This window comes from Bufo gargarizans, chromosome 2 (genome assembly GCF_014858855.1).
Source record: "Bufo gargarizans isolate SCDJY-AF-19 chromosome 2, ASM1485885v1, whole genome shotgun sequence".
In the NCBI taxonomy this organism is placed as follows: Eukaryota; Metazoa; Chordata; class Amphibia; order Anura; family Bufonidae; genus Bufo; species Bufo gargarizans.
The window spans coordinates 516,727,980-516,800,068 of NC_058081.1; the positions used below are offsets into that span (position 1 = coordinate 516,727,980).

At 45.4% G+C, this 72,089-nt stretch overlaps 1 protein-coding gene across 3 annotated transcripts; it reads left to right on the forward strand.

Moving 5' to 3' along the window:
- The first annotated feature begins 4,825 nt into the window (after positions 1-4,825).
- Positions 4,826-57,725, forward strand: ETV6 (ETS variant transcription factor 6). Of its 3 annotated transcripts, none has more exons than XM_044277970.1 (8): positions 4,826-5,148; positions 18,793-18,928; positions 45,626-45,790; positions 46,142-46,276; positions 46,749-47,291; positions 48,464-48,606; positions 48,714-48,814; positions 56,929-57,725. In XM_044277970.1, exons 1-8 carry the CDS (start codon positions 5,101-5,103, stop codon positions 57,032-57,034), a joined length of 1,377 nt encoding a protein of 458 aa, XP_044133905.1. In that variant the 5' UTR covers positions 4,826-5,100; the 3' UTR covers positions 57,035-57,725. The 3 variants fall into 3 exon arrangements, with proteins under 3 accessions (XP_044133905.1, XP_044133906.1, XP_044133907.1); XM_044277971.1 differs by lacking the exon at positions 4,826-5,148 and adding an exon at positions 13,818-13,933; XM_044277972.1 differs by lacking the exon at positions 4,826-5,148 and adding an exon at positions 13,860-13,943.
- The last annotated feature ends 14,364 nt before the right edge of the window (positions 57,726-72,089 follow it).

A 72,089-nucleotide genomic window follows, 5' to 3' on the forward strand; every position in this document is an offset into this window, starting at 1 on the left:
TTCATTGTAGTAATGCCCTCTGATTCTGTGCCCCCTCCATAGTAGATATGCCCATTGTGCCCCCTTCACATTTGTAATTCCCTCTGTGCCCCCTCCATAGTAGTAATACTCTATATCACTGAATATAATAGTAATATAATTACATTGTCATCAGACATGAGATCCACACACCTTATACTACAGTAACTGCTATTCCATCTATTCCTGCTGACAACCAGCCTCTATATCATGTCTGAGAGGTTGTCACAGCCCCGCCCCCTGTTACTGACATCACTGAATATAATAGTAATATAATTACACTGTGATCAGACATGAGATCCACACACCTTATACTACAGTAACTGCTATTCCATCTATTACTGCTGACAACCAGCCTCTATATCATGCCTGAGAGGTTGTCACAGCCCCGCCCCCTGTTACTGACATCACTGAATATAATAGTAATATAATTACACTGTGATCAGACATGAGATCCACACACCTTATACTACAGTAACAGCTATTCCATCTATTACTGATGACAACCAGCCTCTATATCATGTCTGAGAGGTTGTCACAGCCCCGCCCCCTGTTACTGACATCACTGAAAATAATAGTAATATAATTACACTGTGATCAGACATGAGATGACACACCTTATACTACAGTAACAGCTATTCCATCTATTACTGCTGACAACCAGCCTCTATACCATGTCTGAGAGGTTGTCACAGCCCCGCCCCCTGTTACTGACATCACTGAATATAATAGTAATATAATTACACTGTGATCAGACATGAGATCCACACACCTTCTACTACAGTAACAGCTATTCCATCTATTACTGCTGACAACCAGCCACTATATCATGTCTGAGAGGTTGTCACAGCCCCGCCCCCTGTTACTGACATCACTGAGTATAACAGTAATATAATTACACTGTGATCAGACATGAGATCCACACATCTTATACTACAGTAACAGCTATTCCATCTATTACTGCTGACAACCAGCCTCTATATCATGTCTGAGAGGTTGTCACAGCCCCGCCCCCTGTTACTGACATCACTGAATATAATAGTAATATAATTACACTGTGATCAGACATGAGATCCACACACCTTATACTATAGTAACAGCTATTCCATCTATTACTGCTAACAACCAGCCTGTATACCATGTCTGAGAGGTTGTCACGTCCGCCTCCCCAGTCTCTTCCTGCTCTCTCTCACTTCCTCTACTTTCTTCTCCTTACAGAAGTGTAATTTATCTTTCCCAAATAATGCCACCATCTCTTCTTTCCTCTATAATCTTTGTCACTGAGTCTCATCATCCTCAGGATGTCACCTTCTTTTCCTCCTTTCCCACCATTCTTTCACAAAAAGATGTTGCCTTCCTTTCCTCCCTTCCCTCATTCTTTCCTATCCCTTTCTCCCCAGGATGTGTCCTGCTTTTCCTTCCATCCCTTCTCTCATCACAGGATGTCACCTTCCTCTCCTATTATCTCTTGCTCGTCCCCCTTCCTTCCCATTTCTTCTTTCCCCTCATTTTGGAAGGGGGAATAAGAAGGCGACAACCTGAGGGTGGGGATGAGAGAAAAGAAGGCTTTTCTTCAAATCCCGCCAACTCCCATTCCCTGTTCACATCCCCCAGGATGTCACTTTCTTTTCCTCCCATCCCCCTTCCAATTTCTCACGCCCCCATGGTGTTGCGTTCCTGCTATGTCAACCTCTTCCCAGGATGTCACATGTCCTCTCTTCCTATCTTCCAGGACGTTGTCTTCCTCAATTTGCACCTGTCTCATCACAATAATGGATGTTCACATACAATATGCCCATGCTCTGTCCCATCCTCCTTCTTCCTCATTTCCCATGTCTCCTTCCCATGTTTTCTTTTACCCCAGAGTGTTGCCTTTCTTTCCGCTACCCTATTTCCCACCCCCCTATCTTTCAGGACATCACCTTCCTTTACTCTCATAAACATTCTCAAGGGAACTCGCCCCCACCCCCCAGGATTCCATCCTCCTTTAGAAATACCCATTTCTCCACCTCCAAGGATGACACCTTCCTATACTCTCTAACCCATTTCCGATCCTTCCACCCAGAATGTTACCTTGCTTTGCTCCAATCCACCTTTTCCCATTTCCTCTCCCCAGAGGATGTAAATTTCCTTTACGACCATCCTCATTTCCCATCTACACCTCCAGAATGTGACCTTGCTTTCCTCCCCTCCACTGAGTATGTTACCTTTCTCTACTCTCATACTTATCCCTGCCACCCAGCCAGGATGCCATCTTCCTTAACTCTCATACTCATTTCCCCACCTCCCAGAATGTCACCTTCCTTTAATCTGACACCCATTTCTTATCCCCCTTCTCTGAATGTTACCTTGCTTTGCTCCAATCCACGCTTCCCATCTCCTCTCTCCTGAGGATGTAAACTTCTTTCACTCCCATCCTCATTTCCCATCTCCAGAATGTCACCTTTCTTTCTTCAAATCTATCTCTATCCTCCCCCAAGGATGTCACCTTCTTTTACTTCCATCCTCACTTCCCATCTCTACCTCCAAAATGACACCTTGCTTTCTTCCCCTCCCCCCCATGTCCCCAAATTGTTGACTTAATTTATTCTTATACTCATTCCCTCTCTCCCAGAATTCCTTCTTTACTCCCATCCTCACCCCCCCCCCCCCCGGATGTTACCTTCCTTTACTCTCATACTGATACTCTTATACGCTCATACTGATTCACCCCACCGCAGGATAACACCTTCCATTACTCTCATACTGAGCCGCCCCGAGATGTCATCTTTTACTCACATTCTCATTTCTTATAACCCCCAGGATGTCACCTTCCTTTACTCCTACCCTAAGGGCTCATGCACACAAGCGTATTTTCATTCCGCTCCGTTTTATCATCTCAATGGGTCCAAAAAATGGAAGGTACTCCGTGTGCATTCCGTTTCCATATGTCCATCTTTCCATTCTGCAAAAAAACTGAACACGTCCTATTATTGTCCGCATTACGGACAGGGATAGGACTGTTCTGTTAGGGGCCAGCTGTTCCGTTCCGCCAAATACGGAATACAAACGGACGTCATCAATATATTTTGTGGACCGCAAATCACATACGGTCGTGTGAATGAGGCCTTAGGCCTCTAGCACACAAACTTTTTTTCCGTTTACGTTCCTTTTTCTGCGTTTAGTATACGGACCGTATACAGAATCATTCATTTCAATGTATCCGCAAAAAAAAACGGAAGGTACTCCGTATGCCTTCCGTTTCTGTATTTCCATTCCGTTCAAAGATAGAACATGTCCTATTATTGTCCGCATAACGGACAAGCATAGTACTCTTCTATCAGGGGCCAGCTGTTCTGTTCCGCAAAAAACGGAATGCACATGGATATCATCAGTTTTTTGGGGGCGGATCCGATTTTTGCAGACTGCAAAATACTGAAAAAGCCATACAGTCGTGTGCAAAAGGCCTTATTTCCCATCTCCCCCCCCCCCCCCCAGTATGTTTCCTTCCTTTACTCCCATCCTTATTTCCCATCTCTCCCCAGGATGTTTCCTTCCTTTACTCCCATCCTTATTTCCCCTCTCCCCCCCCAGGATGTTTCCTTCCTTTATTCCCATCCTTATTTCCCATATTCCCCCCAGGATGTCACCTTCCTTTACTCCCATTCTCACTTCCCATCTCCCCCTCCCATATATCACCTTGAATGTTACCTTCCTTATGCTCTCATACTGATCTCCTCCCCCCAATATGTCATCTTTTTACTCACATCCTCATTTCTTTCCCCCCTGCTGCAGGATTTCACCTTCCTTTACTTTCAATTTAGTACCACCCCCCAGGATGTCACCATGCTGTACTTCTATCCTCATTTCCCATCTCCCCCCCACCCCCAGGATGTCACCTTCCTGTACTTCCATCCTCATTTCCCAAATCCCCCCAGGATGTCACCCTCCTTTACTCTCATCCTTATTTCCCATCTTCCCTCAGGATGTCACCCTCCTTTTTTCCATCCTCTTTCCCAGTATGTCATCCTATTTTCAGCCCATCCCCCATTCCTTCTCATCTCTTCCTCTCAGGATATCTCCTTCTTTTCCTCCTATCTCCACCCCCCAGGATGTCGCCTTGCTTCCCATTTCTCTTACCCACCCCCCTCACCCTGAGTGGCTCCTTCCATCCTCCCTTCCTATCTCTTCAAACCCCACCCCTCCCCCAGCATGTCGCAGTCTTCCTCACTCCACACCTGTCTCATCACAGTAATGTTCACAAAAAATATCACACCCCCCTCAGGTATTCTCTTCCCCCTTCTTCCTCATTTCCCATGTCTCTCTCTGTAACCGGAGCTGACATTTCCGGGTAATTCTTCTTAAAGGGGCCGCGAGCACTCAGTTCTGCCTGGCAGCCTCTCGACCCTTCATGCCTTTCTGCTCCCCCCGGTGCAGTCAGCGCCCCCTCCCGCCCATTATTCTGTAGAAGTGGGGTGGTTAAGGGCTACTTCCTACAGTACGCGGTGTCCACACCAGACACATTGTATCACGCTGCATCAGCTCATGAGAAAGTTGGAGCCGAAGAGCTTGCACTCCATAAAACCCCTTATTTATTACTTCCTCCTCCATTCTCAGGACTCCCTTTACATTCACTTCCTATGTGTTTCCATCTTCCTTCACCCCTCGCCTCACACTGTCCCACATTCCCACCCTCCCCAGAGCCCCCTCCCCCTCACTCCCCCTCCCCCCTTGCCCTTTGCTTGCTCGTGTCTGGCACTTCCCTGTCTGTGTTTCCTGGTGCTGCGGTCCCTTTAAGAGGCAGAGCTGGTTGCTGGGAATACACGTCAGTTTCAGGACTTGCACTCTGAGATCAATGAGGGAGGAAGGAGGGGGGCACTCACTTCTGCCTTCACTTCTCTCTTCCAGGAAGGAAAACAGAAAAAAAAAAAAAAAACTGAAATCCAGAAACACAAGAAACAGAAACCTCCATAGGATCCTGCACCCTGGACCCCTGCACCCCAACTCCTGCTGTGTGGGGGACAATGTGCTAACTTGTGAGAGTCAGAGGGGGGTGATGGCACCCGGGATGTGCCCCCCCTGATCACCGCAGCCAGAAGACGGATGCTTTCCTCCTTCCTGGCCATGTCTTCTGCACAGTTTGGTATTAAGGTAAGTGCCTGCTCCGCTGCTGCCTGAGGTTGGGGGACCTCTTACTGCACATGTTCCAGGAGGAGGAGGAGGGGGGGTATTCCCTATATATACTACCATGACGCCTGAAGCTGCAACCTCTGCGAATCACAGGGCTGGATGTGCATGATAATCGGATAATACTATAGGGCGCTGTAGGGTCTACGGCGATATCTGGGGGCGCTGAAAAGTGGTCACTTTTTTTATTTTTTTTATTATCTTTTTGGCTGTATACATGTGACACACAATGTGATGCAATTATGTGAGCAGCACCTGTTGTGTGGCGCTCCCTATATCAGAGATATATATATACTCGATCGGTGTCATGTGTGACATGTTTTTGGAGTTAATCATTTTGTCTTTTTAAAAAAAATTCAGAGCGCTCACATATTGCAGAATGATAGGCGCTATGGTCTCTTATCAGACAGGGAGCAGATAAGCTATAGCGCAATCCTTTACGGATTTCATCATGTATTATGCTGCTGGCCAGTGTCTGCTATTACTGGATCTGATGGGTGGAGTGGCCCTTTAAATTGACTTGGACAGAATTCCCCCTTATTTGCCCTCTGAGATTATGTGGAGTTTTGGGTATATTTATGGCAGCCTGTGTTCTGGGACTCAGGTGGTGATTAGTGTTGAGCGAACTTGTGTTTTAAGTTCGGCGTCTAAAGTTCGGGTTCGGGTTATCGAAGAATCGTGTTATGGATTCCGCTACCACGGACCATAACGCGATTCTTCGATAACCTGATCCCGAACTTTAGACGCCGAACTTAAAACACAAGTTCGCTCAACACTAGTGGTGATACCAGAATACAGACTGCCCTAAACATCACCTCTCAACAACCTTAGGCCTCATGCACAAGACCGTTGTTTCGGTCCGCATCCGAGCCGCCGTTTTTGCGGCTCGGGTGCGGACTCATTCACTTTAATGGGGCCGCAAAAGATGCGGACAGCACAACGTGTGCTGTCCGCATCCGTTGCTCCGTTCCGTGGCCCCGCAAAAAAAATAGAACATGCCCTATTCTTGTCCGTTTTGCGGACAAGAATAGGTATTTCTACAATGGGCCGCCTGTTCCGTTGACAAGAATAGGCATTTCTACAATAGGCCGCCCGTTCCGTTCCGCAAATTGCGGAAGGCACACGGGCGGCTTCCGTTTTTTGTGGATCCATAGGGTTCCGTTCCGCATCTGCAGATTTGCGGACCCATTGAAGTGAATAGGTCCGCATCCATAATGCGGAATGCCCACAGAACGGTGCCCTTGTACTGCAGATCCGCAAATGCGGTCCGCAATACGGCAACGGGACACCTACGGTCGTGTGCAGGAGGCCTTACTGCTCGCTCACCTAGAAATTTGGAAACGAAAAACTGTGTAAATAAACCCCTTAGGAATTGTATTAGGGGGCATTCACACGACCGTGTCTTTTTTTTTTTTTTTGTGGTTCGCGGTGCGGACCCATTGACTTCAGTGGGTCTGCGATCCACATGTTGCAGCCAAAGACTTGTTCCGTGTGGCCGCCCCTCAGAAGATAGGACATGTCCTATCTTTGGCTGCAACATGCAGATTGCGGACCCATTGAAGTCGGCTGGTGTCCATGTTCTGTGGTTCCCCAGTTTGAAGTCCGCAAAACACGGAATGCACCCTTAGACATTTGCTGGCCTGAAAATCCGCAACATGCAGGGTTAACTGCGAACGATGGATCTTAGTAAGGCCTCTCTTGAATTTCCACATCCTTTTAAAGTCTGTGAAAAAAATCAGTCCGTATTTCATGAGCAAAGTTGTCAGTGAACATGTCCGTTTTTTTTGTCCTCCTGTGTGTCATCTGTATTCCACGGACACTGCTCAGCTGAACATTTATTTCCAGAGCTGTCCAAATGGATGACATCCGTATTGCATCCTTTTTCTTGCAGATCCATTGTAAGGCTAGGACTACACGACGACCTGTCGTGCGACAGTTTTTATAATTATAGTCTATAGTGTCACACTGCGACACGACAGTAGCAAAAAATCTATCCAAGATGGATTTTTCTGCGACTGTCGCGTCGCAGCATGTCGCAGTGCGACACCCTAGACTATCATTATAAAAACCGTTGTGCGACACACGTCGTCGTGTAGCCCTAGCCTAACAGTGACTGTGTTTATATGCAGAACGGACATGTGGACCTACAGAAACGGAATGCACACTGAGTCATTTCCGTTTTTTTTGTGGACCCATTGAAGCCCTAATGCGCATGGTTGGTCTGCATCACAGACCAAAGTTGTGCACGTCTCCGTGATTTTTTTCACTGATCCACTGATGTGTGAACAATCACATTTAAATCAATGGGTACTTGTGTTGTCCATGGAAAATGGGGACAGCGCACACCTCAGTGAAAAACAGAAATGTCAAAGAAGCGTCATGCTCTTAACCCCTTCCCGACATATGAGGTAATAGTATGTCATGGCAGCAAGTGACTTGCCGCATTTTGACATACTATTACGTCATAGTGATCAGGAGGGCTCCGGAGTGGTGCGCACCTGATCACTGCAGGGGCCCGGCTGTCCCTGATAGCCAGGCCCCTGCTGTATCAGCTTTTACAGCGATGCCGGCGGCATAGAAGGGGTTTGCTGCGAGTGAGGGAGCCCATCGCTGCTGTGGCGGGGACCCGATGGGAGAGCCCGATGCCGTGCAGAGGCTGCCCAATGCCTTGCACGGCATCAGGACCTGCCTTCTACGGGTGCCCAGGAGATCCAGCCTCAGGCTGGGTCTCCTAGGCAACTTGTTAGTGTATTACTTTGTGTAGTACACTAACAGGCAATGCATTTCAATACAGATGCATTGTAGAGGGGATCAGACCCCCAAAAGTTGAAGTCCCAGAGTAGGACAGAAATAAAGTTTTTAAAAAATAATGGAAAAAAAAGTGTTTTTAATAAAAAAATAAAGTTTCAAGTAAAAAAAAAACGCCCCTTTTCCCAATTTTATAATAAAAAAAAAAGGAAAAAACACACATATTGGGTATCACCGCGTCCATAACGACAGGCTCTATAAATATATCACATGATCCACCCCGTCCGATAAACACCATAAAAAATAAAAACTGTGTCAAAAAAGCCATTTTTGTCATCTTTTGTCACCAAGTGATCAAAAAGGCATATGTCCCACAAAATGGTACCAATAAAACAGTCACCTCATCCCGCAAAAAATGAGCCCCTACATAAGAAAATCACTAAAAAAAAAAACTATAGCTCTCAGAACATTAAGACACTAAAACATTTTTTTTTTTTGTTTCAAATATGCTATTGTGTTAAAATGAAATAAATAAAAAAGTTGACATATTAGGGTATTGCCGCATCCGTAACAACCTGCTCTATAAAAATATCACATGACCTAACCCCTCAGGTTAACACCGTAAAAAATAAATAAACAAACCGTGCCAAAAAAGCTATTTTTTTGTCACCTAACATCACATAAAGTGCAACACCAAGCAATCAAAAAGGCATATACCCCACCACCATAGTAATAACCCCCTAACAGTAAACGCTGTAAAAATAAATAAAAGCTATGCCAAAACAACCAATTTTTTTTGTCACCTTGCCCCATAAAGTGTAATAATGAATGATCAAAAAATCATATGTACCCAAAAATGGTGCCAATAAAAAAAAAAAAAAGTCAACTGGTTTTGCACCGTTCGCCGGAACATGCACAGTAGTTAAAGCAATGCCATGCCAACAATGGGCATCGCAGTGCGCATGCTCCGGCCCGCGGGATCTCGGCCGGACTTTAGGATGACGCAAGGGAATAGGAGGGCGGGCATATGCAGAGGCTGGGGCGGGGGAACAATGAAAAAAGGCAGGGCAGCCTGGGCACCAACACAGTGAACGCCGCCCCTGGGCACCTGCGAGTGCTCATTTGCATATCAGTCAAAGTTCGTTTTTCCAGCTTCTGCAAGTCTAAAGACAAAGGTACCATAACATTCATGTATAGGTGTGCTATAGGGCAATGGAAGCGCTGTATATGGCCATATGGAGGTCTCCCTTTAATTATTGTGGAACACCTAAAGGGTTAACAGAGTTTGTAAAATCAGTTTTGAGTAACTTGGGTGTAGTTTCTACAATGGGGTCATTTATGGGCGGTTTTATATTATGTAAGCCTCACAAAGTGACTTCAGACCTGAACTAGTCCTTAAAAAGTGTGTTTTGGAAATTTTCTTAAATTTTAAGAATTGCTTCTAAATTTCTAAGCTTTCTAACGTCCTAAAAAAATTTAATAAAAATGACATTTACAAAATGATGCCAACATAAAGTAGACATATGGGGAATGTTAATTAAAAAGTATTTTATGAGGTATCGCTTTCTGTTTTAAAAGCAGAGAAATTGAAATTTTTAAAAATTTGGGGTAAATTTGGGATTTTTTTCATAAATAAAGGTGAAATATATGGACTCAGATTTATGAATATCATGAAGTACAATGTGTCACGAGAAAATAATCTCTGAATGGCTTGGATAAGTAAAAGTCTTCCAAAGCTATTACCACATAAAAATGCAAAAAATGCCCTGGGCAGAAGGGCGAAAACTGGCCCGGGGTAAAAGGGTTTTTCCGAGACTTTAATACTGATGACCTATACTGAGTATAGGTCATCAGTGGGGGTCTGACGCTCAGGTCACCCGCCAATCAGATCTTTGAGAAGGCATCGGGGCTTCTGCGAGCGCTGCGGCCTTCCCTCAGCTTTTCCCACACCAGTGACTACACATTCATCGATCACATGGCCTATTAGCAGCTCATCCCCATAGAAGTGAATGAGGCTGAGCGCCATACCGAGCACAGCCCCTATACAATGTACAGCGCGGCACTTGGTAAGCTGCAAGAAGGCAGCGGCGCTCATAGGAGCCCTGGTGCCTTCTCAAACTGCTCATCAGCCGGGCTCCCAGGGTTTTAGACCCCCCCACCAATCAGATGAGGATAGGTCCTCAGTAAAAAGAAAAATCTTGGAAAACCCTTTTTAAAAAAAAAATTTATTGTCTCTTGAGACAGTCGGACCCACAGCCCATTCACTATGGAGCACCATGAGACAAGTAGTGGAAATGGAAGATCCATGATCAGCAACTTGTTGATGGTTTCCAAGTCGAAACTGAGAAGTAATTGTGGAGGGGTGGAGCGAAAACAAATTATTTTAAGTTCATCAAAACTGTTTCAATTTGTAATGCCAAATAACAGTCACCACGGTATCATCTTTTATACGTAATTTGACACCACTTTCTCCGTGCCAGTCCCTGTTGATCTCGACCATATACAGTATGAGATTGAAGCAATGTTCTGCGGCTTGTCCTGTCTACAGGGCACTCTGTTCTGGTTGTACAGGAACCGTTCCCTCTAACAGTAACCAGTCCTGTGCCAGCTTCCCTGCCGTGGCTTTAATGCCATCTCCCAGAAAGACTGCCCAGTAGTTGGCTGCCATGTGACACACATGGTTACTATAAAAAAATATATATATATTTTCTAGGAAAAACTTTTCGCTATTCATTCCCCTGACTTATAATTTCCATTATATGATACGCCTGGCGCCGCCTATTGTACGGGCATTCATTCAGGGTCGTATTGGCTGGAATGTCTAGGTCTGCGGTGCGGCCGGTCACCTCTCAGATCTATTTCACTTGGATTCTTGTCTTTCATCCAGGATTCTTTCCTCTGGGTGACGCAGCCATGGTAATCATTACACAGGACACATTATAAAGCAGTGTATGCTGACGCCAGCCGGTACTGTGTGACGTCGCTGCCAGAGATACTGGCTGTGGATCCTGCTCTTTAGTCTCGGGGTTCGCCCTGTGCCGAATCCTGGGAAGAGCAGATGCTATCTGTTGTGTGTACACTGGGTTGTCTGATAGGCCTCCTCTTAGCAGACGTTTGTGAAGCTTTTCCTAAGGGAAGGCCTCCTCTAGTGACCACTCTGAAGATACCTAAATAAACGTGGCTGCCTGCATGTCTGGATGTGTGTGCGGATGGATCGCCTATTTCAATAATCGCCCTCAAAGGGGCAAAGAACCCATTAGAGTATATGATAGTAATTGATGGAGAGGACCTACTAAGTTCCTGCCTTTTAAAAAGAAAAAAATCTTATGCTGCTCATCAGTCAGAAGTCTATGAAAAGGAAATTATCTGAAGGCACTACATGTGCCGCCATATGATGTAGATCTTTTCCCCAAGATGCAATACCTCCTTATACCATAATAAGCCAACCCAATGACATGAGCCAAATACAGACTCTAAAAGAAAAGAAACTTTATACAAAATCAGTAGTATAGTGTGGCCCCAAGTTCTGGAAAATCCTTGAATACAGGAGGCAGTATTATAGTAGTTATATTCTTGTACATAGGAGGCAGTATTCTAGTAGTTATAATATTGTTCATAGGAGGCAGTATTATAGTAGTTATATTCTTGTACAGAGGAGGCAGCATTATAGTAGTTATATTCTTGTACATAGGAGGCAGTATTATAGTAGTTATATTCTTGTACAGAGGAGGCAGCATTATAGTAGTTATATTCTTGTACATAGGAGGCAGTATTATAGTAGTTACACCCACCGATCAGATACTGATGACCTATCCAGAGGAAAGTCTCGGAAAGCCCCTTTGTGGCCTTTCAATGCAGTTTACACAATAGAAAACGTCAGTTTTCTGCTGCTGAATTGTCAGTAGATTTTGCCTATGTGTAGCCTTATTATGCTGCTCTAAACAGACTTTTTTTTTTCTTTTTCTTTTTGGGGAATTCTTTTGAACTTAAGTTACCTTGCTGTCTTCTGTGGGAGGATCTTTAGGTATAATATCCATTGGTCTGTTTACACACTCACAAAAATCCAGTTTGTTGGGGAATTTCCCAATTGTGCCCTAAGCAGGTTTACTTGGCTTATACCAGAAATCTGTTCTTTTGAACTGGCGATATGCTGAATGTAACAACGTCTTTGAGGTTTGATATGATGCGCGACCATTGCATTAAGGCAACTTATTTCATTCAATTCTACAGACTGGTGAGATGCAGATCGTATCTGTAACTACTTCTAGCTCCACGTATCTTCAATTTGTCATCTATGAAGGAAGGGGTTAAACCAGATATCATCCGGCGCAACTGAAGGGCATTTGTAATGATAATTATTAATAACGGCCATATCTACGGCGCCAAAATAGTTTGATACATTTTGGTGCCCTAGATCTTTGACGTGTCCGCCTTGACAAAATAGTCAGTAGTTCATCCATGAAGGATACATGTTGGGTCCGTGTGCCCCCCCCCATATGTCATCTCTATTTCGCAGACACTGCCAGGCTGAAAATGAGTTTCCGGAGCATCTCCTACCAATAGTCTGTAGAAACCACGGACCAGGCATCCGTGTTGATCCAGGGTTGTTCCCCTAAATTAGCCACAAATGATCTGCTGCTGATAGCTCAAAAAAAAAAAAAGAAACATAACCCCTATAAAAAATGTTGACACATGCAGTACCATTTTCCACCACTATAGTTGTCTAATTCAGTACTTTTCATAAGGGACAGTGTGACAGCGCCCCTAGCTCTAACCTTTCACAATACGGGGAAAACTTTCATCTGTGAAATCTAATAATGTACCATTACAGCATTCCCCAGTAATGGTTAACTTCTCAGTAGGAGCTTTACAGCGTGAGTAGTCTTGGCAAGCTGGTCCTGCAACACCTTTAAGAACTCCTTCACTCCTGGTCTGGCTTTGCTTGTAGTTGTCACTCTGTAGACCTGCTCTCCTCCTGGTTTTATTATATTATATTTTTGTGTTCCTCTTGACTGCTGTGGTGACTTCCTTCCACCTGAGTGTGAGACTGATAGGGGATAGCGTGCGGAGGTGTTTTCAGCCGCTCACTGAAGTTACTTTACTGTTCCACATTGATTCACGGTCTGTCTGACCAGTTTGGTTGGTTTGACTTCCGTTCTCCTTTGGGCCACATCCAAAGCCTAAGAGAGATTCACGGACTCTCCCAAATGTATGAAAAGCCCGTAACCCCTCCATTGCCAGGACCTATTTTAAACCGTCCGCACTTTTCATGGAAGTGTGACCCTAGAAGCGGTCAAATGGCTGACAAAGTAGAGATGGGAACAGAGAACTAGAGATGAGCGAATTTCATATTTTGAAATCCGCTCAGGCTTCGTTTGGTAGTAAAAGCAGAATATGCGTTCTTTTACCACGGACCATAACGCAATTCTATGACGGAATTCCTTTAGAGGAATTCCGTTATTCATTCCGTCATAATAGAAGTCTATGGGCTGCAAAACGGATCCGTCCCGTTTCTGTTATGCATGGTAGTCCTCTCCTGCGTAACGGAAAAGGGGCGGATCCGATATGCAGGCCGTAGACTTCTATTATGACGGAATGAATAACGGAATGCCTCTGAAGGCATTGCGTTATGCATTCCGTCATAGAATTGCGTTATGGTCCGTGGTAACGGAATCCATAACGCAATTCTGCTTTTACTACCAAGACGAATCGTGAACGAATTTCATATCATGAAATTCGCTCATCTCTACAGAGAACGAGAGCAGCGATCAGGGGAAGGAGTCATGAGGAAGAAGACGACAGAAAGAGAAACTTGGAAGGGAAATCATCCAGAAGACAAGTTGAGCAGCCACTGCAGGGTGAGACAGAGGTGGGAGGGTCACAAGGAGGAGAGAGGCGGCCGGGTGACAGGAAGGAACCAGAGGTGGAAAAAAAAAAAAAAGAAAAAGAAAAGGCAAGAATAAGGGACATGAGGAGACTCGGAGGAGATTGGAGAAAAAGGGTAAGAACAGGTAACTTCAAGAAGGAGTTCTTCTCTGGTACTCGAGGGGTTAAAAGGTACTTGTTGAGCGTCATAAGTGGGAGGGGGGTTATTGACGGTATGATAGTGAAGCAGTGCAGCCAGGCACAGTACAACTTCCACTGAGACTTCCTCCATCTCCCAGGCTGCTGCAGAATGGAAACCATGTCCCTGAAGGGGTTAAACTTGGCTGGGCACAGACGGCACCGGAGAAGGGGGACAGGCAGCTGCAGGAATATGTCAATGCCAGGGTTGTAAATGAAATTGTTGCAGCCTGGAGAAGATGATCCAAAAGAGGCAGAGAGGGTAGAGCTGATGGTGGAGAGGGGCGAATTTGGGGGAATGCTTCCCCCCCCCCCCCCTGCTCGCCCCCTAACCTGAACTAAACACACTAATCTCCAAAATTCATATAGATATCTGATATCACTGGATAGAGAGAGTTGTGGTCATGCTTTTTAAGGGTGGTTTCACATATAGCAGTGTAAAAGAAAAACTAAAAAAAACTCCATTGCTCCATTGATGTGTTTGCTCCAAATCCTGAAGTGGATCTAGAAGGAAGTAGAAGTCCTTTTCCCATTTCTGTTCAATCCACTGCATGAAAATCTGTGGGGGGAAATGCATTTTGGGGAGTGGGGGGGATGAAGGCAGGGATTGAAAATTAGATTCCTGGAAACATCTTTGTTCTGTATTCAGGTGGTGGAGAGATGTGACACTCGGGAAGGTCCCCGTGCCTCATGAGTGCCAGGCTGGTGAGGGCAGGTACGGCCTGGGTGTGGTGTAGTGATTGCCAAATATCACTTATTTTTCCTATATAAACATATACGTCTCTCTATATAGTAAACAAGATGCTGCAATAAATATATGTGTATCTATATCCATCTGTCCATAAATAGCAATGTAATATATTAGGATCATGCTGGATGGGCTTAGATACAGTATCTCATAGGATTAGAAATTGTAGCTCAGCAGACAGTATTACACATGATAGGCTTAGATACAGCAGCTCAGCAGTATCACACGTAAAGGGCTTAGATGTAGCAGCTTAGCAGACAGTATCCCACATAGGATTAGATACAGCAGCTCATCAGACAGTATCACACATGATAGGCGTGTATACAGCAGCAAAGCAAGCAGCTCAGAAGACCGTATCACACATCAAGGGCTTAGATACAACAGGCTCAGCAGACTGTATCACATATTATAGGCTTAGATGCATTTCTCAGCAAACTTTCACACATGAAGGGCTTGGCACACAGCTGAGCAGGCTGTATCACACATTATAGGCTTAGATGCATGGTTTAGTAGACAGTATCACATATGACAGGGTTAGATACCACAGCTCGGCATATGACATCGGATTAGGTAGAGCCGCTCAGCAGACAGTATAACACATGATGAAGTTAGATACACTGCTTAGCAGATGGTATCGCACATGACTGGGTTAGATACACTGTTCAGCTGACGGTATCGCACATGACGGGGTTAGATACACTGCTCAGCTGACGGTATCACACATGACGGGGTTAGATACACTGCTCAGCTGACGGTATCGCACATGACGGGGTTAGATACACTGCTCAGCTGACGGTATCGCACATGACGGGGTTAGATACACTGCTCAGCTGACGGTATCACACAGAACTGGGTTAGAGCCACTGCTCAGCTGGCGGTATCGCACATGACGGGGTTAGATACACTGCTCAGCTGACGGTATCGCACATGACGGGGTTAGATACACTGCTCAGCTGACAGTATCGCACAGAACTGGGTTAGAGCCACTGCTCAGCTGACGGTATCACACATGACGGGGTTAGATACACTGCTCAGCTGACGGTATCGCACATGACGGGGTTAGATACACTGCTCAGCTGACGGTATCGCACAGAACTGGGTTAGAGCCACTGCTCAGCTGACGGTATCGCACATGACGGGGTTAGATACACTGCTCAGCTGACGGTATCGCACATGACGGGGTTAGATACACTGCTCAGCTAACGGTATCGCACATGACGGGGTTAGATACACTGCTCAGCTGACGGTATCGCACAGAACTGGGTTAGAGCCACTGCTCAGCTGACGGTATCACACATGACGGGGTTAGATACACTGCTCAGCTGACGGTATCACACAGAACTGGGTTAGAGCCACTGCTCAGCTGACGGTATCGCACATGACAGGGTTAGATACACTGCTCAGCTGACGGTATCGCACATGACGGGGTTAGATACACTGCTCAGCTGACGGTATAGCACATGACGGGGTTAGATACACTGCTCAGCTGACGGTATCGCACAGAACTGGGTTAGAGCCACTGCTCAGCTGACGGTATCACACATGACGGGGTTAGATACACTGCTCAGCTGACGGTATCGCACATGACGGGGTTAGATACACTGCTCAGCTGACGGTATCGCACATGACTGGGTTAGATACACTGCTCAGCTGACGGTATCACACAGAACTGGGTTAGAGCCACTGCTCAGCTGACGGTATCGCACATGACGGGGTTAGATACACTGCTCAGCTGACGGTATCGCACATGACGGGGTTAGATACACTGCTCGGCTGACTGTATCGCACATGACGGGGTTAGATACACTGCTCAGCTCACGGTATCGCACATGACTGGGTTAGATACACTGCTCGGCTCACGGTATCGCACATGACGGGGTTAGATACACTGCTCGGCTCACGGTATCGCACATGACGGGGTTAGATACACTGCTCGGCTCACGGTATCGCACATGACGGGGTTAGATACACTGCTCGGCTCACGGTATCGCACATGACGGGGTTAGATACACTGCTCGGCTCACGGTATCGCACATGACGGGGTTAGATACACTGCTCGGCTCACGGTATCGCACATGACGGGGTTAGATACACTGCTCGGCTCACGGTATCGCACATGACGGGGTTAGATACACTGCTCGGCTCACGGTATCGCACATGACGGGGTTAGATACACTGCTCGGCTCACGGTATCGCACATGACGGGGTTAGATACACTGCTCGGCTCACGGTATCGCACATGACGGGGTTAGATACACTGCTCGGCTCACGGTATCGCACATGACGGGGTTAGATACACTGCTCGGCTCACGGTATCGCACATGACGGGGTTAGATACACTGCTCGGCTCACGGTATCGCACATGACGGGGTTAGATACACTGCTCGGCTCACGGTATCGCACATGACGGGGTTAGATACACTGCTCGGCTCACGGTATCGCACATGACGGGGTTAGATACACTGCTCGGCTGACGGTATCGCACATGACGGGGTTAGATACACTGCTCGGCTGACGGTATCGCACATGACGGGGTTAGATACACTGCTCGGCTGACGGTATCGCACATGACGGGGTTAGATACACTGCTCGGCTGACGGTATCGCACATGACGGGGTTAGATACACTGCTCGGCTGACGGTATCGCACATGACGGGGTTAGATACACTGCTCGGCTGACGGTATCGCACATGACGGGGTTAGATACACTGCTCGGCTGACGGTATCGCACATGACGGGGTTAGATACACTGCTCGGCTGACGGTATCGCACATGACGGGGTTAGATACACTGCTCGGCTGACGGTATCGCACATGACGGGGTTAGATACACTGCTCGGCTGACGGTATCGCACATGACGGGGTTAGATACACTGCTCGGCTGACGGTATCGCACATGACGGGGTTAGATACACTGCTCGGCTGACGGTATCGCACATGACGGGGTTAGATACACTGCTCGGCTGACGGTATCGCACATGACGGGGTTAGATACACTGCTCGGCTGACGGTATCGCACATGACGGGGTTAGATACACTGCTCGGCTCACGGTATCGCACATGACGGGGTTAGATACACTGCTCGGCTGACGGTATCGCACATGACGGGGTTAGATACACTGCTCGGCTGACGGTATCGCACATGACGGGGTTAGATACACTGCTCGGCTGACGGTATCGCACATGACGGGGTTAGATACACTTGTATAGACAGAAAAGACCGGCACTCACTTTTTCTTCTGCTAATTAAATCTCTTTATTCGTCACATATGAGATATTCTGTGACGCGCGTTTCGGCTCTAATACGAGCCTTTCTCAAACAGATATAGCAGTTGCTCAGGAAATGAAATACATTTTCCGGGCCCCAGAGGATGACCTGGTTTTGGAGAGTGGCTCCTTGTATTTGAATACTGCAAGGTGTTCTTATTATAACTTCTATTCAAAGCAGGGGCGTCATGGCGGTGACCCCTCAGGGGTATTTACATGTAATCGTCCTGAGCACAGACAACCCTCTGCTCTCTGGAATGTGAGATAAGGGATAGTTCTGTAACTGAAAGTAAGTATTCAATGTCCTATGAAGACAACAACGCAGACAAACAATGGTGGTGTTACCCATGGCAACAGATCTGATCCAAATCCAATATTTTCAACTTTGGTTGCTGTGGATCTCCAGCAGTCAGACAGGTTATAGCTTCCTGTGCAGGATCTAGCATGAAAGCAGTGATAAGACCATAGCATCCAGTCAGATCCTAGCTGTAAACTGATTGGTGGTTATAGGCAGCTACTATTTCTGTCTGCACTGGGTTTTATATAGGAGGTCCATGCCAGCCAATCAGATTGCTGCCTTCTTATTCCAGTCATGGCCTCTAAAGTGAAAGTTGGTACCTGATTGGTTGCTATGGACCACAATACTGATTTTCATATGGAATGTGCCAAAGCTTTACTATATGGGGGGAGAGTGGAGTGTTATTATTTTAGCATGTCTGCTGTTGCTAACAGTAACTTGAATGCATCCAACATTTATTTCTGTTCTTTTTGTGAATGTTACAGCAGGAACAGATTTCATACTCTCCTCCTGAAAGCCCCGGACAAAATTGTGCCACAGCATCCCCCTCATCTCTCCATGTCTCCGGGCCACGCACATACAGGATGGAAGAGGATCCCGTCAGACTGCCGGCACACCTACGTAAGTTCCTTCAATGTGTATTTCTTACACCAAGCTGCTTGCTTTCTCTGGTGCTTAGTGTTGCCCTCTGCAAGAAATGTTCTATGCATTAATTGCCAAGAAGAGCTGACAACTGAAACTAAAAACTGCCTCATAGAAGGCCAAAGCCCTATAAGTACAAGAATATACCTACTGTAATACTGCCCCTTATGTTCAAGAATATATCTACTATAATACTGTCTTCTATATACAAGAATATAGGGGTCATTTATCAAACTGGTGTAAAGTAGAACTGGATTACTTGCCCATAGCAACCAGATACCTCCTTTCATTTTCCAAAGGAGATGTCCAAAATGAATGGTGGAATCTGATTGGTTGCTATGGGCAACTAAGCCAGTTCTACTTTACACCAGTTTGATAAATGAGCCCCTATAACTACTATAATACTTCCTCCTGTGTACAAAAATAAAACTACTATAATACTGCCTTCTATGTACAAGAATATAACTACTATAATACTGCTCCCATGTACAACAATATAACTACTATAATACTGCTCCTATGTACAGCAATATAACTACTATAATACTCTCTCCTCTGTACAAGAATATAACTATTATAATACTGTCTCCTCTGTACAAGAATATAACTATTATAATACTGCCTCCTATGTGCAAGAATATAACTACTATAATACTGCCCCCTATGTGCAAGAATATAAGTACTATAATACTGTCCTCTATGTACAACAATATAAATACTATAATACTGCCTCCTATCTACAAGAATATAACTACTATAATACTGCCTCCTATGCAGGGGCGTAGCTATAGGGGTTGCAGAGGTAGCAGTCACTACCGGGCCCAGGAGCCTGAGGGGGCCCAAAGACCCTTAGGCCGCATGAGAACACACCGGTATTGTAGAAAGTGCATGCTTGTCAAGTTACACCTCTGGCTGAAGGGAAGGGGTTAAGTAAAGAATTTGGCATGGGGGGCGTGCAGTTTCAATTTTTGCTTCAGGCAACACGAAGGCTATTTGCTTCCTGGCCCCTGGCCACAAAGCACTGAGGGAAGGGGGGCCCAAGCAAAACTGGGCCCATGAGCCTTTAGCTACGCTCCTGCTCCTATGTACTTAAAGGGGTATTCCCATCTGAGACAATGGGGGCATATCGCTAGGATATGCCCCTATTGTCTGATAGGTGCGAGTTCCCTCTGTGACCTGCACCTACACTGAGAACAGAGCGGGGATAATAATAATATTTATATAGGGCCACCATATTCCGCAGCGCTTTACAAATTCATAGGGTTCGTGTACAAAACAAAAGTAACTGGCTAATCTACAACTGAAACACTAGGAGTCGGGGCCCTGCTCGCAAGAGCTTACAATCTATGAGGAACTGGGGGTGACACATAAAAGGTAATTGATTGATTGTAATAAGCCATTATTGAACTGACAGGAGTGGTGCCGGACGATCTGCTTCGGGTTTGGGACTACTAGAGGATCGAGTTTAGGCCAGAGGAGTTGGTGGGGGAGAGGTTTAGTCGGGAAATAGTCAGTTTAGGTAGCCTGATAAGCCTGCCTGAAAAGATGTGTGTTTAAGGCACGTTTGAAGGTGGAGAAGTTGTGAATTTACCTAGTATTCCGGGGCAGAGTATTCCAGAGAGTAGGTGCAGCTCGAGATAAGTCTTGAAGACGGGAGTGAGAGGTACGAATTATGGAGGTTATTAATCTTAGGTCGCTAACAGAACAGAGAGCCCGAGTAGGGTGGTAGATGGAGATGAAGGCGAAGATATATGGAGGTGCGGCGTTGTGCAGAGCTTTGTGGGTGAGGGTGAGAAGTTTGAACTGTATTCTGTGGTAGATGGGCAACCAGTGAAGTGACTGGCACGGACTAGTAGCATCAGTATAGCGGGTGGACAGATGGATGAGCCTGGCTGCAGCATTTAGGACAGACTGAAGGGGGCAGAGTTTAGTGAGAGGAAGACCGATTAGTAATGTGTTGCAGTAGTCAAGACGTGAATTAATCGGGGCAACAACAAGAGTTTTTGCCGTTTCCACTGTAAGAAAAGGGCGGATTCTGGCGATATTCTTGAGGTGCAGACGACAAGAGCGTGTAAGTGATTGAATATGGAGAACAAAGGAAAGAGTCAAATGTGGCCCCAAGACAGCGGGCATGTTGCACAGGAGTTATGATAGTACCACAGACTGAAATTGAAATATCCAGTTTAGGTGGGTTAGTACATGGGGGAAAGACAAGAAGTCCAGTTTTTGAGAGGTTCAGTTTTAGATACAGAGAGGACATGATGTTAGAGACAGCTGCCAGACAATTACTGGAGGACCCCGGGTCCGGCCACCACCAAGCGCTGTTCCCATAGTAATGAACGGGAGCTAGCGAGCAGGCGTTTGCCGGGAAGGAACGCTGACATCACACATGACTGAAGCGGACAGGTCACCATCGCAGCCTGCTATTGGCTGCAACCCCCCGTCGACGGATGGACACAGGCATCGGGGACCAGGTAAGTATTCTCTGTACTTTGTGGGTTGGTTTTGCATGTTTGGATAACCCATTTAAATAGTCAGAACCTTCATAGTAAATATTTCCCATGAAATTGTGCAATACCGAGAATTCCCCTTTTTACACGAGCTCAGCTGTGATGTTCCGGATACAACTGTTGAATTTTTTCTGCATGACTGTACAGAGCAGTGTGGGTTTGTATGTGTAGGGGGTTGTTGGGTACATTGCACGTCATGCCAAGACCTGTACCAACGGTAGGTCTGGTGCCCTTCTTCAATGCCTGCCAGTGTTTTAATGTAAGATCACAGCCAAGGAGATGGAATCCTATATATGGGATCTCAAAAGTGCTTTACGCACCTGACAAAGTAACAGGAAAACTTAGAGAATCAGTCACAACAAAATGCAGTGCAATCTTCAGGCAGCAGGTTAGAGCAGAAGGAGCTGAGCAGATTGATACATACATATATATATATATATATATAATCAATCAATGTGTTTGTGGGATTCAATAAAACATATAATTTGTACATTCAAACCCTTCCTGACATCCACCATACATATATGGCAGAAGTTTGGTCTATAAAGAAGTTGAGCAGCCATCATAGCCGTCAATAACACTGATCAGACTTTTAACCCCTCAGATGCTGCGGTCAATTCTGAGCATGATATCTTCTGAATAGTCCCATGTTAATATCCCCTGGGAGGACAGAAGTATGTGTAAAAGTAAGAATGGTGAACAATTAAAGAATAAAAAAATAAATTCAACTGCATGCTCCCTCCCCCCCTCCAAAAAAAAATAATAAAAATAAAATATGATACACACACACACAAAATGGTATCAATGAAAACTGCAGATCGCCCTGCGAAAAAAATCAGCCCTCTCACAGCTCTATAAGACATAAAACATGGGGAGAGATTTATCAAAGACCAGCACTATACGCCAGTCTTTGAAATCTCCAGCATGCCGGATGATGCGCCTAATTTATGACGAGACGCAGACCTTTTCATATATGAGGGACATTGGCTGGCAGGTCGTGCGCCAGAATGAAATCTACAGCAGCTTGGAGCTGTCGTAGATTTCTGTCTTCATTTGTGTCTGAACCCAGGCGCAAATGAAGATAAATGTGTTGGACTCCTGGCCCCGTCCACACCGCACCCTCGCTACGCCCCCTTTTCAGAAAGTGGGGAGAGTGACGGAGAAACGGCACTTGTGAGAATTTGTGGCAAGTAGCATTCACAGACACAGGGTAAAAAGAGGTGCTGGGAGATGAATCCCCCCCCCCCCCCCTCCCCCAAGGTTTTGAGTTACAAATATTGCTGAAAAATATGGAGGGTGTGAAAGTGGCCCTAAGATGCAGCTGAGAGGAGTTTATTTAGGTAGAGAGCAGGGACGGCCAATCTGCGGCTCTCCAGCTGTTGTGTTGTAAAACTACAATTCCCACCATGCCCTGCTGTAGGCTGATAGTTGTAAACAGTCTGCTGGTTGTTGTAGTTTTGCAACAGCTGGAGAGCCGTAGGTTGGCCATCCCTGGTTTAGAGTATTGCTGAGAAATGACTATCACATCTATAAATCCCTTTTATTATGCCACATCATACGGAGGCTTAGCTGTAGTATAAGGTGTGTGGATCTCATGTCTGATCACAGTGTAATTATATTACTATTATATTCAGTGATGTCAGTAACAGGGGGCGGGGCTGTGACAACCTCTCAGACATGATATAGAGGCTGGTTGTCAGCAGTAATAGATGGAATAGCTGTTACTGTAGTATAAGGTGTGTGGATCTCATGTCTGATCAGAGTGTAATTATATTACTATTATATTAAGTAACAGGGGGCGGGGCTGTGACAACCTCTCAGACATGATATAGAGAGAGGCTGTGTCACAACCAGACAGCTGAGAAGCTCTGACAGAGGCCTTTCAGAACCTCCTCCTTGAGTTCTCTTTGTTGTGCTGTTCAGTTCCTCATCTTGTTAGCCTCTCTCAGCTGTCATGGAGTTGGACTGATTGCTTCCCTTTAAATCCCTCCCCATGGTGCATTGCTGGGCGGCTTATACTTCCTCCTGGAGTGTGTGTGCATTTGTTTTCCTGTCTGCTACAAAGTTAAGTGCTGAACATTTATCTGTTATTTTCTGTTTGCTGGATCCCAGGTGACCCTGACTCCCTCCGTGTCTGGAGTAGGGAGCCGGTGGTCGTGTCCCCTCACTATTGTAGGGTGTTCAGGGGTTATATAGTCGAGGTACGTGGATATGCAAACCTCCACCTTTCGGATCTTTGCATAGGCTGAGCAGCCAGGGATAGTCTCAGGTCTTGTGCAGGGGTCTCCCTTTTGGTTCCTTAGCTTTGGATCCACTCAGTCATATATGCATGTTGCTTTGTCTTGTTTCCTGTACACCGTCCGTGACATTATAAGCCGCCAAAACCGTCTCAAGCATGGATCCGGTTTCACTTTTGGCTGAAGACTTTTTCTCAGCTTCAAGTGACCGGTTCAGCTTGCGTTCATGGAGTTTGTTCTGAGCCTAAGATCTCGCTCCCGGATACGTTCTCCGGGGGTAGTGAGAATTTTGTGCGTTTCAGAGAGGCTTGCAAACTCCATTTTCGCCTTCTTCCCCATTCCTCTGGTGATGAGGAACGGAGGGTGGGGATCATTACATTGCTGCTCAGAGGTAACGCTCAGTCCTGGGCCTTTTCGCTGCCGGAGGGGGCACGGCCTCTCCGTTCAGTGGATGAATTATTTTTAGCCCTGGGTCAGATATATGATGATCTGGATCGTATTGCTCTGGCTGAGTCTAGACTACGTCTATTATGCCAGGGTAAACAATCCGCAGAAATATACTGCTCAGAATTTCGGAGATGGGCAGTTGATACTGGTTGGAATGATGCTGCACTCCGAAGTCAATTTTGCCATGGTCTTTCAGAGGGATTGAAAGATGCATTTGCCTTTCATGAGAGGCCTATTTCTTTGGACTCTGCTATGTCTCAGGCCGTTCGTATTGACAGGCGTCTTAGAGAGAGAGGAGAGATGTCCCCTTCCTGTCATACTGAGTCCCAGGACAGTGCAGCGGTCCCATTCTGTGCGCAGGGGTCTCAGTCGCTGTCAGCCCCTTCTGAGCAGGAGCCCATGCAGCTGGGGTTGATTGCTTCTGACAATAGAAGATTCAGCTCGCATGGGAGGGTTTGTTTTTGTTGTGGAGGTATAAATCATTTGGCAAATATTTGTCCCTCTAGGAGATTCAGGCAGTTTTCTGGGAGTAATAAAGAAACAAACAGGAAAAAATCTTTTAAAAATGTTCCGTCTGTTACTATTGGCAGGGTTGAGGCGGAAATTGAAGGTTTTCCGTTTGCTTGTAGTTCCCGTTTTGTCCTGCCGGCTAGGGTGGCGCTAGAGAGCAAGAACATTTTTTGTGAGATTTTTGTGGATAGTGGAGCAGCTGTCAATCTCATTGATAATCAATTTGCGATAACTCCATGGTTTCCAGGTGCGCACTTTGGGAAAGGATATTCCTGTTTTTGCTATTGATTCCGCTCCACTTTCTCAGAAATCATTAAAGGGCATAGTTCACAATATCCGTTTAATTGTGAGTGATGCTCATGTTGAGGATGTGTCGTGTTTCGTCCTTAGCGGATTACCTACCCCTCTAGTGTTGGGGCTACCCTGGCTCGCTAAACATAACCCCACCATTGATTGGCAAGCAAGGCAAATAAATGGTTGGAGTGACTTTTGCAGAGAGAATTGCCTCACGACATCTGTTTCTGAGGTTGCTACTAAGACTGTACCATCTTTTCTCTCTGAATTTTCGGATGTCTTCTCTGAGAGTGGAGTTCAGGATTTGCCCCCGCACAGGGAGTACGATTGCCCTATTAATCTCATCCCAGGCGCCAAACTGCCTAAATCTCGTTTATACAATCTTTCCCAACCTGAGAGGATCGCTATGCGTGCTTATATCTCTGAGAGTCTGAGAAAAGGACACATACGACTAGGGCTGCAGTAAACAAATATTTTTGTAATCGAGTATTCTATCGATTATATTTCTCGATTCATCGAGTAATCTAATAAGAAAAAGCTACTTAAAATAACGTACGTAATTAGGTATGTATAAAGTTATTGGTTTGAAGGGGTTAATAACTTTATACATGCCTAATGCCAAGGTGCTTCCATTAACCCCTCCAAACCAATAACTTTATACATGCCCATTGGGTTTGGAGGGGTTAATGGAAGCACCTTGGCATTAGGCATGTATAAAGTTATTGGTTTGAAGAGGTTAATGAAAGCACCTTGGAGGTGCCTTCATTAACCCCTCTCTAAACCAATAACTTTATACATGCTAAGGTGGTGCTTGCAGCCTCCATTAACCACTCTCTCTCCATCTGCCTCCCCCCAGCCTCTGATCTGCCTCCCCCCCCCAGCCTCTGATCTGCCTCCCCCCCCCAGCCTCTGATCTGCCTCCCCCCCCCAGCCTCTGATCTGCCTCCCCCCCCCAGCCTCTGATCTGCCTCCCCCCCCAGCCTCTGATCTGCCTCCCCCCCAGCCTCTGATCTGCCTCCCCCCCAGCCTCTGATCTGCCTCCCCCCCCCCAGCCTCCCCCTGCTCACTAACATACCATGGCAGCCAGGACTTCAGTAGCGTCCTGGCTGCCATGGTAACCGATCGGAGCCCCAGCATTACACTGCTGGGGCTCCGATCGGAACTGACACTGCCACCAATGATGGGGGGGGGGGGGGACCCTGTGGGATATGGCCGGCACATTCATTGGTGGCGCAGTGGCCACAGTCCCTCCCCTCCTCCTCCTACTCAGTCCCTCCCCTCCTCCTCCTACTTGGTCTTCAGCGGCAGCCGCGCACAGTGGGGAGGGAGAGACTCCCTCCTCCTCCCTCCTCCTCCTCCTCCCTCCTCCTCCCTCAGCTGTGCCGGCCGCTCAGTCCTGCCTCTCTGGCCTCCGGAGGACACGGAAGCGGTGAGTGAGACGCTTAATTTCACTCCCGCTCCGTGATCACGTGATGTAAACGATTCCTCGATGCAGGGAGACTGCATCGATGAATTTTTTGACTCGATTTAATCGAGTTATTCGAATAATCGTTTCAGCCCTACATACGACCCTCGAAGTCACCTGTTGCCGCTGTTTTTTTCTTTGTTAAGAAAAAAGATGGTTCTTTAAGACCATGTCTGGATTTCAGGGAGCTGAACAGTATCACTATTCATGACCCTTATCCGCTTCCTCTGATCCCGGACCTGTTTAACCAGGTTGTTGGGGCTAAAGTATTTTCCAAATTAGATCTAAGAGGGGCATACAACCTGGTCAGGGTCAGAGAAGGAGACGAATGGAAGACGGCCTTCAAAACTACTGAGGGCCATTTTGAGAATTTGGTTATGCCTTTTGGTTTGATGAATGCCCCAGCAGTTTTTCAGCATTTCGTGAACAGCATTTTTTATCATTTGATGGGAAAATTTGTATTAGTGTATTTGGATGACATTTAGATTTTTTCTCCTGATTTCAAAACTCATAAGGAACATTTACGTCAGGTCTTGCTCATCCTGCGGGAGAATAAATTATATGCGAAACTGGAAAAATGTGTGTTTGCGGTTCCACAAATTCAATTTCTGGGGTTTCTTCTCTCCGCTTCTGGTTTTCGCATGGACCCCGAGAAGGTCCGCGCTGTGCTTGAGTGGGAGCTTCCTGAGAATCAGAAGGCGCTGATGCGTTTTTTGGGCTTTGCCAATTATTACAGGAAGTTTATTTTGAATTATTCCTCTATTGTTAAACCACTCACTGATATGACCAGAAAGGGGGTAGATTTCTCTTCTTGGTCAGTAGAGGCGCGTAAGGCTTTTTCTAATATCAAGGAGAGTTTTGCTTCCGCTCCCATCTTGGTGCAACCTGATATTTCTTTACCCTTCATAGTTGAGGTTGATGCTTCTGAGGTGGGTGTGGGGGCGGTCTTGTCTCAGGGTTCCTCTCCTGCCAAATGGCGACCGTGTGCCTTTTTCTCGAAAAAACTCTCCTCCGCAGAGAGAAATTACGATGTGGGAGATAGGGAATTGTTGGCCATCAAGTTGGCTTTTGAGGAATGGCGCCATTGGCTAGAGGGAGCCAGACACCCTATTACCGTATTTACTGACCATAAAAATCTGGCCCACTTGGAGTCAGCCAAGCGTCTGAACCCGAGACAGGCCAGATGGTCTTTGTTCTTTTCTAGGTTTAATTTTGTGGTCACGTTCCGCCCTGGAGTTAAGAATGTGAAGGCAGATGCCCTGTCACGTTGTTTTCCGGGAGGCGGGAATTTTGAAGACCCGGGTCCCATTTTGGCTGAAGGTGTGGTGGTCTCTGCTCTTTTTTCTGAATTGGAGGCAGAGTTGCAGGCAGCCCAGTCAGAGGCTCCTGATCTTTGTCCCCCTGGGAGGTTGTTTGTGCCTCTCACTTTAAGACACAAGATATTTAAGGAACACCACGATACGGTCCTTGCTGGGCACCCGGGGGCAAGAGCCACACTGGATCTCATCGCTCGGAGATTCTGGTGGCCTGCGCTTCGTAAGTCGGTTGAGGGTTTTGTGGCAGCCTGCGAGACTTGCGCTCGTGCTAAAGTCCCTCATTCACGGCCATCAGGTCCTCTCCTTCCCTTACCCATTCCTTCCCGTCATTGGACACATCTGTCCATGGACTTTATCACGGACCTGCCTCGTTCCTCGGGGAAGACTGTGATTCTGGTGGTGGTGGACCGTTTTAGCAAAATGGTGCATTTCATCCCTTTTCCTGGTTTGCCCAATGCTAAGACGCTGGCGCAGGCATTTATTGATCACATTGTCAAATTGCACGGTATTTCTTCAGACATAGTCTCTGATAGGGGCACGCAGTTTGTTTCCAGATTCTGGAAGGCTTTCTGTTCTCGCTTGGGGGTTCGGTTGTCATTCTCTTCTGCTTTCCACCCGCAGTCGAATGGCCAGACAGAGCGCGTCAATCAGAATCTGGAGACATATCTGCGCTGTTTTGTGGCGGAGAATCAAGAGGATTGGTGTTCTTTTTTGTCCCTTGCTGAGTTTGCTTTAAATAACCGTCGTCAGGAGTCTTCTGATAAGTCACCATTTTTTGGTGCATATGGGTTTCATCCGCAGTTTGGGACTTTCTCGGGAGAGGGGTCTTCTGGTTTACCTGATGAGGACAGATTCTCCTCGTCTTTGTCATCTATTTGGCAAAAGATTCAGGATAATCTAAAGAGCATGAGTGAGATATATAATCGTGTGGCAGATAAGAGACGTGTGCTTGGTCCGGACCTGAATGTTGGTGATCTGGTGTGGTTGTCTACCAAGAATATCAAATTGAAGGTTCCCTCCTGGAAGTTGGGTCCTAGGTTTATTGGGCCTTACAAAATCCTGTCTGTCATCAATCCTGTTGCCTACCATCTTGATCTTCCTCAGACTTGGAAGATCCATAATGTTTTTCATAAGTCCTTATTGAAACCTTATGTTCAACCCATTGTACCCTCGCCTTTGCCTCCTCCTCCGATTATGGTTGATGGGAATCTTGAATTTTAGGTCTCTAGGATTGTGGATTCTCGTCTTGTTCGCGGTTCTCTTCAGTACCTTGTTCATTGGGAGGGTTATGGTCCTGAGGAGAGGATGTGGGTCCCAGTGACGGACATTAAGGCCTCTCGTCTCATCAGGGCTTTCCATAGGTCCCATCCTGAGAAGGTGGGCTCTGAGTGTCCGGAGTCCACTCGTAGAGGGAGGGGTACTGTCACAACCAGACAGCTGAGAAGCTCTGACAGAGGCCTTTCAGAACCTCCTCCTTGAGTTCTCTTTGTTGTGCTGTTCAGTTCCTCATCTCGTTAGCCTCTCTCAGCTGTCATGGAGTTGGACTGATTGCTTCCCTTTAAATCCCTCCCCATGGTGCTTTGCTGGGCGGCTTATACTTCCATCTGGAGTGTGTGTGCATGCTGATCTTGTTTTCCTGTCTGCTACAAAGGTAAGTGCTGAACATTTATCTGTTATTTTCTGTTTGCTGGATCCCAGGTGACCCTGACTCCCTCCGTGTCTGGAGTAGGGAGCCGGTGGTTGTGTCCCCTCACTATTGTAGGGTGTTCAGGGGTTACGTGGATATGCAAACCTCCACCTTTCGGATCTTTGCATAGGCTGAGCAGCCAGGGATAGTCTCAGGTCTTGTGCAGGGGTCTCCCTTTTGGTTCCTTAGCTTTCGATCCACTCAGTCGTATATGCATGTTGCTTTGTCTTGTTTCCTGTACACCGTCCGTGACAGGCTGGTTGTCAGCAGTAATAGATGGAATAGCTGTTACTGTAGTATAAGGTGTGTGGATCTCATGTCTGATCACTATGTAATTATATTACTATTATATTCAGTGATATATATATATATATATATCTATATAATATATATATATATATATATATATATATATATATATATATATATATATATATATTGTGGCGGTGAAGTGGTCCAAAATGGCAATTCTGTCAGTGTTTTTTTATTTTTTATGTGGTTCCTCTCGTGGTAAATATGATTATTTTATCCTGTGGGTTGATACGGTTATGGCGATACTAAATTTATGTAGTTTTTTTTTTATGTTTTACTACTTTTCAGCTATAAAATCACTTTTGTGTTAAAAATAAATTATATTTTGCATCGCCATATTCTAAAGTCCATAACTTTTTTATGTTTTCACCACCGTAGCTGTTTGGGGGCTTGTTTTTTGTGTGATGGGCTGTAGTTCATTGTGGTATCATTTTGGGGTACATATGTCTTTTTGATCACCTGTTATTTATTTTTTATGTGGACGTGAGGTGACAAAAACAACAATTCTGTCATTTGTTTCAACATTACTTTTTACGGCGTTCACCGCGCGGGATTAATAATGATACTTTGATAGATCAGGTTGTTACGGAAGCGGCAATACTAATCATGTGTAGCCTTTTTATTTATTTCCTTTTTTAATGACCTAAATGAACGAATATAAGAAAAGACCATTTTATTTTTATTTGTTTTTATTTTGTAACTTTTTTGTAACTTTTTTTTTTTTTTTTTTTTTTTTTTTATGTATTTATCAAGACCCAGCTGGATCTTGAAGATCCAGTGGGCCTGATGGCTATACAGTGCATTGCAAAAGTCATCTATTGCAATGCACTGTATAGTCAGTGCTACACTTACAGTAAGCCTTAGGTACATGGCAGCCCGGACGCCTTTGTAAGGCGTCAACATGGCAACCATCGGTCTGATGCAAGAGAGAGGGAGCTCCCTCCCTCTCAACCCCATGCTTGCCCCGGGCGGCTGCTGACCGCGGCATCTATGGGGTTAAACGGCTTAGATCGGTGCCAGCAGCAGAGTGTCAGCTGTAAGTTACAGCAGACACTCTCTGCTGATGGCAGCGGCTCCATTTCTTGAGCCGCTGCCATCACAGCCGGCAGAGAGGACATGGCGATCGGGGGCAGTGGGGAGCACTTACATTTATTAGGGGCACGGTGGCAGTCATGCACGATTTTAGGCTGTGATCTCGGGCGTGGAGAGCACAACCTGAAACCGGCATTTTTCTCAATGTACAGCTTTGGTTATAATCGGAGCGCATGCCGGCAAGGGACAACTCTGATTGGTCCCTTGTCGGCTTCTCCGCTGTCTCTGCTCTCCGGGACTGTTTCCTTCCCTTGGCCGGTTTGTTAATCCTGGACAACCCCTTTTATTGGTTGTGTGTGATTTGCACCCCTGCAGCTCTCTGGAGATGACTGTCTCATTTTGAGCACTGTATTTTAGCACATTAGAGGGGTAGAGGCTGTGAATGCTGCTCTTTCCAGGAAAAAGGGGATACAGGAGGATATGGTTATACTGCCGTACCAAATCGAGTGCGTGCTTCTGGGGTGACATGCAGATTACTAGATCTTCAAGGGCCATTACAAGACAACAAAGCAAGTGTTGCATTGTCTCTTCTATTTACACTTTATTGGGCACATCCCTGCTGCAGTCTGTAACTGAGTTTTGAGTGTTGTTAATCACTTTACTTAAAGGGGTTGTCGCACGACCCATGAAAAATATTCTACAGTTTTCAAACCAGCATCTGGATCCGAATACTTAATTTAACATAGCCATTGAGTTATTCAAGAAGATGTATCTGTATAGCATCACCTGCTGTTGTTGTGTTTTTATTTTATTTATTTTATTATTATTATTTCTTTGCCCTGCTCACTGAGAAGGCCGCAAATGCTCAATTTCATCCTTCAACTGCCTCCTGAGCTGTGATGGAGAGAGCATGGACACCCCCCCTGAGCTGCAGCAGATAAGACACGCCCCCTGAGCTGCAGCAGAATAGACACTCCCCTTGAGCTGCCAGCTTGATATAACTCTAGCAGAGCAATGAATGGGGAGATCTCTGGTTCCATGTCAGGTACAGGGCTGGTTCTATCTTTGTTAAAGAGAGATTGTCATTTACTATATGATGTCTGAATTTCATTTTTTACATTAGTCATGAGATGACCCTTTAAGGCATTTAATAGTGGGGGCGTGGCCTAGCGGAGTATGTGAGCGGACGTGCGGTACAGAGCTCCTCCGCTACCTCGGCTAATTTATCCTGACAGGCTCCTGGATTTGAGCTTATCCTGAGTGTACCTTTGTCGGTAGGACGTTAGAGAACCCCCCCTGAACTGGTGGGGAGACTGCATCCGATCATTATGACCCGCAGGAAGGAGCAGAGAGGGTTGGAGAAGGAGAGCCAAGATGGCTCGGGCCGCGTCACGGAGCTTCAGAAAGAAGCGGCGGCTAAGCTGGAGAAATATGCCCGGCTATCAACTACAGCCTCTGGGAAAGGTACTCCGAGAAAGTCAGTGGCTACGGGAGACCTGTCTGATGGGGACTCTGACACTGAAGGACCTGATCCGGATAGCATCTCGGCGGCCCGTTCAAATCGATTTGGCGCTCTAGCTGATGTGAGCGATCGTCTACCCTCAGAAACGCCTGACTCTAATTCGGAGGAGCCGACTTTAAAAGATGTCATGCAGGCTATAACTAGATGTGGCAAGTCGCTTAACACCCTTACCATGCAGATGGGGGCTATTAAGGAAGATGTCTCCATAGTGCGACATGATATGTGAAAATTGGCTGATCGCACGACTGCCTTGGATGGTCGGATGGGAGAAATGGAGGACGCCATGGCACCTCTGACTACAGATGTGAGGGACTATTCCATGAGATTGGACATTATTGCTGCAAAGCAGGATGATCTCGAAAACCGATCCCGCCGGAATAACGTACGGGTGGTGGGGGCACCAGAGAAAGTGGAAGGAGGAAACCCGTCAGAATTTTTTGAATCCTGGCTAAGGGAGAACTTTGGCGCAGATGTTCTAACTCCTTTATTTTCTGTGGAAAGGGCTCACAGGGTGCCTACGCGTCCATTACCACCAGATGCCCCACCCAGAACAGTCCTGATCAAGATCCTGCACTTCAGAGACCGGGACATTATTTTAAGGAAAGCACAGGATAATCCTGACCTGTCGGTTGATGGTCATAAAGTAGCACTCTTCCTGGATTATTCACAAGAAGTCCAGAAGCGAAGGGCCAGATTTGCAGATGTGAAGAGGCGTTTAAGGGCACAAGGAGTGTCTTATTCCATGATGTATCCGGCCAAGTTACGGGTAGCCGCACTGGGGACCACGCATTTTTTTTGAGGATCCTAAAGAGGCAGCAAGGTGGATGGATCGTCATGAGAGGCAGCTAGCAGCGGAGCACAACTGATCCACGAATGGAGAGGCGCCGTCATGTTTATTGGCTCAGGTCGTATAATTCGGCTTGATGTGGCCTGGTTGTGTTTGGGTGTGAGTGCTCAGGAATGATGTTGTGTATGATGAGGGTATGTGAATGGGAATCTTGCTGTAATATCATTGGAATGTATAGTCAGACAGGTATAACCATTCCTTAACTGTTTTCACATGTAATTGTCCGAGGAGTAAGGGGAGGGGAGGTTCTGGGCCCCTTTTTTGAGCTCACCGCCTAGTGGTTACGTACCAACATTTGTTTTTGGGTATACTTTACTCTTTTCTCCAAGTGACAGGAGAGAGGTTTTAGGCACTCGACTAACTTTAATTGCGGGTAGTGTGTTTCTTCCCACAGGCCTTATTTAGGTGTTATAGTGGGACCCGTTATTGAGGTGGCCGCGGTGTTGAGTAATAGCTTTAAATGTTTGGATGGGGAATTTTCAGGGGGAGGGGTGTGTGGGAGATGTTTTGTTTTAACCTAAATGCACGCACTGTATATGAAGATGCAGGTATTGGTCTACTGTCTGAGTATGATATGACTTACTGCTATATTTGCTCTCCTGCTAGTGCTATTAATCTGAGCGCTAGATTTACACATTTCTGGATATTCGAGTATGGCGGGGAAGGTTAATGTTCTTTAAAAGGCGTGCGGTTATGGACTGCTTGAATCAACATCAACCGTTGATTTGTTGTGTTCAGGAGACTCACCTTACCTCGGACCAGACTCAATTGCTTACTCCTAAGTGGGCAGGATACTGCTACCATTCTACTTTCTCGTCCTATGCAAGGGGGGTGAGTCTCCTGATACACAGATCAATTGCGTTTACCTGCATTGCTAAAAAGGTGGACAAAGAGGGGAGATATATCTGTTTACACTGTGTGATCTATGCAACTACATGTGTTCTGGTGGGTGTATACATCCCGCCGCCATACTCACCGGTGGTACAAAGGTATACTACAATTTATAGCGGATGTGCCTGATGTCCCTGTTTTATTACTGGGGGATTTCAATAATGTCTTTGATTATAATTTGGATAGAATGGGGGCGGGTCAAACTCCTCAAACGAATGGAATGACACCTTTTGGGATTCTGATGCAAGAAGCTATGATGCTAGATTTTTGGAGGTTGAAAAACCCGTCAGTGAAGCAGTTTTCTTGCTGCTCTAGCACATATAATTCTTTATCCAGAATTGACCTCATTATTGGGAATGCTCTTATAGGTCAATACGTAAGGGAAATACAGTATTTGCCACGCAGAGTTTCAGATCACTCGCCGGTGATTGCAGTGCTTGACGTCCGTGCAACGCGTAGTCATAGTGGCGGGGGTTGGAAGTTTAATCCTTACTGGCTGCCTCTCCTACCTGATGCTGGCGGAATTGGTGAAAAACTTAAGGAATTCTTCCAGATTAATTTACCGTCCGCAACTAAGTCAGTAGTGTGGGAGACTATGAAGGCGTTCTTGAGGGGTCTGCTTATAGCGGAAGTCAATAGAAAAAAAGAGTGAATCTAGGGCACACACAAGGAAGTTAATTTTGGAAGTAGAAGCGGCGGAGGCGGAATATATTTTGCAACCACACGATGATACCGGAGATAAATGGAAAGAATCCCAACAAAAATTGAATGACAGGTTATTGGTGCAGGCAAAAAACAAACTATTTTTTCAAAAACAAGCCTTCTATGAGGAAGGGAGAGAGCGGGTAGACTTTTGGCACTGGTGTCTAAAGCTCAGCTACAGCCTACGTACATTGCAGCCTTGAGGGATTTGTATGGAGTTATCCAAAAGGAACCACCTCATGTATTCCTTTTATTCCACACTATATAAATCTAGACTAAAAGTTATGGATGCGGAAATTGATCAGTTTTTGCAGCCCCTAAAGTTATGTACCCTATCAAGTGAACATAAGGCGCTGTTAGATGGCCCAATTACTGTTCAGGAGCTAGAAGAAGCATTAGGGACAATGTCCAATAATAAGGCCCCAGGCAGAGATGGCTTGCCGACCGAGGTATACAAACGCTATTCCAACATTCTTCTTCCTCAATTACTTGAGGTCTGTAATGATGCCAAGCAGCGGGGTCGGCTCCCTGACTCCATGAATGAAGCTGGTCATTGCACTCTTGCCTAAACCAGGTAAAGATGTACTTGAAGCTGAATCTTATAGACCCATTTCTTTACTCCCAGTTGATATTAAGCTTTTAGCAAAAGTATTAGTGAATCGTCTGAACTCGGTGATAACCACTTTAGTATGTCAGGATCAAGCAGGCTTTATGCCCAATATGTCGACTGCGGTTAATATCAGACGTCTGCTTCTGAACATTCAAGCAACTCATGTCCACGCCTCGACCGCGGCGGTCGCATCTCTTGATGCGGCCAAGGCGTTTGATAGCGTGGAATGGCGTTATTTATGGTTGGTACTTAAGAAAATGGGTTTTGGAGTTGAGTTTATTTCATGGGTTCAACTACTGTATGCATGCCCCAGAGCGGCGGTGAGGGTTAATGGTGATTTATCTGACCCATTTATGCTCTTTCAGGGTACGAGACAGGGGTGTCCACTGTCACCGCTACTTTTCGCGGTGGCGGTGGAGCCCTTGGCGGAAGCTCTGAGAATGGCCGCTGCGGTCAAGGGTCTTCAATATGGACCTAGAATAGAAAAAGTGGCTTTGTATGCTGATGACTTGCTTTTATTCTTGGATGACTGGGAGCAGTCCCTTTCTGCTGCAATGGCAATCATTAATCAATTTGGGAATATGTCTGGGTTAGTCATTAATTGGTCAAAATCCGCCTTATTACCCTTAGGTAGTAGTAATGTTAGGTCTCCACCGGATACAGGAGGGCTACAAGTGGTGACATCCTTAAAGTATTTAGGGTGTGGGTAACTACAAATTTAGGTGACTATGAGCGTTTAAATCTAGTACCAATGCTAGGTGAATTTCAGAAAAAAAATACAGGCGTGGAGCAAATTGCCTTTGTCTGTAATTGGTCGGGTCAATCTCTTGAAAATGATACTAATGCCGAAACTTCTATACCTCCTTCATAATGCACCGATTTGGATCCCGCTTAGGTTCTTTAACACTGTTAGGGTCCATTCACACGTCCGTTGTTTCTTTCCTGATCTGTTCCGTTTTTTGCGGAACAGATCTGGACCAGATCTGGACCCATTCATTTTCAATGGGTCCTGAAAAAAAAACTGACAGCACAATGTTAGATTTTTTTTCAGGACCCATTAGAAATGAATGGGTACAGATCTGGTCCAGATCTGTTCAGCAAAAAACGGAACAGATCAGGAAAGAAACAACAGACGTGTGAATGGACCCTTAATGCAGTATTCAGAGATTTAATATGGAGGGGAGGTGTGCCTAGGATTAAACTTTAAACCCTTCAGAGACTTAAAACACAAGGAGGTTTGGCGGTACCAGACCCCTGGTCTTATTATATTGCAGCCCAGCTACAGCATCTCAGAGGATGGGGGGATGAGTCTCAATTGAACAATTCGGGTCGTATTATTCAGCATTTCATACACCGTACTTGCTTATTGTCAGCTTTGGAGGATGGATCATTTCATTCTCATGGTGCTCAATATCCGTTGATAAACATGATGCATAAAATTTGGTGGAAAACTAAAGACAGGTTGAGTATTAATGGGTATAATGCTCTTACATCTATATGGCCTAATTGCCTATACCCTGAACTAAACAAGGTTAGTGGAGTGCAGCAATGGGAACAATATGGATTGGGTAAGATGGCTCAATTGTTCTCGGACAAGTCATTGAAGAGTTTTGAAGTGTTGAGGCAGGAATTTTATATTCCTCATAGATATTTTTATGTATATTTACAGCCGAGGCATGCTATTCAGACTCAGGAGAAAAAGGGGAAGATCCAACAGGCATCCAGATGTTCTATCATTGATTATACTGTAAGGGCAGGGACCACTAGTGAGGTGATATCCCTTTATTATAACACACTCAGGGCGGAAGTTGATAAATTCAACTTGCTGAAGTTATATGAGAAATGGAAGACTGATATTGAGGATCTGACTGAGGAGAAATGGGAAGAAATTCTCACTGACTTACCAACGTTGTCATTAAGCGAGTCTTATAGGATCTCTCAACTGTATCTCCTACATAGGGTTTATAGAACACCTGCATTACTATTGAAAATGGGCTATAGGGGGGATGATGTATGCCCACGTTGTAATGCCACGAGTGCAAACTTGATTCATTTGATGTGGAACTGCCCGCCCTTGAGGAGGTATTGGATTGAGATAGTGGAACTTATAAATAAGGTTTTTCAAATCGGTCTAGAGGTCAACCCACTGACCTGCTTACTTGGCTTCGTGAAAGTGCCAAGGAACATGCTGAAAAAAAAGGTGGCTGTTATGAGAGTATTGTATCAAGCAAGGAAATGCATAGCATTTCATTGGATTGATGAGTTAGCTCCCACTAGTCAGGAAGTAGTGGGTAGGGTGCACGCACTAGTTAAATTGGAGGAGTATGTTTACTGGAAAAGGAACTCGATTAAAAAATTTGAAACTGATTTGGTCCTCGTGGATTTCACATTATGATCTGTCTTAGAGTGGGGTTGTGAGATTTGAATGGAGTGCTAGGGGTGAGAGATGTATGCAGAGTATGAGAGTGACAGAGGTGAGAGATGTATGCAGTGTATGAGAGTGACAAGATATGGCATAGTGGACGATGGCTGAATGTTTGTGCCGAAACATTATGTGGATATAGCCTGGAATACAGAAGCTCTTCGGTGTCATCTACCCTGTCTCAGAAGAATGGACTGTGATGTCTTCAGATGGACTTGCAAATTACAGCTATGGACCATACCTAACGTCTTCAAAGTGACTGTGCTTTGGGAAGGGGGGGAGGGACGGAGGTGGGGTTGGGTGGGATGGGGGGTTGTTACTGTACTTGTATAACAAATTTACTTGAAAAAGCAATAATAAAAATTATCTGGTTAAAAAAAAAAAGGCATTTAATAGTGACCACTTAGTTTAAAAGGATGCCCCCCTTCCAGACCATTTTATTTATTTATATTTTTTTGTGGCTGATTTTTCCTGCCCATTATACTCTTTGTAAATGAGAACAGGACTGAGAGGGGAGCCACAATGGAGAACAGGACTGAGAGGGGAGCCACGATGGAGAACACGACTGAGAGGGGAGCCACGATGGAGAACAGGACTGAGAGGGGAGCCACGATGGAGAACAGGACTGAGAGGGGAGCCACGATGGAGAACAGGACTGAGAGGGGAGCCACGATGGAGAACAGGACTGAGAGGGGAGCCACGATGGAGAACAGGACTGAGAGGGGAGCCACGATGGAGAACAGGACTGAGAGGGGAGCCACGATGGAGAACAGGACTGAGAGGGGAGCCACGATGGAGAACAGGACTGAGAGGGGAGCCACGATGGAGAACAGGACTGAGAGGGGAGCCACGATGGAGAACAGGACTGAGAGGGGAGCCACGATGGAGAACAGGACTGAGAGGGGAGCCACGATGGAGAACAGGACTGAGAGGGGAGCCACGATGGAGAACAGGACTGAGAGGGGAGCCACGATGGAGAACAGGACTGAGAAGGGAGCCACGATGGAGAACAGGACTTAGAAGGGAGCCACGATGGAGAACAGGACTGAGAAGGGAGTCATGAAGGAGGGGCCATGCCATGCTGTGACCAGGAATGAGAGAAGACCCATGCTGTGACCAGGAATGAGAGAAGACCCATGATGGGGACCAGGAATGAGAGAAGACCCATGATGGGGACCAGGAATGAGAGAAGACCCATGATGGGGACCAGGAATGAGAGGGGAACCGTGGTGAGAACTAGGATTGAGACAAGGAATCATGCTGGGGAATAGGAATGAGACAAGGAATCATGCTGGGGAATAGGAATGAGACAAGGAACAATGCTGGGGACTAGCAATAAGAGGGGAACTATGCTGGGAACCAGGAATGAGAGGAGTGCCCATACTGAGGACCAGGAATGAGAGGAGTGGCCATGCTGAGGACCAGGAATGAGAGGGGAGTCATACTGGGAACCAAGAATGAGGGGACCATCTTGAATTGAGAACGGGAGTGGGGCACCATGGGGACTGAGAAATTGGGCAACCTATGCTTGTGTGTGGGCTGGGGCGACTTGTGTTAAATACCAAATCTGTTTTATTAGTGCTAGTCTTATTAATCTTAGGGCTCATGCACAGGACCGTATGTATTTTGCGGTCCGCAAAACATGGATCCGCCCAAAAAACGAATGGCATCTCTGTGTTTATTTTTAATTTTTTTTTGTGGATTGCAAAGTAGACAAGAATAGGAACGACATCTATTTATTTATTTTTTATTTTTATTTTTTTGCGGAACAGACATGGGGACATACGGAAACGGAATGCACATGGAGTCATTTCTGTTTTTTGCAGACCCATTGAAGTGAATGGTTCTACATACGGAGCTGTAAAAAGACAGAATGGAAACTGAAAAAAAATAGGTTCGTGTGAATAAGCCCTTAGTCTGTCCTAGCCTGGTTCTGTATGATGTGCTGATACATAATTGACATAATTTTTGGGGTGGGTTTATTTTTGTGCTGTACATGTTTGCTGACTTTGCCTAATACTTTAACCTTTATTCTGTATACTTTTTCTTTTGAGAATATAATTTTTCTGTGCAAGTTTGAGTGGCCAGCTCAAAGATGCTTCACTGTATGCATGGTGGTTGGCACTACATGGGCACTTATGATAAAAAAAAAAAAAGATTTATATAGGCATTGATAAGGGTGATACTGTTGGAAGTATTATTTGAGTACTCTTTGCAAGTACAGGTCCTTCTCAAATAATTAGCATATTGTGATAAAGTTCATTATTTTCTGTAATGTACTGATAAACATTAGACTTTCATATATTTTAGATTCATTACACACCAACTGAAGTAGTTCAAGCCTTTTATTGTTTTAATATTGATGATTTTGGCATACAGCTCATGAAAACCCAAAATTTCCTATCTCAAAAAATTAGCATATTTCATCCGACCAATAAAAGAAAGTGTTTTTAATACAAAAAAAGTCAACCTTCAAATAATTATGTTCAGTTCTGCACTCAATACTTGGTCGGGAATCCTTTTGCAGAAATGACTGCTTCAATGCGGCGTGGCATGGAGGCAATCAGCCTGTGGCACTGCTGAGGTGTTATGGAGGCCCAGGATGCTTCGATAGCGGCCTTAAGCTCATCCAGAGTGTTGGGTCTTGCGTCTCTCAACTTTCTCTTCCCAATATCCCACAGATTCTCTATGGGGTTCAGGTCAGGAGAGTTGGCAGGCCAATAGAGCACAGTGATACCATGGTCAGTAAACCATTTACCAGTGGTTTTGGCACTGTGAGCAGGTGCCAGGTCGTGCTGAAAAATGAAATCTTCATCTCCATAAAGCTTTTCAGCAGATGGAAGCATGAAGTGCTCCAAAATCTCCTGATAGCTAGCTGCATTGACCCTGCCCTTGATAAAACACAGTGGACCAACGCCAGCAGCTGACATGGCACCCCAGACCATCACTGACTGTGGGTACTTGACACTGGACTTCAGGCATTTCGGCATTTCCCTCTCCCCAGTCTTCCTCCAGACTCTGGCACCTTGATTTCCGAATGACATGCAAAATTTGCTTTCATCCGAAAAAAGTACTTTGGACCACTGAGCAACAGTCCAGTGCTGCTTCTCTGTAGCCCAGGTCAGGTGCTTCTGCCGCTGTTTCTGGGGAATGCGGCACCTGTAGCCCATTTTCTGCACACGTCTGTACACGGTGGCTCTGGATGTTTCTACTCCAGACTCAGTCCACTGCTTCCGCAGGTCCCCCAAGGTCTGGAATCGGTCCTTCTCCACAATCTTCCTCAGGGTCCGGTCACCTCTTCACGTTGTGCAGCGTTTTCTGCCACACTTTTTCCTTCCCACAGACTTCCCACTGAGGTGCCTTGATACAGCAGTCTGGGAACAGCCTATTCGTTCAGAAATTTCTTTCTGTGTCTTTCCCTCTTGCTTGAGGGTGTCAATGATGGCCTTCTGGACAGCAGTCAGGTCGGCAGTCTTACTCATGATTGCGGTTTTGAGTAATGAACCAGGCTGGGAGTTTTTAAAAGCCTCAGGAATCTTTTGCAGGTGTTTAGAGTTAATTAGTTGATTCAGATGATTAGGTTAATAGCTCGTTTAGAGAACCTTTTCATGATATGCTAATTTTTTGAGATGGGAATTTAGGGTTTTCATGAGCTGTATGCCAAAATCATCAATATTAAAACAATAAAAGGCTTGAACTACTTCAGTTGGTGTGCAATGAATCTAAAATATATGAAAGTCTAATGTTTATCAGTACATTACAGAAAATAATGAACTTTATCACAATATGCAAATTTTTTGAGAAGGACCTGTATTCATTCTGGATGTTTAATGGCGATGCTTTTGTGGCAGTGCACGCAAATACCAAGGTGAGCAGCCACAATTTGTATACAGCATAGCGTGTGTGTGTGTATGTGTAATATAAATATATATATATATATATGTGTATATATATTATATGGACACAATCTTTTTACTATACGGAGGTGCCGTGGAATTTCTTCTAGATACACAGACCATATAAAAACCGCGCTGACACCCGGAGTTAATCCGTGTGGTGTATTAACCTGCCCCTCTATGTTGCCTGCACAGTTGCCCCCCAGCTCCTCTCCCTTCCTACAGCTTTTTCTTTCTCCACAAGGGAAATTTCCTATTTGGGAACGTGAAGTGGAAGGAATTTATTGCGTAGGATGATGAGGTTTCCTGCCTTCAACTTCTTGGATGGGACTCTCATTTCCTAATAGGGATGACAAATAGAATTCACCTATTGGGACTTCCATGAACTCTTCTGTGGCTTTAACCTCTTCAGTCCCAGGTCTGTAGCTTGCAAATTAAATAGGTTTTCCAGAACTCTTATTGAAGACCTATCCTTAGGATAAGTCATCAATGTCAGACTGGCGCCAGAGCCAGCCACTAAATTACGCAGTCTCTGCACTGCACGCAGCTATGTGGTTCTGATGTCCGAGCTTGTGAAAACATCTCATCAGCAAGATATACATATACATATATATATATATATATATATATATTAGTATTGGGAGTCAGAGCTCCACTGATCAGATGTTGACGAACTATCCGACCATAATCGGTGCCGTAGTACTGGAAAATTCCTTTAAAGTCCATACAAATGTGGAATCTGATTGGTTGCTATGGACAACTAAGCCAGTTTTCCTTTACATCAGTTTTGATTAATTTTCCCCATAGTATTTCATAGCATGGCCTGGATAACTGCACGGAAATAAACCACAGCCGGCTGCATGAATGGCAGTGCAGACTCGGATTCAGAGGCGGACAAAAGAGTGAATTCCGGCAGTCTCTTCCCCCGTCAGAACAGACTGCTGGAATTAAGGACAGATGTGAACTCAGCTGTAGGACTCGTGCACACGACTCTATGTATTTTGCGGTCCGCAAAAACAGATATGCAAGAAATACGGATAATGTCCGTGTGCATTCCGTATTTTGTAGAACAGAACAGCTGGCCCCTAATAGAACAGTCCTATCCTTGTCCGTAATGCAGACAATAATAGGACATGTTCTATACTTTCCTGCGGAACAGACATACGTAAATGGAATGCACACGGAGTAACTTCATATTTTTTTTATTTTTGCGACCCATTGAAATGAATAATTCAGCATACGGTCCACACAAAAAATGGAGCGGACACGGAAAGAATATACGTTTGTGTGCATGAGCCTTTAGTGTGAATCGCCATGGGAGCTGGAGCAGCAGCATAGCTTATTGGGAAGGAGTAAGAGGGGCCATTCCTCCATCCCTCTCAACAACCAGGAACAGAGGGACTCCTCTGGTCCTCCGCGGTGCAGAGCAGGTTTTACAGGTCAGTTGCTGCTTCAGCAGTCTGTGTTCACAGGTGGTACAGTGTGTAAAGGGGAAATGGGGGACATAGGATTGGGGTGCAGGGGCTGCAAACGTCAGCTGGTGCAAGGTACTTTGTGTGACTAAGGCCCCTTGCAGGCGAGCGGGTATCACACTCCAGACTTGCAGCGCAGCACCCGACCTAAACTTTCAGCACTGCCGGGGTCGCATAGCATTATATTGATTTATGATGCTATGTAACCCTTAGGCCTCTTTCAGACGGGCGTTGCGGGAACACCTGCGATTTTTCAGCGCGAGTGCAAAACATTGTAATGCGTTTTGCACTCGCGTGAGAAAAATTGCGCGTGTTTGGTACCCGAACTTCTAAACAGAAGTTCGGGCTTGGGATCGGTGTTCTGTAGATTGTATTATTTTCCCTTATAACATGGTTATAAGGGAAAATAATAGCATTCTGAATACAGAATGCATAGTACAATAGGGCTGGAGGGGTTAAAATGTGTTTGTTTTTTTAACTCGCCTTAGTCCACTTGCTCGTGTAGCCGGCATGGCCTTCTGTCTTCATCTTAGCTTTGTGTAGCAACAGGACCTGTGGTGACGTCACTCCGGTCATCACATGATCCATCACCATGGTAAAAGATCATGTGATGGATCAGACTGTGACGTCACCAAAGGTCCTTGTTGCTACACAGAGCTAAGATCAAGACAGAAGGAGATGCCGGCTGCGCAAGCAAGTGGATTAGGGTGAGTAAAATTATTGTTATTTTTTTTTAACCCCTCCAGCGCTATTTTACTATGCATTCTGTATTCAGAATGCTATTATTTTCCCTTATAACCATGTTGTAAGGGAAAATAATAATGATCGGGTCTCCATCCCGATCTTCTCCTAGCAACCGTGCGTGAAAATAGCACCGCATCCGCACTTGCTTGCGGATGCTTGCGATTTTCACGCAACCCCATTTACTTCTATGGGGCCTGCGTTGCGTGAAAAACGCACAAAGAGGAGCATGCTGCGATTTTCATGCAACCCCATTCACTTCTATGGGGCCTGCGTTGCGTGAAAAACGCACAAAGAGGAGCATGCTGCGATTTTCACACAACGCACAAGTGATGTGTGAAAATCGCCGCTCATGTGAACAGCCCCATAGAAATGAATGGGTCACGTTCACTTCGCGCATTGCACCCGCGCGGAATACTCGCTCGTGTGAAAGGGGCCTTAGAGGTCTGGAATGTATTGTATAACACTGACCTAATGCTTTGTTACAATGTATTAGTGCAGATAAAATGCTTGAGTCTAGTATACTTGCTATATAAAGCAGGTTTTGTACGAGGTAGAGGAGAACCCACCCTCCCGCGGTGGCCAATGGCCACTTGATTTTGCAGGTTTACTGAGGTATTGACTTGAAATTTGGTGCCACAAGTGGGGCTGATCGGCCACACGCAGTGGTCACATCGTGGCCATCTTGTCAAAACCCAGCCTTACTCAGGATGATCTATTGGCTACAAACTGTCAGATGTAAGAAGTAATGGATCAGGTCTTCAGTCTGTAGACCCATAGAAGAATTTCCATTCACTTGACAGCAAGTAGAGATCTTAAAAATGGTGAAGAATTGAAGGACAAAATCTGTTAGGAAGTCCAATTTTGGAGTAGTGTATCGACGTCGCATGTCATTCAGCCAGCCAATACGAAATCTCTGCCGTTCTACACCAGCAAAAGAAGTCAGGCTTGGTTATTACACGGAGTTGCCTTAGTATTCAGCCCCTTGCTCACCATCGCGACTCTTGCCTTTCAGAAGGATGTGCCATGGCAGACTACACAGCTACTTACTTGACAATGGCGGTCTCAAGCCAGATTAGCAGATGTTCTTGACTAAAATATACCGGATTAAAGGAACTTTACCATATTTAGTGGAAATGTTCTATTTTACGTGTTTTGACAACGTTTGGTCTTGTTTCTGCTGCTCGTATGAGCACACACCACAAAAAGCATTTCACTGCCTCTGGATAAAGTTCTTCGCAATGTCAGTTGCGTCCAGTGCCACTGACACCCACTGACCGCCTACGTTTAGTTTGGAGTCTGTTGTGGTTTCCATGGAGACGCGGGCTGCTCGGCCTGTACCATGTGTGATAACGACTCCCGGCATTGTCCGTTTGACCGCAGGAGCTTTCCTTCCCGAAGACAAGTGTTTCCTGGACAGACGAGAGGGCGAACACCTTGTTTGTGTAAATTGTGGGGTGGGGGTCGTTAACTCTTAAATTGCAGCGCTTTTTATAATAAAATATATTCTCGAAATTGTTTCAAAATTGTCAAATTTTAAAATATTTGTAAGCTTATTTTATTTTTTTTGTATTGCTGTATTTGCATTTTATTTTATTTTTTTGTTCTGGGACCTTTCTCATTTTATTACTGATGGTAAATTTACGTGCAGTCACTGTTTACACTCCGTTCCTTTACTACGAATGTCCCTTTATCGGCATCTAATGGCCACGTGACTTTGAAGTAAACAAGTAAGATCTAAAGTATATTTTTCTCTTTTCTAGGTCTCCCACCTTCTCATTGGTCTCGGGATGACCTGTCTCAGTGGCTACGCTGGGCTGAAAACGAATTTGCTCTGCATCCTATAGAGAATAATACATTCGAGATGAACGGCAAAGCCCTTCTGCTCCTCACCAAGGAAGATTTCCGATACCGCTGTCCGCACTCAGGTGACTGGCCACTTACCCCAAAATGTAAAAAAATACTAAATAAAAACCAATAGGGTTAACCATCATGACTTCCCCAGACTCCTGAATGACATCTCTGCCTAGTTATGCTGCAATTCAGGTGCAGGGATGTTGCTGCATAAAGAAGATTTTTCCATTTGGAGGGTCTATGAATGGTGGGAGCAGTAATAGAGGTCATACTGGTTGTCACTTTCTGAGAAACATATAAAACTAAACTTGGAAATGGGACTGCTCAGGATCATGTATTTCATTGTCCAACTGCGCCCTCTAGAGGTGCTGCATTGAACTGCTCTCTGTTGTCTTCATTGGCGAGTAACGTGTTTTGTGCTGCAGGTGATGTCTTGTACGAGGTTCTGCAGCACATCCTGCGACAGAGGAAACCCCGACCGTTTCCCCCATCTGTTTTTCACACTGGAAATTCTATCCAAAGTCACCCTGATATTATTCTCCCCCACAACCACCATGATGGTAAGCACTCATTAGTATTACCCACGAGGAGGTCAAGTATAGTAGATAGCATTAGTAGAAACTCTATGCCTGTGATGGCTAACCTCCGGCACTCCAGCTGTGGTAAAACTACAACTCCCAAGATGTACACTTGCTTGGCTGTTCTCAGAACTCCATAGAAATGATTGGAGCATGCTGGGAGTCTCACCACAGCTGGAATGCCAGCGGTTATCCATCACTGCTCTATTCTACGTACGGATGTCACCCAACTTGCCAAACATGCCTGAATAACAAAAGTATTCATTGTTTTATCCCTTCCATGCTCCCCTTCCAATGGTTCTACTTGTGAATGTGTCAGTATTTACTTGCAATTCTGGTATTCTATTAATAAGTCAGGAGGCTCAGCTATATGTCTCTATGACATAAGTTACTAAACTATTTTTGAATGATTTGTCAAGTTTGAAACTTTTATTTTTATTTTTTTATTTTTCAGATCAAATTCAGCACAGACCTCCCAGAACGCCCTCCGACATCCACCCACAGAATACTCCTACTATAGAGCTGCGCCATCGATCCCACTCACCCCTCTCCACCAACCATCACCCATCTCCAGATGCTGAAACCCGCCCACTGCGTTCGCCCATGGACAGCAACCTGCGCCGCCCGTCCCCTGCCGATAGACTCCACCGATTGCAAAGTGAAGGCAACCACCACAATCAGGATACCTACCCCTTATCGGTGTCTCCTGCCGAAGCCAACCACTGTCCCAATGATACCCTTCCCAAACCCAGCAGCCCGCGGCAGGAGAACCCACGTGTCATCCAGCTCATGCCAAGCCCCATTATGCACCCGCTGCTCCTTAATTCTCGGCATCCTGTGGAGTTTAAGCAGCCGAGGTTAGGAGCAGATGATGGGCAGCAGCGTGAGACCAAACCTATGAACTTATCCCACCGTGAGGAGATGGCGTACATGAATCATGTCATGGTGTCCATCTCTTCCTCCGAGGAACAGACCATTCCCATGGGAAGGATAGCCGGTATGATAGTGGCATTTATCCCCTTACAGAAGGGATTCTCGACACATGGGCTACACTGGCTTGTAATCTCGCAGTGTGTATGGTGATCCTAATCCATAGTGACTACACCTTGGGGTGGCATAGGAGTCAGTGTTGAATTCTGCATATAAGCATGGCCGTAATGTGGGCAGGGCAAATAGGTGGGTCATGGTGTAAGATGAGAAGAGGTAGTGCAATCTGTAGCATTATTTCAGACTGTTGGGTAATGTGGGGTGAAGTGCTGGGTTTCAGGTGTTACTGTAGACTAGGATGTGCTGTGTGCACCATGTTAGTGAAGTCATGGCAAATGAAGGCTGCTACTATATGGAAGATGTTATCGTAAGGTGATAAGCTACAGATGGCAGGGACATGATGTAAGAAGTGGGTTGCAATGCTATGTGTATTGTGTTACAGGCCCTGGGGTAATGTGTTGGATGTCAGCTGATATTGTAGACTTTAGTATGGTGGGCTCTTTAGGGGGGGTTGTAGGGTTATGTTAGGTGTTCATTGATTTGTGAACAGGTGTTACTAATAGAAAGGCTCTAGTGTAGGATATGAAGTGCAGTGCTCTGTATAGGGTGTTATTACAGTGTAATGATGAGATCATGTGTAAGGGGTTACACAGTGGGGTAGATTGGGTTTAGCGGTGTGTGTAGGGTGTTGTCATAGATAGGAAGGTCCTAGTGTAGGATGTGGGGTGCAGTGCTCTGTATAGGTGTTATTACAGTGTAATGATCATGTGTAAGGGGTTACACAGTGGGGTATATTGGTTTAGCGGTGTATGTAGGGTGTTGTCATAGATAGGAAGGTCCTAGTGTAGGATGTGGGGTGCTGTGCTCTGTATAGGTGTTATTACAGACAGTGTAAGGATGGGGTCACATGTAGGGGGTTACATTGTGGGGTTTTTGGGACGAAGGGGTAAATTATTACAGGTAGCAGGATTATGGGGTTTTGTTTAGTGTGTATTTCCACGTGCAGAGTGTTACTGTAGACAGTGGGGTGCAGTGTCAAGTACAGCATGATGTTACAGACAGCATTGCACCCACATATATGACCCCACTCATGACTATATGTGACCCTATGACCCCACAATGACTAAAGGACACATTTGGTTATTGGTCCTAATCTTGTCTTTTCTCCATGTCACACTCCAGATTGCCGGCTGCTCTGGGATTATGTGTATCAGCTCTTGTCTGACACGAGATATGAGAACTTTATTCGCTGGGAAGATAAAGAGTCAATGGTTTTTCGAATCATGGACCCCAATGGTCTGGCACGACTCTGGGGCAACCACAAGGTGATTTGTCTTTTGATACTCTCCTGGTTACTTCCTTGACATCTGTTGGTGCCTTTTTCTGGCTCCCGATCCCCTTCACGAATTCCTTTTCTCATTTCCATAAATAGAACAGAACAAACATGACTTATGAGAAGATGTCGCGGGCACTTCGCCATTACTACAAGCTTAACATCATCCGCAAGGAACCTGGGCAGAGACTACTCTTCAGGTAACAAGATTCTGTTGTATGGTGGTTATAGTCCTATTTCCCTCAGGGGGAAATCAGTGCAGAACACAGCACAAATATGACTGCATCCGGTTATAAATAAACTGAAGGGGCAGAAATCATCCCTGAGTCATATGATGGAAATGTTTTATATATAAATGTATATATACATATACATGTCCCTCTCATCATGCATCAGGATACAGCACAGATTTCATGTGATTTCTTAGTATTGCGCCCTGCTGGGTATTACATTGTGTGTAATGACCCTTATAGAAAGAATGTAACAACTAAAATATCACAACCCCCTCCCTTTAATCCTTTGGACAAGAATATTAGTACTATAATACTGTTCGCTGTAAACATACTTATAATAAATATACCTATTATAAAACTGCCTCCTATGTACAAGATTATGCCTACTATAAAACTGCCTCCTATGTACAATTATATACCTACTATAAAACTGCCTCCTATGTACAAGAATATACCTACTATAAAACTGCCTCCTATGTACAAGAATATACCTACTATAATACTACCCACTGTGAACAAGAATATACCTATAATAAAACTGCCTCCTATGTACAAGAATATACCTACTATAAAACTGTATCTGTAAAGAATAAATCAAGGCAACTGGACGTACTGTAGATTTCTTGAAAACGTTTCACTCGTTCTTCCAACGAGCTTTCTCAATTCTGAGTGACTGTACAAAAATTCTGGGAATAAATATGTAACTGAATCAACATCTGGTAATTATACCCAGCATTGGGTCAAAGGTGTTGATTCCATAATCCTAATTGGAGTCAGTAGGTGATAAAGACTTCCCAGAAAAAGGTGTCAAGGCAGCATTGTATGTGGCAGACAATAGATGTCTAACCCCCCACCTCTATTCAAGCTTGGCTTCTCCATTTTTACGTAGATGGCCTCCTTCACGCCTCGCTTTAAACCCAGCAACACACTGAGGCAACAACGGGTTCACCCCAAAGACCCAACGCCTAAACACAATATGGACAACATTGTGTACACAGTCCAGTGCAATGAGGAATGCTCAGAACTGTATATCGGCAAAACAAAACAACAACTACATCAGCGTATGGCTCAGCATAGAAGACCCAAAACCTCTGGTCAAGATTCAGCCATGTACTTACATCTAAAAGGAACAGGTCACACCTTTTGAAGACAGTCAAGTACGTGTTTTGGATAAGGAGGCTGATTGGTACAAACGAGGCGTGAAGGAGGCCATCTACGTAAAAATGGAGAAGCCAAGCTTGAATAGAGGTGGGGGGTTAGACATCTATTGTCTGCCTCATACAATGCTGTCTTGACACCTTTTTCTGGGAAGTCTTTATCACCTACTGACTCCAATTAAGATTATGGAATCAACATCTTTGACCGAATGTTGGGTATAATTACCAGATGTTGATTCAGTTACATATTTATTCCCAGAATTTTTGTACAGTCACTCAGAATTGAGAAAGCTCGTTGGAAGAACGAGTGAAACGTTTTCAAGAAATCTACAGTACGTCCAGTTGCCTTGATTTATTCTTTACAGATATACCGTGACCTGGATAAATGAGAACCTTCACAGACATACTATAATACTGCCTCCTATGTACAAGAATATACCATACCATACCTATTATAAAACTGCCTCCTATGTACAAGAATATACCTACTATAAAACTGCCTCCTATGTACAAGAATATACCATACCTATTATAAAACTGCCTCCTATGTACAAGAATATACCGTACCTATTATAAAACTGCCTCCTATGTACAAGAATATACCGTACCTATTATAAAACTGCCTCCTATGTACAAGAATATACCTACTATAATACTGCTTCCTATGTACAAGAATATACCTATTATAAAACTGCCCACTGTGAACAAGAATATACCTATTATAAAGCTGCCTCCTATGTACAAGAATATACCTACTATAATACTTCCCACTGTGAACAAGAATATACCTACTATAAAACTGCCTCCTATGTACAATATACCTGCTATAAAACTGCCTCCTGTGTACAAGAATATACCTACTATAATACTGCCCACTGTGAACAAGAATATACCTACTATAAAACTGCCTCCTATGTACAAGAATATGCTTACTATAAAACTGCATCCTATGTACAATATAACTGCTATAAAACTGCCTCCTATGCACAAGAATATACCTACTATAAAACTGCCCACTTGGAACAAGAATATACCTATTATAAAACTGCCTCCTATGTACAAGAATATGCCTACTTTAATACTGCACACTGTGAACAAGAATATACCTACTAGAAAACTGCCTTCTATATACAATATACCTGCTATAAAACTGCCTCCTATGTACAAGAATATACTGTAAGAAGGTACAAGTAATCATCGTGGATGATAGGTACGTGTCACCGAGGTTCCTGGCCTCGGTGGAGTAAGAGCCAGTTTTTATGTGTCAGCAGCATTTGCTGTTTGACACCTTGGTACTTAGCCTGGCTGTAATAGCTTGGAGTAGTCAAAGTGCTGGGTGGGTGACTACTCCCCCACGTTCCAGGCCGGGTTTTGCCAGGCATAAAACCAGCCAGCACTGCCAGGTGTACAGGATTACCTCCGTCTGACAGTGAAGCTCAGGGGGTCTGTGTGCTGGGATCTGAGGCCTGTGCTGAGCTGGAGGGCGGAGACCCGTGTGTCAGGGGAACAGGCCGTCTAAAGCCGGTGTTTGAACTTTCTGAGGCAGAACTGCCACCAAGGTGTTTTTGTTTTGTTTTTTTATATATTTTTTTTTATGTTAACTTGCCATTGGGTGTGAAGTAACACCAACACTGCAAAAGTGATGTTTTGTTTTAGGCATCATGTGTGAATAAACACGGAAGTTTGAATTAGGAACTTGTATTTTACCTCTGTACTGCGCCCGCTTATCCTAACTACCAGAGCGAATCCCCACAATTGGTGGAGGATGCGTACATGAGCAGTGAGGCTGGCGTGAACGCCGAAATATTTTGAGGTTTGCATTTTTTGGGCACAGTTGTATGTCATACCAGCAGTATTACAACCCGTGTCCCACGACAAAATGGAGGCTGTTGTGAAGGCCCTCATGGAGGTTAATCAGCAGCGAGAGACAAAGCTGCAACAACTGGAGGCTAACAAGCAGCAGCAAGAGACCAACCAGTTGCTGCTACAATACATGATGGCTTTGCAGACAGCAGGAGCAACCACGAGCGTCCACAATGCCCAGAAGCCAGTCGGTGCGGCGATTCCTAAGATGACACCCGCAGACAACACCGAAACCTACCCGGTGATGTACGAGAAAGTGGCCTTAAGGGAGAAGCTACCCCAAAACCAGTGGGCTGAGGTCGTCGCTCCGTTCCTCGCATGCGATTCCCAGCTGGTGTATTTCGACTTGCCCGACGATCATGCGGCCGGTTACCAAATAGTGAAGGGTGAGATTTTGGCAACGCTTGGGATGAATGTGTTGGTCCGGGCCCAGCGGGTACATCAGTGGGGTTTAAGCTAGCTGAGCCCGGGAGACCCCAGTATTATGACTTACTTCACCTTTTGCAAAAGTGGCTACAGCCTGAGGTGCTGAGTCCTATGGTTATGCTGGGTAGAATATTGGCTGATATGTTCTGGAGGGCTTTGCCACCCCCTCTCCAGCAATGGATTGTCCAGGTCTCTCCATGTAATGCCCTTGAGATGGTCGACCTGGTGGAACGCTATGAGGCTACCCCGAATCTATAGGTGGGTTCTTTTTGGGAGGGAGGCAGTCAAATCCTGTAAATCTCCACCCCAGACCCGGCGACTTGTGTCAACCAAACCCGCCTGGGATGTACCCCCTATGGACCCGGCTCAGATAGTCTGCTGGCGGTGTCGGGAGCCTGGCCATGTACGAGCTGACTGTCCACATCAGGTGGAACCCATGGACACGAACTATGGCTTCCGTCATTCGTTATATGCCAGGAAGCTGTGTGCAGCGGGTACCCCAGAAACTCTAAATCACCTGTGCCAGGTGGAAGTGGGAGACACTCCATCAGAGGCCCTGCTGGACTCAGGGAGTCTGGTGTCCCTATTAAGGGCTCCCCTGGTACGGTCCGCTGAGTATACTGGCCGGAAAGTCAGGGTCATGTGCATTTATGGGGACTTAAAAGACTATCCCACCGCCCTAGTGTCTCTAACCACGGGGGTCGGCAGGGGGACTCACGAAGTGGCAGTTGCCACAAACTTACACTTCAAACTTTTTATAATAGGGAGAGACTTCCCTGGTTTCCCGGCACTGTGGCCTGCTACGAAAGTGACTGATACCCATGAGACAGGGGTAACCCCAACAGAGTGGCCTTGCTCCGGGGGGAGGCCAGAACCCTGGGAACCCGAGGCCGAAGGGCCAGCGGTAGGGGTGACCGCCACTTCGGTGGAAGAGGGGGAGACAACCCCACTGAGTGTAATGGTGGAAGACGTGAAGGAAGGACTTGCCCCCGGGGCCTGGTACTGCACAACACCGGGACCCAACCCTATCCCGAGCCTTGGAAAATGTATTAATAGTAGATGGTGGACAACAACAAGCTGGGGCAGAGTTGGTGTTCTCCCGTTTTGTGGTTCAGCAGGATATGTTGTATCAAGTAAACCAGCTGCGGGGTGAACCCATTAAACAGTTGGTGGTCCCCCAGGCTTATCGCAAACTCGTGTTAGAGTTAGCCCACTAACATGTTCTCGGGGTCATCTGGGAATGCAGAAAACACAGGACCGGATTCTACAACGGTTTTACTGGCCCAGTATGTTAAGGGAGGTGGACGAATTCTGTAAGTCTTGCCCGACCTGCCAGGCAACTAGCCCCCAGCACCTTTTACGTAGTCCCTTGGTACCTCTCCCGATCATCAAGGTAACGTTTGAGCGTATCGCTATGGACCTCGTAGGCCCAGTACTGAAGTCCGCTAGAGGACACCAACACATCTTGGTCGTCCTAGACTACGCCACTCAGTACCCGGAGACTGTGCCACTGTGACATACATCGGCTAAGCTGATAGCTAAGGAGCTAATGGAAATGTTCTCCCGAGTGGGGCTACCTAAAGGGGTTCTGACTGATCAGGGCACAGACATCCTAATTATCGCACACTGGAAACGTGAGTGGTTGTAAGCGATTTAGTGTGTTAATTATATGTCCTTAGGTACTGCATACCCTATTAATATACTCCGCTAGATAATTATCTGCAGTTATCCGAAACATATATTGTCTTGTGGGACTTATTTTAATAGTTATCCTATATAAAAGTTAAGTTTTAAAGTAGGGTTAATTCTTCAGTGATTTACTGATCAGGGGACCCCTTTATGTCCAAGGTGATAAGGGAACTCTGTAAGTTGCTGCACGTACAACAGCTACGGGCGTCCGTTTACTATCTGCAAGCAGACGGTCTGGTAGAAAGGTTTAACCAAACATTAAAAAATATGTTGAAAAGGGTGGTGGCTAAAGATAGGACAGAAGAAGGTCCCAGTCCTTCCCATCTCATGTTCACAGTGCGAGAGGTTACCCAGGCCTCTACTGGGTTCTCACCCTTCGAACTGCTATATGGCAGACACCTTCGCGGTCTCTTGGATGTAGCCAAAGAGGCATGGGAACAACAACCCATTCCGTATAAAAGTGTTATTGAGTACGTTACCCAGACGCAAGAACAGATAGAGACAGTGTTGTCTCTTGTTAGGTAGTATATGGAGACAGCTTAGCGAGCCCAGAGTCAGGTCTATAATCGGCAGGCTCTGGTCCGGATCTTTAACCCGGGTGATCGGGTTTTGGTTCTGGTACCGACCATGGACAGTAAGTTCCTGGCTAGGTGGCAGGGGCCCTACGAGGTACTCTAGAAAGTTGGAGATGTGAACTACAAGGTACACCAGCCAGGGCGGCGAAAGCCGGAACAGATCTACCATGTTAATTTACTTAAGCCGTGGAAGGATAGAGAGACCTCTACAGAAGACAGCGAGCGTCCAGGTTTTCTAGGGGAAGAGGTTCCGGCCCCTTTGTCTGATGCAAGGGAAGCGGTTGCAGATAGCCTCTCCTCTAAACAGGCTCAGGAGGCCAGGGAGTTCATTAGTCGGAACACGGATGTGTTCTCGGACCTCCCTGGACCCACTTTTGTCACAGAACCTCAGGCCAAAGTCCGGTTACCCGAGGCTCTGCGACAAGCCAACTCGGAGGAGGTGCAGTTAATGCTTTAACTAGATGTCATTGAGGAGTCTAAAAGAGAGTGGGCCAGTTCTATAGTCTTAATACCCAAGCCAGACGGGACGTTACGGTTCTGTAACGATTTTTGGAAACTGAATGAGATTTCCAAATTCGATGCTTATCCCATGCCCCGGGTGGATGAGCTTATCGAAAGGTTAGGACAAGCCCGGTATTTTTCTGTTTTGGACCTCACAAAAGGGTACTGGCAGGTGCCCTTAACGGAGGCTGCCAAAGAGAAAACTGCCTTCGTCACATCTGAAGGGCTGTATCAGTACAAGGTGCTACCCTTTGGTCTGCATGGTGCCCCCGCCACTTTTCAACGGCTTATGGACAGTGTTCTGCGTCCACATCGTCGGTACGCTTTAGCTTACCTGGACGATAATGTCATCCACAGTACCGACTTGGAAAGTCACCTACCCAAAGTGCTGGCAGTGGACTCCCTTCAGAAGGCGGGACTAACCACTAACCTAAAAAATGTGCGATAGGGTTAGAAGAGACTAAGTACCTGGGGTATGTCATTGGGCGCAGAGTGATCAAACCCCAAGTGAACAAAGTGGAGGCAATATAAAAATGGGCCCTGACCTGTCGTCACTAGGCAAGTAAAGTCATTTCTGGGAATTGTGGGCTATTACATGAGGTTTGTCCCCCACTTTGCTACAGTGGCCGCGCCATTGACAAAGCTTTTGAAGGGACACAAGTCAGTGATGGTTCGCTGGGATGAGCGCGCTGAAGAGGCTTTCTCCGCTTTTGAAGTCAGCCCCGCTTTTGGTGATGCCCGACTTCAAAAGGGAGTTTATACTACAGACCGATGCCTCCGAAGTAAGCCTCGGTGCTGTACTGTCTCAGAAAGTCAACGGGGAGGAGCATCCTGTTGTCTTCCTCAGCCGTAGGCTCACCCCAGCCGAGACCCCGGTATAGTATAGTGGAGAGAGAGTGTCTGGCTATCAAGTGGGCACTCGAGTCTCTCCGCTATTATTTGTTGAGCCAGGCCTAAGAGAGAAATGCCCGAGTCACCAGGTGGTTCCTGTCCTTTCAAAACTTTAAGTTCTCTGTAGAACACAGGACAGGCCGGTGGCAGGGAAACATGGATGCCCTGTCCCGAGTATACTGCATGGCATGTGTTCACCCCCTCAGGGTTTAAAAAAGGGGGGAGGCCTGTAAGAAGGTACAAGTAATCATCGTGGATGATGGGTACATGTCACCGAGGTTCCTGGCCTCGGTGGAGTAAGAGCCAGTTTTTATGTGTCAGCAGATATTGCTGTTTGACACCTTGGTACTTAGCATGGCTGTAATAGCTGATCTGGGACGACTCTTACTGAGAGTAGTCAAAGTGCTGGGTGGGTGACTACTCACCACGTTACAGGCTGGGTTTTGCCAGGCATAAAACCAGGCAGCACTGCCAGGTGGGGAGGATTACCTCCGTCTGACAGTGGAGCTCAGGAGGTCTGTGTGCTTGGATCTGAGGCCTGTGCTGGGCTGGAGAACGGAGAACCGCGTGTCAGTGGAACAGGCCGTCTAAAGCCTGTGTTTGAACTTTCTCAGGCAGAACTGCCACCAAAGTAACTTTTGTTATGTTAACTTGCCATTGGGTGTGAAGTAACACCAACACTGCAAAAGTGACGTTTTGTTTTTGTGCATCATGTGTGAATAAACACTGAAGTTTGAATTATGAACTTGTATTTTGCCTCTGTATTGCGCCCGCTTATCCCAATTACCAGAGCGAATCCCCACAGTGCCTACTATAATACTGCCTATTATAAAACTTCCTCCTATGTACAAGAATATACCTGCTATAAAACTGCCTCATATGTACAAGAATATAACTACTATAATACTGTTCTCTGAAGATAGATTAAGATAGAACCACAGTGACACTAGTAGTACATTAACCTTCTTTTATTTCTTAGGTTTATGAAGACACCGGATGAGATTATGAGTGGCAGGACAGATCGGCTGGAACATCTGGAATCTCAGGAGCTGGACGAAACAATGTATCAGGAGGATGATTGCTGAACTTTGATCTTTGTTTCCTATATACTGCGAGTGTGAAGTTGCTGGTGCAGGTGGAGGTATCCCATGGACTGGAATTGTATAGTCTACCTGCAACGCTAGCTGAACAAGTGGCTGCCCCTGCACCAGCCTAAACAGACTTTTATTGGTAACGATGGGAGTGAATTGGCATAATATGGCCACTTTCTGGTACTGTGAGGGCGACATTGTGTGTGGTGTTTATGCCAAGACTAGTGAATAGGTTTTATGTTGTATATTGATGCATTTTCGGAAGTATTTGCACTGGAGAAAGATGCCACAGATAACGAACTGTGACCAGGTTCACCATGCTGGGACCAGCAGGGTCCTTGTGACTTCAGGACAAAACTTTCTTCAATCTTTTGTAAAAATTGTAAATTGCACTAGTGTCATTTTAACTATGCTTGATTTTCCTTTACTTACACTAATGCTGATGCAATTTGCAGCATCATGGATGATGTCATCACTATCTTTGTAATTACATCATCACTTCTCGTCTGCACATGCAGCATTACTTCCTGTTTACACTCAGCCTTTTGGTCTCCACCGTTGAGCTTGTGTATTTCTTTAAAGTAAAAAAATATATATGATACTGAAAAGAAACCTTAAAAGGAACCTGTGACCGGGATTTTGTGTGTAGAGCTGAGGACCTGGGTTGCTAGATGGCCGCTAACACATCCGCAATATCCAGTCCCCATAGCTCTGTGTGCTTTTATTGTGTAAAAAAAAAAAAAAGATTTGATACATATGCAAATTAACCTGAGATGAGTCCTGTACGTGAGATGAGTCAGGGAGATGACTCATCTCAGGTTAATTTGCATATGTTTTAAATCGTTTTGTTTTTTTACACAGTAAAAGCACACAGAGCTATGGGGACTGGGTATTGCAGATGTGCTAGCGACGATCTAGCAACCCATGTCCTCAGCTCTATACACAAATCCCGGTGACAGGTTCCCTTTAAAGCAGTGATGGCTAACCTCCAGCACTCCAGCTGTGGTGAAACTATTACTCCCAGCATGCTCCTTTGATTTCTATGAAGTTCTGAGAACAGCCAAGCAAGGGGGGCATCTTGGGAGTCATAGTTTTACCACAGCTGTAGTGCCGGAGGTTAGCCATCACAGCCCTATAGCATCAGATGTAAAGGGTGGACTAATCTTCTGGCGATGAAGGGCTTTTATTTTTCTGACTTAAGTTGTCTTATTTGGTTGTCTATTTTATTTTTTATTTTTATTTTGTTTGTTTTTTTAACAGATGATTTCTGGTTAAAAAAAAAAAAAAAATGAAACCTGATTTACAGTGCCACTTGTTCAATTGTGCAATTTCTTTACATGAGTATGATTTTGAGTTTCTATTCAGTGGTGGCAATACTGAGAATGCAGCCTATCCAGTTGCTAGAGAGCAGCCGTGACATCATCACTGAGAATGCAGCCTACCCATTCGCTAGAAAGCAGCCGTGACATCATCACTGAGAATGCAGCCTATCCATTCGCTAGAGAGCAGCCGTGACATCATCACTGAGAATGTAGCCTATCCGTTCACTAGACAGAAGCCCTGACATCACTGAGAATGCAGCCTATCCGTTCACTAGACAGAAGCCCTGACATCACTGAGAATGCAGCCTGTCCATTCACTAGAAAGCAGTGGTGACATCACAGAGAATGCAGCCTATGCATTCACTAGAGAGCAGTGGTGACATAGCGGAGAATGGAGCCTATCCATTCACTAGAGAGCAGCCGTGACATCACAGAGAATGCAGCCTATCCAATCACTAGAGAGCAGTACTCTTTACTTCATTTGAGTGTAGCTTCATGGGAATGACAGCACTTATTACTCCTTTTAACCACTGTGTTGTAATATTTCCTTATTACCGAAATCCCACTTTGGGTTCTCCTGCCCTGCTTCTGCTATATTGTGAAAGCTTCATCTCAATTTCCTTCTGTATGACTAGGGCTACATGACAGTCAATGGTGTCGCACTGTGACATGCAACATACTGCAACGTGACAGTCTCACAAAAATCCAACTTGGTGCGACACCATTGAGTATTGTAATAAAAAAAAAATTGTGCTAATTTAAGTCTTTTGTGAGCTAGGCTACCTTTATCTAACATAAGGAGCTAGAGTCTTTATCGGAAAAAAAATGCAGGAAGAAACCTATGCGTAAACCCACCATAAAGACCTACATCTCTTGACCAAAGATCGCTGTTTAGCAGAGCAGCCATTAAACTGAAGGTGGTCGCAGTAATGTTTGCAAGTTGCCAGAACTCCAGAATAGTGAAACCAATCCAGAATTCTGTGATCGCAGCAACTTCTGAGTTGCGCTCAGTTCAAACCACACATACAAATTTAAACATACACGTGCAAATAAAAAATATCTTATTAATATAGGTCAGTATGTTTACAATATGTATACCGTATTTTTCGCCGCCCGTGTCTTATGGGGCAAATACTAATGACTGCTTCCATTCTGGAGTACCGGCTGCGCACAGTGTGATGGCGCTCTGTGACCTCACACTGTGCACGTCGGGTCACAGCACAGCCGTGGCAGGAAGAAAAGAGTGCGCTTTCAGAGAGGAGCGGCGGCTTCCGGAGCAGGAGCGGGAGATGTTTTTTTTTTTTAATATTTGCTCTGTGTCATAGGGGCTGATCTGAGGTCTTATTGAGGGTCTTATTAACATTGGGGTCTAAATGCTGGCCTGATCTGAGGTCTAATGAAAAATATTTTTTCTTACTGTCCTCCTATAAAACCTAGGTGCATCTTATAAGGAGAAAAGTACGGTAGATTTTTTTTCATACTTGGCCATGCCTATAACTCTGCCCACAGCATAACTATAAACACCCAGTCCCCTTAATGCCCCCACATAGTAATTATTCCTCCTTTGTGCCTGCACATAGTAGTAATGCCCACACTGTGCCCCTTCACAGTAGCTATGTCCAGATGTGCCCCCTTTATAGAAGTTATGTCCAGAGATGCCCACTTCACAGCAGATATGTGCCCCCTTTACAGCAGTTATGCCCAGATCTGTGCCCATTTTACAGCAGTTATGTCCAGATATGTGCCTCCTTCACAGCAGTTATGCCCAGATATGTTGCCGCTTCACAGTACCAATGCCCATATATGTGCCCCTTCACAGTGGCTTTCCAGATATGTGTCCCCTTCACAGGAAGTAAAAAAAAAAATATCTAGTTCCTCATGATCACAATTCAGCCACCGATGCTTCACAGCAGTTGCAGGATGTAGTGTCGCACATTGCTCTGCTGGTCTGTGTAGGAGGAGGAGCACAGCAGATACCCAGCCGTACTGCTCCTCCTCCTACACAGACCAGCAGTGTGATGTGTGACACTACATCCTGCTACTGCTGTGGAGCCAGGGCCATATTTAGATTTTATGCTGCCCTAGGCACTTTAGTGCCAGCTTCCTCTCCCCACTGAAGTCCATATTATTTAGATAGATGACAGTATAATGTTCCCTAGGCCTTCAGCTATCCCTCAGGACTCCCTCATATGCTTGCACAATTAAACAGCGGACCTCTTACATGTGTGCTTGGCAGCTGAAGGCATGTGTGTTGGTCCCATGTTCATATTTGCTCGCATTGCTGACAGGGAGGAGGTTTAATAGGGGAGAACCGCATCTCCCAGCATTGCTCTGGCATTCACATTCATTCCATGGCATCAAAGGCCTTTTCCAACTTCTCCATCTCTGCACTGATCACATGATGGTGACCTCATCACAGGTCCTACCACTACTTCCACTGTTGACAAGATCACATGACTATGATGCCATCACAGGTCCTTCAGCTATGGAGTTTAGTCACAAAGGGCAGCAGATACACAGTAAATCCTAATCAGTGACCTCCTGTCCCGTTCCCCCCTCCCAACCTCCATCCCATGGTGATCAGTTACCCTGTTGGCAGAGGGAGTGAAATAAATAATAAATAAAAAAAACTCTGCTGGCACTGGGATGGGCCCCCATGGTATGTCCATCAATACATAATCTGTGACCCTTTATAGTAGGTGATGGGTGCATTTTATCAAATAAACCTCATTTTCTTAGTCTTTAAGTCCATTAAATATCACTCTATTTTTCACCCCCTAATTTCTAATAAAACGTAACTTTTATTTACACCTCTAATAGAACTTCTTAATGACCATAGCACATATATAAGGCCCTAAATGGTAAGCCTTCAGAAAAATATACCCTGGAATTGAAAATGATATTGAAAAATGCAGTGGATAGTAAACTCATTTCTAAGGAAGAATTCAAGGTCCTCTTTAACCCCTTAAGGACTCAGCCCTATTTCACTTGGCCATTTTTTGCAAATCTGACCAGTGTCCTTTAACTCCTTAAGGACACAGCCTTATTTCACCTTAAGGACCAGGCCATTTTTTGCAAATCTGACCAGTCTCACTTAAAGTGGTGATAACTTTAAAACGCTTTGACTTATCCAGGCCATTCTGAGATTGTTTTTCCGTCACATATTGTACTTCATGACACTGGTAAAATGAAGTAAAAAAAAAAATCATTTTTATTTATAAAAAAATACCAAATTTAGCAAATATTTTGTTTAAAAATTGCAAATTTCCACGTTTCAATTTCTCTACTTCTATAATGCATAGTAATACCCCCAAAATAGTTATTACTTTACATTCCCCATATGTCTACTTCATGTTTGGATCATTTTAGGAATGATATTTTATTTTTTGGGGATGTTACAAGGCTTAGAAGTTTAGAAGCAAATCTTGAAATTTTTCAGAAATTATCAAAAACCCAATTTCTAGGGACCAGTTCAGGTCTGAAGTCATTTTGCGAGGCTTACATAATAGAAACCACTCAACCCCATTCTAGAAACTACACCACTCAAGCTATTCAAAACTGATTTTACAAATGTTGTTAACCCTTTAGGTGTTCCACAAGAATTAATGGAAAATAGAGATACAATTTAAAAATTTCACTTTTTTGGCAGATTTTCCATTTTAATATTTTTTTTTCCAGTTACAAAGCAAGAGTTAACAGCCAAGCTAAACTCAATATTTATGGCCCTGATTCTGTAGTTTACAGAAATACCCCATATGTGGTCGTAAACCGCTGTACGGGCACAGAGCAGGGCGCAGAAGGAAAGGAATGCCATACGGTTTTTGAAAGGCAGGTTTTGCTGGACTGTTTTTTTTGATACCATGTCCCATTTGAAGCCCTCCGATGCACCCCTAGAGTAGAAACTCCAAAACAGTGACCCCATTTTAGAAACTACAGGATAGGGTGGCAGTATTGTTGGTACTAGTTTAGGGTACATATGATTTTTGGTTGCTCTATATTACACTTTTTGTGAGGCAAGGTAACAAGAAATAGCTGTTTTGGCACAGTTTTTATATTTTGTTATTTACAACATTCGTCTGACAGGTTAGATCATGTGATATTTTTATAGACCAGGTTGTCACAGACGCTGCGATACCTAATATGTATACTTTTTTTTATTTATGTAAGTTTTAAACAACAAAATGATTTCATTTTTGAAGCAAAAAAAAACATGTTTTAGTGTTTCTATAGTCTGAGAGCCATCATTTTTTCAGTTTTTGGGCGATTACGGTTTGATTGGCACTATTTTGGGGTGCATATGACTTTTTGATCGCTTGCTATTACACTTTTTGTGATGTAAGGTGACAAAAAATGGTTTATTTAGCACAGTTTTTATTTTTTACGGTGTTCATCTCAGGGGTTAGGTCATGTGATATTTTTATAGAGCCGGTCAATACGGACAGGGCGATACCCAATATACTTTTTTTTTCCCCCTATTTTTTTTTACCAATTTTTACCAGGGGGCTGGATCTCACAGGCTCGTCACCGGAAGGCAGCCCGATGCCTTCCTTAGACATCACACTGCCTTTCATGCCATCGGGTCCCCCCTACTGCCGCATGGGGACCCGATGGCACCGCCGCTACCGCACCAGGTAAAAGCCGCAAACCGCAGGTCTGAATTGACCTGTGGTTTGCGGCGATCGTGGACACGGGGGAGGGCACGTGACACCCCCCCGGCGTTGTGACAGGATGCCCGCTGATTTTAGCGGACATCCTGTTCCAATTAACCCCCGCCGCAATCGCGTTTTAAAGTCAGGACATACCGGTACACCCTGGGTCCTTAAGGACTCTGGAAACAGGGCGTCCCTAAGGGGTTAATTCACGACCCACTATAGCTACGTTTTATGCTATACCAAAGGTTCATAAGAAGAGAGAGCAAATTCCAGGTAGACCAATGGTATCGGGAAATCAAAACTTATGTGAGGGAATAAGTGAATACGTTGATCAGATCATCTCACCTTTTGTAAAGCCCCTTCCATCTTATTTGAGAGATACCAAGGACACAGTCGTCAGACTCCAGGAGATCCAGGTTAACCCAAATACTCTAATAGCAAGTCTAGATGTAAAGGCATTATACACTAGCATACAACATGACCTGAGCATTTCAGCTGTGAAATTTTTCCTTAAAACTAAGGGAATACAGTATCACGAGCACAACTTTTTAGTTTTATCACTTGAGATTTTTGTTAACACACAATTATTTCTTATTTAATGATAAATACTATATTCAGACCAAAGGGACAGCTATGGGGACAATTTGTGCACCGCGTTTTGCAAATTTATTTCTAGGGTGGTGGTAAGATCAAATAGTTTTCACTGAGAAATATAAAAAATAGACTAATCACATTTTATTTATATAGATGACATTTAAATTTTTGGGAACAACACTGAATCACTCTTCTTTGAATTCGTCAAAGATCTAAATGATAACACAGTAGGACTATCATTCACAGCTGAAATTCAATAAAAAAATATGTTTCCTGGATCTAAATATCACTATGGAGTCTGGCGGCAGTGTTCAAACTTCATTATATAGCAAACCTACTTCCACCAATAATCTCCTCCACTGGAAGAGCTTTCATTCGTCTCCCATCAAGAAGGGAATACTGGTGGGGCAGTATCTATGTGCGAGACAAAACTGCTGCACTATGGAAACATATCAACCTGAAAGTGACATTCTATATTCCCTTACGTACTACCAGCAGCACAGATGGGGGATTAACTGCCCCCCCCTGTGGACTGGTAGGACCGGCGGAATTTTTAATGAGCCCAAGAGTAACCAATGAAAGAACTCCAGCTCCCTTAAAGGGAGGGGTTCACCCCCCAGCCCACCGTGTTTTTTTCTGTCCTTTGGACAGGTGGACTGGCGAGTTTTCCTCTCCCTTTTAGGAGTTTGGAGACGCTTCGGACTCTATCAGAGTTTATTCTTTGTCTCCTTTTCTTTAAAACATAGTAGCGCTTATATTTGCGCTTTATTTTATTTTTTTAAAAATTTCCCCATTTGATCGCGCTGCGGTACTTGGGGGCATGCTTGCCTCATCTGTGGCTCCCCTCCTGCGATGTGACTCTGCGACGCTCCGTTGCCGGCGTGGCATGGGCGCCGCCATGACCGGAAGTGACGCACAGCCTAGCCGCGGCGTCACTTCCGGTCTCTCGGCCCGGCCGTCGGGTTCTTTTCCACAGGGGGGGATGTGATGTGAGGGTTCTCTCCTCACTTAGGTATAAGTTTAAAAAAAAAACAGGATAGCTCAGCAGTATTGTTTAGGAGGAGGGTTGTCATAGGAAACCACTCCCCTAGGCGGAGCTTCTCTATTTAAGCTCCTGCTGCGCTGCTTAACAAGCCAGCTCCAGATTCTCCTGTGCCGACTGAGAATTTCTGCTGTTTACTGAATTTTCAGATTCTAATATTTCAATTGCCTGTCTTACTCCTCTGGTTCGTGCCATTACATAAGTGTTAAACTCCCTTTGGGTTTTTAGGGATGTTTTAATCCTTTCTTTTCGTTTCAGCTATTGCTTCCCCTACTATCAGACCCACCCCCCTGTCTGTGGGGTCATCTTCCTCTGAGGAGGAAGAATCTACTTCATGTTTTTTCCCTCCCGAAAAAACACAGAAGCTATTGAAGTCCATCAGGTCGGGGGACCGTGATGTTGACATAGGGGAGTCCTCCGATCCCGCCTGTCGGTCTCAGCGAGGCTTTAAGGCGGCTGAGACCCTCCTTTCTGTGATGCGCACAGAATGGAAAAAAATGGAGAAAGGTCCAGTCCTCACCCGGAGGTTCAAACAGATGTTTCCGATGGCTAAACCCTTAGTGGAATCATGGGGTTCCATTCCTAAGGTGGACATGGCTGTAGCCAAGTTGTCCAGGCGCACCCTAGTTCCAGCAGACGATGGGTCTAGCCTGCAGGACCCTCTAGATAGGAGGGCAGAGTGCACCCTGAGAAGGAGCTACTCGGCGGCCGCAGCTTTGGCCTCAACTTCTATCGCAGCCACAAAGGTTACTTCCTTCCTACGGTCCAGGCTGAACCAGATTCAGACCGATGTCGACCAAAGTGTCTCCCGGGATGACATCCTGGCCGCGTTTAAATCCATAAATCTGGCCATGGATTTCCTTTGTGATACAACCCAATTACAGCTGAAATTGGCAGCCAAGACAATGGCTCTAGTGTCAGCTGCCAGGAGACCTTTATGGCTAAAGCCCTGGAATGCGGATAACGCTTCCAAATATAATCTCTGTGGGCTCCCCTTCGAACCGAACCGTTTATTCGGTTCGGAACTAGACACCATCATGGAGGGACTCTCCGATAAAAAGGGAAATAGTCTCCCCCAACAGCCCTTTCGGACCCGAGGCAGACAAGATCGTGGAGGCAGATCCGGACAGCAGGCTAAACGTAGAGATTGGGGGGGGGGGGGGCAGTCTAGAAGATTTTCTAGACACTCCCGAAAACCCACCAAGGAGTCGAAACCCTCCTAACTGTGGGCCTCTCTGAGGCTCTTGGATTAACCCTGCTACCCCTGTCGTTACGCCTCTGGTTTTTCCCGTAAACCTCCCTGACCTTCTAGTGTAGGGGGTCGTCTTTCTTTTGCAAACACCTATGGGCCCAGTAAATCTTAGATACCTGGGTCCAAAGCATAGTAGGTTCGGGCTATCTAATAGACCTCATTTCTCTCCCCCTAGAAAGATTTATCGCCACGCGCAGTTTTTTGCCGGCCAGACAAAAAAAAAGGGAAATCTTCGAGTCCTATATCCAGGACTATATTTCCAAGGGAGCCCTGGAGGAGGTACCGGCAGGGGAGAGGGGTCTAGGGATTTATTCTCCAGTATTCCTGGTACCCAAGTAGACAGGAGATCTCCGGGTGATCATAGATTTGAGATTCCTCAATCGTTTGTAAGGAGAACCAGGTTCCGGATGGAAACCATAAGGTCAGTCAGCCACCTCCTCAGTCCTGGGGATGTGATTGCTACTCTGGACCTCAAGGATATTTTCCTCCACATCCCGTTTCATCCTTCCTCTCAAGGATCTTTTTCGGGATCACCGTCCAGATTTCGGAAGTGCGCGGGCATTCTGAATTTGCCACCCTCCCGTTCGGAGTCTCATCTGCCCCCCTTATCTTCACCAAAGTTGTAGTATCGGTAGTAGCAGTGTTGAGACTCCAGGGACTGACCATTGTTCCCTACTTGGACGATCGGAATTTCCTTTCTGCTCCACCTGGGTTGGATCATCAACTGGCAGAAGTCGAACGTGAGCCCTTCAACTTCTATCCATTATCTAGGATTCATAGACGCCAGAAAGAGGAGCACGGATTCAGGACCTGGCAAGGTTCCTTTCCGTACCACGGCGAGTCTCCATCCGGACTCACATGAAGATGTTGGTGCTCATGTCAGCGGCTGCGGATGCAGTCCCTTGGGTTTATGGCACCTCCGACCTCTTCAGTCGGAGGTCATAGACAAATGGAACGGCAGCCCTATGGGGCTAGATTCCCTGTGCTCCCTGTCCAACCAAACCCGGAATTCTCTCAGATGGTGGTTCCATCTTCCAGCAGGGAAGTCTATGACCCAACCAGTTTGGCTCATATTGACTACAGATGTGTCCCTTGTAGGCTGGAGCACCCATTAGATGGATCCCCAGTTCGGGGTCTTGGTCTCCTCAGGAGCGGCATCTTTCTTCAAATCTCTGCGAGATGCGTGCTATCCAGCTAGCCCTCCTTCACTTCGCCCCTCAGTTTTGGGGCAAATCAGTGAAAGTTCAGTCAGACAACATGACTGCAGTGCTTTACATAAACAAACAGGGAGGCACAAAATCCTTACCCCTTCTTTCAGAGATTGGGGTAATTCTGCGGTGGCCAGAGCTGAACCTATCCCATCTAGCTGCTACTCACATCCGAAGCTCCCTCAACATCATTGTGGATCGACTAAGTCGCGGCTTATCGACCATGGAGTGGTCACTACATCCGGACATCTTCAGACAGCTAGTCCTCAGATGGGGTATGCCAAAGGTGTATCTCATGGCAACCAGGTTCCACGCCAAGGTTCAGACGTTTTTTTTTCCCTATACAGGGAGGACAACCACCTGGCGATAGATGCTCTGACAAAACCGTAGCGGTTCAGGCTGACTTACATCTTCCCTCCCTTTTCCATGATTCCGAGGCTATTGATGAAAATCCGTCAGGATCAGGCCTCGGTAATAGCCATCATACCATTTTGGCCCTGGAGATCCTAGTTTACCCAGCTCATTCGGATGAGTCGGGGACAAGATTGGAGACTCCCCCTAGAGCAGACCCTGGTGTCGTGGGACACGCATCTCTGCCCAGATCTGCACAGATTCAACCTGACAGCCTGGAGGTTGATCAGTCCCTTCCCAGAGTGGATGGGCTCTCTGAGTCGGTCCCGAGAACCCTGTCGCATTCCAGAGCAGAGTCTACTAAGAAGGCCTACTCCCGGATCATAAGGATCTTCACCTCTTGGTGTAGTTCCAACCAGGTGGCGTCTGCAGATCGGCCCCCCTCTGCGATCTTACAAAACCTCCAGGATGGGTTAGACAGAGGCCTCTCCCCTTCTACCCTGAAGGTTCAGGTTTTTGCCATCTCGGCCTGTCTCAACAGACCATATTCTCAGGACCCGCTCATCAAACGCTTCCTTAATGGAGCAGAAGGATTGAAGCCTACGATACTGAAACCCGTCCCCAATGGGACTTGTCAGTAGTTCTCAAGGGGTTAGCATCTCCCCCCTTTGAACCTTTGGAGGAGGCAAGCTTTAAGTTTTTAACTCTTAAGGTGGTTTTTCTTCTGGCTATTACTTTAGCCAAAAGAATTTCTAAGCTTCAAGCTTTCTCCGCTTTGCACTGATATATCATTTTCTACAGGACAGAGTCCTTCTAGGATATCTACCTTATTTCAGACCTAAGGTTCCAACCTTTCAAAATATCAATCAGGTAATTTCTCTACCTGTATTATTCTCCTCCTCCTCCTCCTCCTCTGATGTTCCAGTCAGACATCCACTGGACATATCGAGATGCCTCCAGATCTATGTGGAATTCGGGATAGATGAGAACCTCTTCTTCCTGTTTGCCGGTAAGTTAAAGGCTGTAAGGCGTCTAAACTACTATTAGTCGCTGGGTCAAGGAAACCATTAGGGAAGCTTTCACCTCCCAATCCTTAGATCCTCCGGAGTTTGGAGGGGCCCATTTTATTAGGGCCGTAGCTACCTCTGTCGCAGAGAGAAGTCTTCTCCCCCTAGAGTTGATCTTTAAGGCGGTTTTTCCTGGAGCTCTGAAATCAACCTTCATCTCTCATTATAGAATAGATGCTAAGGTAGCAGAGTTTTCGGCCTTTGGGCAGACCGTTCTTATTTCTGCCAGGCATGAGGACCCTCCCTAGGGGATTCTTCTTGCTATCTCCCCATCTGTGCTGCTGGTAGGACGTAAGGGAATCGTTAATTTCTAACGATAATTTGTTTTCCCTTAGTCCTAACAGCAGCACACAAATTCCCCACCCTAAAGTACTTTCTTGTTATAGACACGGTGGGCTGGGGGGTGAACCCCTCCCTTTAAGGGAGCTGAAGTTCTTTCATTGGTTACTCTTAGGCTCATTAAAAATTCCGCCGGTCCTACCAGTCCACGGGGGGCAGTTAACCCCCCATCTGTGCTGCTAACAAATTATCGTTAGAAATTAACAATAGAATGTTTCTGGATAGAGGCTATCCCAAAAGATGTTTGAATCGAGCCTACAACAAGGCCAAAAATATGGACAGGACCCAACTCCTCCGATAGTAAGATCATTAGATGTATTGGCACGTTCGACACGGAGAGAGTGCATAAAATATTACAACGTCATGGGCAAATCCTACAAGCGGCTAATGATCTTTAATGAGGTATTACCAACAAGACCAAGTATAACATGTAGAGGGAAAAACCTCAAATGTTGGTGCACAGTCACTTCCAGACACAGAGAAAGAAAAGGACAGAGACATGGCTTAATAACAAAGTATCATTTCCATGTGGAGATTGCACTTTCTGCAATCTAATGATACCAACTAAAACGTTTAACATTCCGAACGATTGGAAAAAATATCAAATAAGAGACTACATTAACTGTAAATCAACAGGAGTTGTGTTATCAGATTTGACTGTCCCAAATTATATGTAGGAAAGACCATACAGGAACTTAGGAGGCGAATATCAAGACATCTGAGTAGTATCAATACTACAGAAAACAGTACGCTAGCGAGGTATGTGAGATCACGACATCAAGGAAATGCCTCACGCCTAAGATTCTGGGGGATCGGCAAAATAAAAACTGACCCAAGACAGGGCAATGTGGATAAAAGACTACAACAGAAACTAAATAAATATATAGCCGCTATGGCACATAACGGGTATATTTAGTGTTAGGAATCCATCTAACTAGAGATTGCCTTGATGTTCGGCAGACGGGCTCAAAACGATTTGCCAAGTATCTCTAACTTATTAGTTCAGCATTTGATATTATGATGCAATTTTGTACTTTATTTGGTTTGCAGTGAGCTGTTGCATTGCTTGTTTTGTTTAACAGTCTTGTTCTCAGCCATAGCAACGTGCCCCTGCGCTTTGGGATGTGCTGACTGACCCCCTTTTTCTCTGCAGTTTGTGCTGGAGGTGTGGCTGCCTCCTCAGTCGTGCACTCCTGACCAGCTCGTTTGTCCCACAGGTTGATTTTAATTAGTGTTAGTATATAGCCTGGCCCGCTCCCCCTCACTCACTGAAGCCATCTGGCACCAGGAGAGAGATAGTGTGTGGACTCTCATTGCAGTCCTTGGTGACCATGTGGCGCCAGGGGTGGTGTGGAGTGGGCCCGGCGTGCATGCTGGTAACTGCTTTCCCTGGATATAATGGAGGCCATTTTGGCACCGAAAATGACTGAAATTCGGGTGGATCCAGCATGTAAGTGGAACCTGCACTTTCTGAATTATATGATAGCCGCTATGGCACATAACAGGTATATTTAGTGTTAGGAACCCGTCTACCTAGAGATTGCCTTGACGTTCAGCAGACGGGCTCAAATAATTTTGTACAAAACGATTTGCCAAGTATCTCTAACTTATTAGTTCAGCATTTGATATTATGAAGCAATTTTGTACTTTATTTGCTTTGCAGTGAGCTGTTGCATTGCTTGTTTTGTTTAACAGTCTTGTTCTCAGCCATAGCAACGTGCCCCTGCGCTTTGGGATGTGCTGACTGACCCCCTTTTTCTCTAAATAATTATATAGTCTCAATAGTTTGTCGCCACCCCGAACGAGGGGTTCACCTACTCATCCTTTCTTTTGACACGGCTCCAAATAATGGATACAAAAAAAGAGGCGGCGACACCCGGTAAATTATGACATTTTTAGGCCTCATGCACACGACCATTGTTGTGTCCGTTGTTCTGTTTTCCGTGATTTTCTGCGGACCCATTGACTTTCAATGGGTCCGTGGAAAACTCAGCTAATGCACCGTTTGTCATCCGCGTCCGTGATCCGTGTTTCAAGTCCGTGAAAAAAATATGACCTGTCCTATTTTTTTCACAGACAACGGTTCGCGGACCCGTTCAAGTCAATGGGTCCGTGAAAAAACACAGAGGCACACAAGATTGTCATGCGCGTCCGCGTCCATTTTTTTTTTTTCTATCATTTGCATGGTAAACTTGACTTAGATTTTTTTTTTACTTTCCTTCATATCTTGACATCCTCCAAAAATAAAGGAAGACACACGGAAACAAAAACGGACATGGATCACGGAACAACGGAACCCCTTTTTGCGGACCGCAAAAAAATACTGTCGTGTGCATGAGGCCTAATTGTCTTTTTGTGATATTAGAGAGTGATAGCAGAGTCAAATCTAAGTTGGGAGCTCTGAAATAAAAGGAGAAAGTAAACTATAACAAAAAGACATAGGAACAAAAATAGGTTCTAAAATTCCGAGCTCACCAAAATTGGACTGTTGAAGACTGGAAAAATGTTGCCTGGTCTGATGAGTCTTGATTTCTGTTGAGACATTCAAATGGTAGAGTCCGAATTTGGCGTAAACAGAATGAGAACATGTATCCATCATGCCTTGTTACCACTGTGCAGGCTGGTGGGGATGTTTTCTGGGCACACTTTAGGCCACTTAGTGCCAATTGGCCATCGTTTAAATGCCATGGGCTACCTGAGCAGTTCTGAAGGCAAAAGTGGGTCCAACACCGTATTAGTATTAGGTGTTCCTAATAATTCTTTAGGTGAGTGTGTGTGTGTGTGTATATATATATATATATATAAAAATCATCTGAAGTTTCTATGGGGTGAAAAAATGTGGAGAATGAGTTAATTGCATATGTTACTAATAGGGGACGATATAGCCACAGTCACAAATGTGTGGTAATAAAAGTAACCATACAACTCTACTTACAATAAGTAAAAGAGGCAGGCATGCGCATTAAGCTGGAAGAAGCAGAGAATGTGGTAAAGTTCTTGCGCAGACGCTTGCATTAGAACCACCGAAGAGGATGTGCAGTGAGTAAATATCAGCGCAAGATTAAAGGGATTCTGTCACCTGGATTTTAGTGACAGAGCTTTTAACATCATCCTGTGAGGCCGATTCCAGGCGCTGACATCCACGGAATGCGTTTGCTGAGCCATAAGCTTGCGCATGCGCCGTGGATACACATGTCAGCGCCTGGAATCGGCCTCACAGGA

What these genes read in the sequence shown, in the direction of transcription:
- ETV6 (XM_044277970.1), top strand. Translation starts at nt 5,101, where the DNA reads ATGCTTTCCTCCTTCCTGGCCATGTCTTCTGCACAGTTTGGTATTAAG. An exon ending in CTGCACAGTTTGGTATTAAG is followed by an intron (nt 5,149 to 18,792) that starts GTAAGTGCCTGC and finishes TGAATGTTACAG; the next exon opens with CAGGAACAGATTTCATACTC. An exon ending in CAGACTGCCGGCACACCTAC is followed by an intron (nt 18,929 to 45,625) that starts GTAAGTTCCTTC and finishes TCTCTTTTCTAG; the next exon opens with GTCTCCCACCTTCTCATTGG.